General features: G+C 44.8%; 4 protein-coding genes across 4 annotated transcripts; 2 read left to right on the forward strand and 2 right to left on the reverse strand.

Moving 5' to 3' along the window:
- Window positions 1-4,632: 4,632 nt before the first annotated feature.
- LOC310871027 (schwannomin-interacting protein 1-like) lies at window positions 4,633-16,978 on the forward strand. The gene is made up of 7 exons (XM_083782460.1): window positions 4,633-4,745; window positions 10,422-10,531; window positions 12,269-12,389; window positions 12,921-13,127; window positions 13,565-13,688; window positions 14,232-14,325; window positions 15,641-16,978. The coding sequence occupies exons 1-7, from the start codon at window positions 4,644-4,646 to the stop codon at window positions 15,690-15,692; spliced, it is 810 nt and encodes a 269-aa protein (XP_083638586.1). The 5' UTR covers window positions 4,633-4,643; the 3' UTR covers window positions 15,693-16,978.
- A 10,423-nt stretch (window positions 16,979-27,401) lies between these two features.
- Window positions 27,402-28,028, reverse strand: arl14 (ADP-ribosylation factor-like 14; the record flags this gene model as incomplete). The annotated part of the gene is made up of 1 exon (XM_083781285.1): window positions 27,402-28,028. The coding sequence occupies one exon, from the start codon at window positions 28,026-28,028 to the stop codon at window positions 27,402-27,404; it is 627 nt and encodes a 208-aa protein (XP_083637411.1).
- A 5,149-nt stretch (window positions 28,029-33,177) lies between these two features.
- Window positions 33,178-49,619, reverse strand: ppm1la (protein phosphatase, Mg2+/Mn2+ dependent, 1La). Its single transcript, XM_083781428.1, has 4 exons — window positions 48,540-49,619; window positions 41,314-41,488; window positions 37,443-37,604; window positions 33,178-36,739 (listed from the first exon to the last, which is right to left on the reverse strand). Exons 1-4 carry the CDS (start codon window positions 48,930-48,932, stop codon window positions 36,378-36,380), a joined length of 1,092 nt encoding a protein of 363 aa, XP_083637554.1. The 5' UTR covers window positions 48,933-49,619; the 3' UTR covers window positions 33,178-36,377.
- Window positions 49,620-51,046: 1,427 nt separating this feature from the next.
- LOC310871453 (inner ear-specific collagen-like) lies at window positions 51,047-55,216 on the forward strand. Its single transcript, XM_083782983.1, has 5 exons — window positions 51,047-51,509; window positions 51,938-52,347; window positions 52,606-52,695; window positions 53,240-53,308; window positions 54,396-55,216. Exons 2-5 carry the CDS (start codon window positions 51,957-51,959, stop codon window positions 55,109-55,111), a joined length of 1,266 nt encoding a protein of 421 aa, XP_083639109.1. The 5' UTR covers window positions 51,047-51,509; window positions 51,938-51,956; the 3' UTR covers window positions 55,112-55,216.
- Window positions 55,217-72,089: the final 16,873 nt, after the last annotated feature.

Consider the following 72,089-nt stretch of genomic DNA (forward strand, 5'->3'; position numbering starts at 1 on the left):
ATGCTGGAGTGACCGAGTGAGTGGCTGAGATTTTGGGTATTGGAATTTGGCTTTTGGCTTGCAGAATACATGACCTAAAGTTCTATACCTCCAGCTCTAGGCTACACAGAAGGGGAGACTTCGACCACGCTCTGCTAATTTTGGTCATGGGTGGTATGGCCGACTTGGTGCTGTAGCCTAGGGGATATTTCTCATGTTGGTCTAACCGTTAGACCAACATGAGAAATAAAAAGAAAAAGAAAAGTGTTCCCTGGGACAAAAGGTTGGGAAACACTGGTCTAACGGGCTTAAAAACACATCTTGCTGAAAAGGTGACAACTAGAGTGCTTTACAGCAGAAGACCAACTATTGGGGGACTATAGGGCATTTGAACAAATGAACACTGATGCCTGCCAGTCACAATGTGGGACAGGGTCTCGCTGTGTGGGAAGCCTGAAAAGTCTTGGAAATGAGGGACTGTCCCATGCAAGGGGAGGACATCTGGTCACCGTAGCTGTATCACATTCAGTATCTGATTCGGTCATTTTGTTCATGCCTTCCACAGAAAATGCACTACCTTCAACTTGTGCCTTCCACTACATGCAGAGGATCCCCATGGGTCTAGCTTTGACGGCAAATTATGATGACTGTATGATACAAAAGGTATTTTACCTTTTAGCATTGTTTAATGCAAAGTGTGTGTGTATTATGCTTTTAGCTGTAATGCATTTTTTTTGTTTCCCCTTCAGAATGGATGTTATGTGTTGCCAATGCTTTGGCATGGAATTGCACTCCAACTCACCTGCCCAATGCTAACTCCAGCTTTAGAAAGCCCTGCTATAACTACCCCTGTGACTATCCAGAAGCCCCTGAAGCCTCCTACCAACCCCTGGAACCAGCAGCCTTCCTCTGTGCTGCCTTCCTCTGGCCAGAGTCCCCCCTATCCTCCGTTCCGATGGCCTGGGGTGCGGCCTCCTTCTGGCCAGAGTCCCCCATATCCTCCCTTCGGATGGCCTGGGTTGCGGCCTCCTTCTGGTCAGAATCCCCAATATCCTCCCCTCCGATGGCCCGCGAAGCCCCCAACTCCTCCGTTCTTTCCTCCCTTGCAACTCACCTGGAACCAGTGGCCTCCCTCTGTGCTGAAGCCTCCATGGCCCCCCCAGCAGCCTCCACGGCCCCCCTAGCAGCCTCCACAGCCCCCCCAGCAGCCTCCATGGCCCTCCGAGCAGCCGTCCTCTGTTATGATAACCACACCCCCCCCAACTACTGGCACGTCAGATGCCATGACGCCCGGAAAAAAAGACCTCCCATCCCCATGGGGATGTCTCCCTACAACCAAATCCCCTCGTACCCGCAGCCCCCCCCCCCCCGATATATATATATATATATATATATATATATATCGTTTTGTGTTTATAGCAGACTCCACATGCCCCAACATTTTATTTACCTGCCAGAGTGTCTACCCCTTACCCCTGTGTTGGATCGCTGGTTAGACTGGCATATATACCGATAGTACCAAAATGGGGCCGATACCGATAAAGTATCGGGACATCTCTAATCTTGAATACAGTAGTTTGCTATATTTCACGAAACGATCGAGTGTGATTGGCCCATGCCAAATAGGTCATTCATATGGTCACCTTACTCTTCAGTCATCATATCATCATTTTACTCTTAGCCTACTGCCTTTTTACACAGCGTTGTTCCTCTTATCATTAATGTCCTGTCACCATCCACGTGCCTAATCATCTCAGCCCTATATTATCCTTTATAGTATTTTATCATATTTATATTTATATATTATGGGTTTCCTGATGCCATGTTCAGTTCATTTACTGTCTAGGCTTTCCCCAGTCAAGTTAACTTGATGCCCAGTGAGAAAGTAGATAGCCGTACTTTTCTCTGTTAGAGTTCAAAGATGGCAGGGAAAGAATGTTATCAGCAGGTTGCCATAGCAACACCAGCCTCTGTGCTTTCCCGGTCTATGGCCATCAATGACTGAACCAAGGAAGATGAACTCTGTCGCTACGCATCCTCATCATCAATGCGTTGGACTAATGAGAGACCGCCAACCCTGGTCTTGTCATCTGACATTGCGGACATGAATCATCTCCAGCCAATGATCTTTATATCAAAAGTGACGATCTGCAGTATTTAGCCTGCAGTATTCAATACTGTGAAGTGGTGGTTCGGGTTCAGTTCAGTTCGGATCCATTTTGGAACCTTTTGAATACTCTAAATTATTATGGATGTAAATGCTATTCATATTCTGAACCATGTAGCACATAAATTATTATGGATGTAAATGCTATTCATATTCTGAACCATGTAGCACATTCTCTATGTACATTGACTTTATACCTACTAAAATAATTGTTAAACTTTCTCAGAACTTTATTTAATCTGTCTCCAAATCATTTTTTAAGGTATCTTTCTATTTTTTGGTACAGTGACTGTCATTTAAAATTTAAAGGGCTACTCACTAATTTTTAAGGTAATACAGCACGATATTTGGTCTCCCTGCTGGGTTATTTTGAAGGTATTTATTTACAGTCCTTTCTAATTATCACAAAATATATTGTATCTATTAATGTCCACCAAACAATTTCTCTGCCAGCCATCAATCTCTTGGACTGGTCTTCTTATAGGCAGCTATACTGCTGTGGCTATACTAAAGCATTTTGTGTATTCCTACTATTCCAGCCTTATGGATGAGTGCAGCAGGATGTTTTGGATGTTGAGTTCACAAAATCAGAAATTGGGCCTCTCATAGTGACATTCTTTACACATGTTTAAGGGTTGTAAAGGGCTTGGTTAGCTCACCATTTGATAGCTACATGTATTTGTTAGATGGAAACACCCAAGCTACTGTCCATTGAGAAGAAATGCCCTGTTCAGTCAGAAAGGCAGTATGCCTAACGGAAGCAATTCAGGTACTAGATAGATAGATAGATAGAATACTTTATTGGCAGTTCAAGAAAATTACAGAAATTGACATCATTTTAAAAAAACGCCAAATGGACTTAGACACAAAAAAGCCTTCGCTTGTTTCCATTGTGGTCCACTTTGAAACATGAAACTATACACATACATACTGTACAGACAAAAACAACCATGGAACATATAATAAATAATCCTTATATATAAGGCTGGGAGCTATATACATAGGACAAGAGGTACCCTGAGAGAATAGTCCTGAGCATGGGCTATCCAGGGTCGGAAGCTAACTATGACCAGTGAGTGTGTAGATGGAGCCATGATTTCAGGTCTTTCCTAAATATTGCAATAGAATTTAGGGATTTCAGGGCTGGAGGGAGGGCATTCCACAGAGTAGTGGCTGCGTAGAAAAAAGCATTTTTTCCCATGAGTGTCCTGAAACTGGGGGGAACTAGATCATAAGGACTTCCTCTGGTTGAGTACCTGTGAGCATCCCTCACTCTGGGCAGGTAGCCCAGCAGGTACTCTGGAACAGAGGCACCTAGGATCTTGAAGACCAGACACAATGAGAGCTGAGATACTCTCTCCTCCACCCTTAGCCATCCCAGGCTACTAAAGTGGGCAGAGGTAAGATGAGACCTGGGGTTCAAATTTAGCAGTAACCTCACAAGCTTGTTTTGGGAGGTCTGCAGCCTTGTTTTCAAAAGCTTGGAGATACCTCTGTACCATGAAGTACACGCATAGTCAAAGTGGCACTGGATGAGGGCTCCCTTCATTCCCTGCAGTTTGTGGCTGCTCGGCAACATCACCATGAACCTTGCTCACTGTCAATCATATGGAGGCTTTCTTCAAATAAAAATGTATATTGCTATAATACTGCTGTGTATAGCAATGATATTGCAGGTCTACATGACGCAATCTACTGAGAAAGCAGTCATACTGTGCTCTGTGTCAAGCTCCCAAGATAATGTACAACTCCTGCAGAAGGACACCCATCCCCCTTCACCCCATTCTGTCCATTATGATATTTTCACACTCTAGCCTACTGTTACCTCAGGGAATTCCCTAGCACTAACGCAATACGCAGAGATCTAACAGGAGACTGTAGTTAAACCATGCGTGAGAACAGGCGCATGTGATGACAAAGTACTGTAGCCTTTGCAATAATCCGTGTTTGTAAATTCTCTCATGTACCAGCTTAAGATGCTCTGTGCTGCCAGAGACCCATCACCTCACTGCATCTGTCCTTTTCCTGGGTTGTTTTGCTTCGATGCTGCTTTGCCATTCACATCTGTGTCCTTTAGTCTCTACAATGAACGTGAGTCATATGTTTTCTATTTCATGGCTGATAATTCATTAGTATGTTCAGTCTATAAAGCAATAATGATCACAACAGTATTTGTAGTCATTACCTTCTGTTTTATCTCTGTGACCACGGGGGAGGGGGGGGGGGGGAGATGGCACAATGGAAGTGCCTGATACTGCTAAGTGACCAGGCAGAGATGGTCATCAGTCCGATTCTGGCCCCGCCTTCCATCCTGATAACTGCTCCTCCCACTGTTGGCCACAATGGAGGACTGTGATGTGGACATGCCATGAATGAGGAGGAGGAGGAGGAGGGAGCCGTATTCATGAGAAGGCACACAGCAGGACAATGGTGGCTGGACTGTGGACATGATGACAGCTGTGCTCTACGTCACGGGAGAAGAGGAAGAGGCAGCAGCATGGTGAATAGCCGTAGCTGGGCTGAGGAATTCCAGGACATATTTGCGCTGGAGACTGATGATTATGATAGCGGGAGTCGACCCAGACTGTCCAGCATCTCCGTGAGTATTCTCTCTCTCTCTGTCCCTGTCCCATGATCTGCTTGCTATATTTTCGTTGCACGCCATCAGGGAACAACTATAAGTTTAAATGGGGTTTAAATTCAGTATCCTCCACATAGGTCCTATAGGTACCGACTCCACCGAGTCATGGTGCTATATATCACAGATCAAATTAACACAAAATGTAATATGACAATCCAATCCAGATGTTCCTTAAACGGGCTTATTTCCATCATGCTATGGAAAATGATGATCATCTTATCCCACTTAGAGGAAAACTATAGGCCTGCCGCCTATTGCCATATTGCATATTGTGATTGGTATAATTATACAATAGCATGACAGGGTGAGACTGATGATACAGCTGATGATTATTTATTTTTCATACAGGTAAAAAATCATTGAGACACAATATCTCGTTTTTTGAAAGAATCCTACGTAGACTACAAAAGGTTACAACTGACAACAATTTACATAATATATAAAAACTAGGGATGCACCGAAAGGGAAATTCTTGGCCGAAACCGAATACCGAATATAAGAAACAGTTGGCCGAAAACCGAATACCGAATATCCAAATATATTTAATATTATATATATTTTTGCCTACCATTGCTGTCATTGCCGTACCTTAAAGCTACCTGATTTATGGTTATGGCAAAACTTAACTTCAATAATAATCACTGTTATGGGTCCATAAAACATTTATTCAGCTCATTTGAATGCATTAATTGCATACATTATTCTGTGATATATTTTCTGCCTATTCAGGCCGAAACCGAATAGGCCGAAAATGCTTTTTTAGCCATTTTCTGCAGAATATTTTCTGCGGCCGAATATTCGGTGCATTACTAATAAAAACAGTTACATAAAAAAACCTAATAAAAAAGCAGAACATTAACTATAATAATTTAGGAGTGCAACGCAACGGTGTCATACTGTATGTGCCTGCAGGCCTCTGAGAACAAACTTGAAATATAAATGAAGGAATAAGGATGAAAGATGAGTGTGTGTGTGTGTGTGTGTGTTCTTTTCAGTGCATGCATGTGTGAGCAAGATCGAGCCTCCAAGCATTTGTGCTGTTCCGGCTCATCGCACTGTAACCTGTGATATGAAGCGAGAGAGAGCTTGTATAGTCCTTATTTTTAAATTTTTTGATCCCACAATTTTGCAACCCATTTTTTTATCTAATGTAATCCTCTGCCAACCTGGGGGGGGGGGGGGGGCAGTGGACTGACCTCATGCTTCCTTCTATGCATGAGGAGTCCAAGCTGCTGCTTTTCTCCTAACAGGGGAGAGTTTCCGGGGTTGTAGCGCATGGAAGGAACATGTTATTCCGACCAGTTCCTTTCCCCTCCATCATGCTTAGAGACCAGGATTACTGCATGTTTTTTTGTGAGGGTACCTACCCTAGAGGGACACGGGGAGAACATGCAAACTCCACACAGAAGCCCTTTCGCCAACCCCGCCTCGGGTATGGGCGCTGATGACGCAGAGGAGGGAACACGCCCCCCAGTGCCCACAGCGTCCCCAGCAGGAATCGAACCCAGGACCTTCTAGCTGTGAGGCGACAGCACTACCGGCCAATCATGATTATTTCAAACGTTTATTCGAACTATATAACTATATACGTTTATTTCAAACTATATCATTTATATATAGTGGATCTACGAACCGATCAAACAAATAATATTTGAATGATGTTCAGGATACAAGGGGTTTTTATGTGTGAAATACGGGTTTTTAGATATAAAACAAATGTGTTCGATTAACTTTAAGTCAGATAGTGGTTCTAAATATTGGTATTGATATAGTGTTGCTTAATTACCCAGGCGGCGGTGGTTCAGGGGTAGAGTGGCCGGATGGTAACCGCAAGGTTCCCAGTTCGAACCCTGTGGGCTCCCCCAGAGTTAGTGTCGAAGTGTCCTTGAGCAAGACTCTGAACCCCTAATTGCTCCTGATGTGATGGGTGGTGCCTTGCATGGTTTCCTGTGTGTGTGTGTGTGTGTGTGTGTGTGTGTGTGTGTGTGTGTGTGTGTGTGTGTGTGTGTGTGAATGTATAATGATATTTTGTAGATCAGGTATTTTCGGGACGCAACCCAGCACTCTTTAGCTAGTGGAGATGTATGATGTGTACGACATGGATTTCTAAACAAAATTAGTTCAACGCAAAATACTGCGTTCAAGTTCAGGAGAAAAAGCAATTCTCCTGAATGGCATTTGCATTTCTTTCACCATAGCAAATGGTGCATTCTTGGTCTGGAAAGGGCATGCAGTTGTTTTATACAGACGGGTAAAAAGGGCAGGGGCTTCAAGCCCCTCTTTGATGTCTATGTGTGCGTGTCCCTGGTGCCAGCCCAGGGACGCACGGTGTAATGCCATATTGTTCAAATGCCATGTTGAAATCTGTTACTATGCAGCGGACTGTTCAATGAACACTTCAGTATTATGCAGATAATAAGCTGTTCTGATAAGAAGCCGAAGCTCTCTCCGTTAAGTGTTTTCTGTTCTGTTGGCACAGCCTTCATTCGTCACAGCATGATTAGCTTAGAGCCAGCCCCGCCTCCCTCGCACGCACGCAGGCACGCACGCAGCCCCGCCTCCCTCGCACGCACGCAGGCACGCACGCAGCCCCGCCTCCCTCGCACGCACGCAGGCACGCACGCAGGCACGCACGCACGCACGCACGCACGCACGCACGCACGCCATGGCCAGCATCACACAGTCCACACCATCACTCCTGGAGAGATATGCTTTTGTTTCCATTAAGCCTTATTTATATTCTGTCATCGTACAACAGTATTAATGCACACACGGAGAATAGCAGGTCTACACGCTTGCAACGCGTCATATCCGCGATGCATTGTGAGCTTGTAGTATAGATCTGTTGTTTTTTGGCACAGAGCATATGCATGCTCTGTGAGTAAGAAGCAGAGCATATACAGTATATGCTCTCTGCTTCCTCTTACTTTGATTTATCTCTGCCACTCATTTGACCTCCCCCCCCCCCCTCCCATTTAAGGAGAGAGAGCGAGAGAGAGAGAGAGAGAGAGAGAGAGAGAGGTAAAAGGTATAGAGACAAAAGATGGAGAACAGATAAGTGGGCCTTGAAAGCAGCAGCGGCGGGGCCGTAAGAACCCCGCCTCCTTCCCTCTGCTCCCAGCATCCCCACATCCTCCCTCCCTCGGTCCCACCATCCATATCCATCTGTTTTCTCTCCTCCCCTTCCGTGTTCTCTCCTCCCTCCATCCCTCTCTCCTCCCTCCCTCCCTCCCTCCCTCCTGCGCGTAGCTGCGGTATATGAGAGCGTCTCCTGGGTTTGGCTTCACTGCAGTGTAAAGAAGGGCAGGGCAAGCTGCCTGTTATAATGCGCTGAAGAATGGTGCACCAGGAGAAACGCTTTTACCAGGTGTGTGGATTGATTCATGCGCAAATGGTGTGTGTCTTGTGTGTCCTGTGTGTCTGTGTGTGTGTGTGTGTGTCTGTGTGTGTGTGTGTGCGCGTGCATGCTATTTTGCAGTGTATATTCCGTGTATTAAAATACCCGATAGTTTCAACACCATATAGGTGTGCTGCTGTGAATCACCCATAAGTGTGTGTGTGAGAGAGGGGATATATGATTGAGGGTGTGTCCGTATACAGTATGGGGATCTGTTGTATACCTGGTATACTATAGTTTCTTATACAGTATAGCCTATACTGTATAGAATAGAATTATGGGCATATATACAGTTGGAATTGGCTCGTATAACGGATGTGTGGTGAATGAGCTGTAGTCTCATACATTTTGATTCTGATGAAGAGGAGTAAATGACCGGGAGCGACATGTCTGTCTGTCTGTGTGTGTGTGTGTGTGTGTGTGTGTGTGTGTGTGTGGGGGGGGGGGGGGGGGGGGGGGGGGGGGGGGGGTCAGTATAGGACACCTGACTGACCATTGTGAAGGAACAGAAGGCAGAGCGTATTGGTCCGAAAATGGAAATGGCCAACAGTGATTTATATACACTTATATCACGGCCTCGTCGAAAAATGCGTCACAGTCTGAAATAGGTGTGTGTGTGTGTGTGTGTGTGTGTGTGTGTGTGTGTGTGTGTGTGTGTGTGTGTGTGCACCTTGCGTGGCTGAAGTCTAACTGCTCATTTGAGAGCTCTATCGATATAATGGAATGGAAATGACTTGCACTTGAGTTGGCTCAAGGGTGTACTTATATACTGTATATATATGTGCTGTTATTACTGTATATGTTATAGGCGTGTGTGTGAGAGATATGTCCATGCGTGTGTATGTGCGTGCGTGTGTATGTGCGTGCGTGCGTGCCTGCGTGTTTGGCACTGGCAGTTAGTGAGTAGGCTGCCTTGGGGATGTGGGCAATTGGTACAGTCATGGAATATAAATACATCTTCCCCAGTGAGGTTCCAGGATAGCAAATCATATCAGGCTGAGGTAGCAGCATGCTATGCCATTCATTTTTCCTCTGGAGTGGGCGACATTGAATTCATAATGCGAATGACTCGTTTGGGTCTAAAACTCTTTCTTCTTTGGGGGTGCCTATAGTGGCTCAGCCAGTGCACAGACCACATGCTCCTTGTTGTGAGTCCAAGTTCAAATCTCTCCCTTATGTCTTCCTTCTATCTGACCTTTTGTTTCCCGTACCTCTATAATCCTCCATATTCTGACCTGAGATCAGATTCTAACGCACAGAAGAATGGTGGTTCTTTAACGCATTTTGACCTGAGATCAGATTCTAAAAATGTCTTCAAAATCCTGAGTTTAAAAAAATATACAGTATAAGGACCTACAAGCTCGTAGCTTGTAGATCTGCTATTTTTCAATAGCTAAAGCATAACATAATGCTAACACCAAATGGGTTCCCGCCCAGAATGGGTTAAGAACAATGGATGGAGTGTTGAACACCAAAAGACAAGATGAAAGAGAAAGGCTAAGATGTATTCTTCATCGCATGATAGTGCCACCCACCAATAAGAATGGATATTCAAGCAAACAAGCGTGACACATCAGGTCACTAAAATCATCGCTAGATGACATGACATTTGTTTTTAACACATCTGTCATAGTCTATTGACCGTGGAGTCGTGAACTGTCAGAAGCGTAGTGAGTGATGAGAAGTCCATTATTGTTGACCATCCCATCAATTATCGTGTGCTTTAGGCCAATTTTAAAACCAGGTTTTTCTTTGACACCCGACATGAGACCTTCATATGTGTTTCCGGTTCAAATCTGCTGCTTGCGGAAATCAAATGAAGCTCTATGGGATACTGACCCGGAACAGGACATGTTAAGACCATCAGACTTGAGCATGATGGAACAGGTAATGGAGTGACCAACATCCAAATAATTCTTCCTCTGGGGAGACGGCCAATTACAACAACAAATGTGGCCATGGCCATGACCACGGTGACCTAAATCAGCTCAGAGAGTATTTGATATCTTGTGGAACATTATTTTGGCCTAATGGCAGCACCGCATGAATCAGTGGATTCAGGATATGAATTGAAAATGTCCAAGAAGTCCAACACTATGATTGTCTTTGTGTGTAAAAGGAATATATAGAAGAATGAGTGAAGAGGACAATATAAAGGATTTCAAAAAAATATGGTGAATTTTGTATTGATGTTGATACACTGTACTAACTATGGTATATTCCCTCCTCCTCAACAGGCCCAGAGGAATGAGAGGGAGTCCATCAGGCAGAAACTGGCCTTTGGCAGTTTCTATGACGACGAGCCAGTCATCTATACCAGCTGCAGCCAGAATGGCCCGTCCTCCCGGTGGGTGGTGTGTGTGTGTGTGTGTGTGTGTGTGTGTGTGTGTGTGTGGCAAATATATTACCCTCCATGTCAGTCCTATATCAGTCCATCACGCCTTGTGACATCACGCCTCGTGACATCACGCCTCGTGACATCACGCCTCGTGACATATGGCCGTCTCCATATATGAAGATCAGGACACTGACCTCATCAAACCCTGGATAGCCATACATCCAGGGTTGGCTATCCAGGGTGGAAGCAGGGATACTGCCCCCACTGCCACCCTTAGATCTCCATATATGGAGTTGACCAGTTCTGTACCCTGTACTGTACACTCAAGACACGCTCCATATATGGCCAGACCTCATCAAACCCTGTACACTCAAGTCACTGCCACTGCTGCCACTGCTTAGATCTCCATATATGGAGCTGACCTGTTCTGACATTATGTTGATCTGACCTCATCAAACCCTGTACACTGAGTCAAGACACACTCCATATATGGCCAGTGCAGAATTCATTCCATAGATTATGTTGATCTGACCCCCCCATGCCAAAGCGCCAGCCCAGCAGTCTGCCGTCACCCAGGCGGATGCGTGCACGCGACCTCGCCCTCGGGCATCTTACTGGTGTATATTATACAGTATATACAGTATATAGTTTGTCCTGTTGCAGTGAGTTCTCTCTCAATGTGTATCTCTCCCTCCCGCTCTCTTTTAAAAACAATATGTAAGCTATCTTTGCTGTGTCCTGATATTGTAGGAAGCATTTTTAATCAGAGGATTGATGTTGAGCGTGAGATTGCCAGGAGATAAAGAAGCTGACAAAATGATTGGATTGGCTTTGTCAGTCTGAAAGGATTAAGTAATGGTTTCAGCAAAGTACAAAGTATAGACTTAAAACACTTTTGAAGACGTCCTTGGAAGGGATGCATAAATCCAAAACAGCCAAAGAGGCTTCACACAGAGCACAGTAGAAAAGAGCCATGGAGCGAGTGAGTGAGTACAGGAGGAAAATGAAAGATTTCCTGGAATGCTACAGGATTTTATTCAATCATAGGAGCTGATGACTGGACTAAACGGTAAGTAAATTATTACAGTCAGTAGCAGGAAACAGTGGGCCGTGCTGGGCACATTTAAAAAAGTAATTATTCAAATGTTGTGACAAATCATGACAATAAACACAATGTTTTGGGCCGATCAAATAATTAGAAAGAAGAAAAAATGGGAAGGATACAACACGGCCCAAAAGGTTGTGTTTATTGTCATGATTTATCACAACAAGAGTTGGCTTTGTCCGAGGCTTTAAATAAATACTTTTTGAAATGTCTTATGGGGAAAAATGAATGGGGAATTCTCTTCCCGGGCCTGTCGTCGTCATGAAAGGGTGGCGGGACTGCGACGCTCTATTCCAGTGGTTCCCATAATTAGGAACCAAATGAACCCTTATGGGTCTGTAACTCTGAGAGTGTACAAATGGAACCAAATGGAGCCTTAACGTATTTGTACACTCGATATAAATTGGGGGTCCCAGAGATAGAAATGCGGCCATTACATGGGGTCCGTAGACTAATGCATGTCAAACTGGGGGGTCCTTGAAATTAAACGGGTTGAGAATCACTGCTAAAGCCATAATAATCTTCTCTTATGGGCCGGGCCGGGCCGCCGGGGTCCCTGGCATATCTTTTCAAATGGGGGCTAATACGTGTCACTTGTTTCTCACCCTTTCTCTCCCTCCCTCCCCTCCTCCACCCTGCAGGCTGCAGAGTGCAGGGGTCAACCTGCAGGTGTGTTTTGTGAATGACAGTAGCAGTGACAAAGACAGCGATGCTGAGGACAGCAGGACGGAGACCAGCCTGGACACGCCTCTGTCCCCCATGGTATACTATATTATATATTTATGTTATGTTTATTCTTATGCGCGAGTGTTTCTGTGCAAAGCTCTGATGGCTTTGCATAAGAAGCAATGAAAGAAGAGACTGACACATATCACGCATGCACTTTTTTTGGTGCAACCACTCCAAGGAACAGCAATGTCCGTGTCCGCCTATGTGTCGTCCGCCTATGTATGTGACGTTAATGAGCACGAGTATGACTATTAGTACCAGTAGGGGCGCTGTTTGCCAGAAACAGAGAGAGAGATAGTGCTGTACTGTTGCCTGCTAATGAGAGAGAGAGAGAGAGAGAGAGAGAGGAGGGGGGGGAGGAGAGAGAGGGGAGTTGCACCACTCAGTTCACACGGGTGTGATTTTTTTTTTGTAAATAAAAACAAAAATCTAACAAAAACACAGTTTTGTGAATTTATCATGCATCCATTTGGGCTTGATAAATAATAATTGACCATGTTCACCGGGCCATATTTTGGTCATCATACCCGGGGTGTGACGCCATTACATCTTCTCCCTCAACAGAGTAAGCAAAGTTCGTCCTTATCGGACCGAGACACGGCGGAGGAAGACTCGGACCCATTGGACGACTGCGGGGGGTTCTGGAGGGTCCAGAGGAGGCTCCAGGAGGAGGCCCGCGTGGCGCTGGCCCTGGCGCGACCCATGGCGCGCATGCAGGTCGAGGTGGAGAGGCAAATCCAGCAGCACAGACGCTCACCTGTAGCTGACTTGGTTAGTCACTGACTATGCGATGCGTATGTTTATGTTGCATGCGTGCTTGCGTGTTGTGGGGTGTTATGGAAATAGTGGACCATGAATACTGTACATGTCATTGTTTAAATTCAAAATGAAATGAATCCAGGAATTATTGTCGGCGCAATAACACCAGCAACACATGCTGACTTCTATACTTGTCTCCATTATATCCCAGAACTATTTCTGTTCATTGTATACGTACATTCGGGACCACAATGGAAACAAGCCCTCAGGGCTTTTTGTGTTATTCTTTTAGCATTATTGTACAACTGTACCTCTGTACGTTTTGCGTTAATGAAGTATTCAATCAATCGTGTGTGTGCGTGTGTGTGTGTGTGTGTGTGTGTGTGTGTGTGTGTGTGTGTGTGTGTGTGTGTGTGTGTGTGTGTGCACACGTGTGCGTGCGTGTGTAGTTGCCCCACCTACCGCACATCAGCGAGGGCTTGATGAGGAGGAGTCTGAGGAGAGGAGACATGAGGGACATGAGCCTTGGTCAGCTCCAGGTCATCACCAATGACATGCACTCACAGATACAGAGTGAGTGACACACACACACACACACACACACTCTGCAAAACACGCACGCCTGCTCTCCTATTTTCCACGTGCCTCTCCCAAATACCGGCCAAATGCACAGTGAGATATACTGTATCGCCATCATCCACATGGTCATTATAATATTTAGGCTAAAAACAAGGCCCAGTCATTAGACGCATTCTGTGTATGGTGACCACATTTCAAAAAGATTCCCAGATTTCTCTTGTAGCTTTGCACATAAGGAGATATTCACAAAACCAGCAATTTAGTATATCCAGCATTTATTGTATGCTGTTAAAACAGCTTTAAAGTTGGTCCAGCATGCCCTGTTTATTATGCTGCATTGTTTCCCTGTAAATTCTGGAACAATATTTCCAGACACATTTGAACCAATGTTGAGGTTGTCTGGTCAAGTATGACATACCTTATGCTTTAATGTCTGCAAAGTGCCACATCCCTCTTGTTTTCGAGACCTTTTGATAATAAGAATTTTGAGTTATAGCTAATAATGCCCTATTTCACATGTTTTACATTCCGTTGCAGGTCTGAATGAGGAGCTTGTGCAGCTGTTGCTGTTGAGGGATGAACTGCATGTGGAGCAAGATGCCATGCTGGTGGACATAGAGGATCTCACCAGGTGAGTCTCTCTCACACACAATACAAAATATTTCTTTCTTTCTTTCTTTCTTTCTTTCATTCTTTCTTTCTTTCTTTCTTTCTTTCTTTCTTTCTTTCTTTCTACAAGAAAGAAGAGTACAAGTGCACGAAGGACAGGTGGCAGCACGCCTTAGGGTGGAGTTTGCCCACCACAAACTAGTGGACAATTTAGAGGCTTTTAGCCTTTTCTGGGCTCAGAGAGATGTGCTGTGTGTGGTGCAGGACAGGGAATTGTACCTTTCTTTTTGAAAAGAGTGTGTCAAGTGTTGTCATCTTTATCTCTAGTCTTATGAGCTAACTGCAACTGTGAAGTGACATTTTTTATGTACTGCAGAGTTTTAATAAAGGTGCTTTTAAAGGTCTTTCTTTCCTTCCTTCCTTCCTTCCTATATTTGTCTCCACCAGGCCGAAGGCATGTGGGGAGAGTATGTTTTGCACTCCGTCCGTCCGTTTGTGTGTCCGTTTGTGTGTCCGTCCGTGTGTGTGTCCGTGAACAGCTAATCTCGGCCACCGTTAACCCGGTCGATGCCATATTTTGCACACACACTCCCTGGATGCCAACCATGAACCTCTGCCCCAAACTTTCCAGAACGGCCTGTTATAGCGCCACCAGGAGGCCGCTTTGTGCAAAACAAGTTTTTCGATGCCATATTTTGCACACACACTCCCTGGATGCCAACCATGAACCTCTGCCCCAAACTTTCCAGAACGGCCTGTTATAGCGCCACCAGGAGGCCGCTTTGTGCAAAACAAGTTTTTGCACAGTACACCTACAGATTTTGTCCAAACATCACGCAAATTGGTACACAGTCTCTCTAGAGCCATTCAACGAAACCGGTCTTTCAGATTTATCAGACTCCATCCTGATTGGTTAAGATTGGCTTCCAAAGTTCACAGGAGTGCTCAGTTTCAAACAAAATGCTGCAAATCATGAACACATCGCGTGATTTCCCTGAAATTGTGCACCCACATTCCCACTAGGCCGAGGACGAAATGCCACATGAACAATTTCAACTCAGCCTCAAGGTGGCGCTATAACTGGCCAAAAAGTGTTTTTACCTCTAACTGCACGGATCTGTGGATAACCTGGTGGAGACCTGTGCCCGGAAGGGCACTTTTTCTAGTCTTTATATGAAATAAACACTCTTCTGCTTGTTCAAGCCTTGCCCCTATACATAGAAAGCCAGATCAAGTTGGTATATGACTGCATTTCAATGTTTTGCTGCATTGTCTTGCGTTTTGAATGACGTAATTCTTTTCTCTTTGTCGTTTCTTCTTTTTTTTTGTCCTGACAGGCATGCTCACAGTCAACAAAGGCACCTGGCAGAGAAAGCCGTCTCAAAATAACCCCCCCTGTCCGTCCGTCTTTCTGCTTGTTTCTTCGTCTTGTCTGCTGTGGCCATCCTTTCGTCACCGCTGTCTAACAGACATCTGTGTTCATCGTCCAGAGAGTAATGGCTAATTTATACTTTGTCTTTATGACTGTTTAGCTTGCAGACAATATGTGGTTTTGAAGTATAAACTTAGGCTTAATATAACATGCTTCTAACACACAAAAGACACACGCACGCCCAATGTTGTCAGGTGACACATTAACAGGACATTCACAGGTTATGTGATTACTTTGATCGTAGCCTCAGTTCCTGCAGGCATTCGTCACCGTCCAGACGGTGCACTATAGTGCATTCGCTATACCGTCTGGACTCCAGACGGTATGGCGAATGCGCTATAGTGCGAATGTTAATGCTACCATTATAGGTCAGAATTAGGACTCTTTGCTTAAAGGGTCGGGGTACTCTCTCCCTACCTCTGATTTACCTGATCGTGTTTTTTACTTTACTATGCTGGTTTGGAAAGGAACAACTGCACTGCTTTTGTTCACATGCCAAAAGGTGATGATGGTTGATGGAGAGGGCCCCTCATCTGAGTTGATGATATACCACTGATGAATCCATGGATTTTTATGATATTGTATATCGTAGTCACAGGAGGAGCTTTGCTGTGTTTGTCTTTTCCTTGTTCAGCGTCTTGGGCTTACTGAGGGCACTGGGTTTATTATACACCTACTATTTAAGCTGTTACGCTATAGCAAACATATCTGTTCAGAATGAGCAGCACACAGCTTCACAGTGGCTTGTTAACATTGCCTCGGCTGCAACGCGTAGGTCCCGCCTGGAACATTCTAGACACTCAAATGGATGTAAATGTTATCTGCTTTTGTTGCACAGTTTCCACAATGCTTTAATGTCAGAGCTCTACGACCCGGATATCATTTTGAGCTTTCTTTATATTTTTATAGGATGTCTATACTGATCTTATTCTCTGTGATGGATAAACTGAAAAAACATATGGTCTTATGGGAGGCATTATAAATATCGGTGTGGGGCAGGTCTTGCGCTGATCTGCAATAACACCCCCTAAATGAAAATCTGCAGTGTGTTGGCCGATACGAACAAAATTCTCAAAAAGTGAAAACCATTTCAACAGAATTCAAAGTAAGGAACAATGTTAACAGCTCAAGGGATTTATGAAGTTTATGGAAAAAGCTTTCTTATATGGATGAAAAACATGCCTTGTTGTCTGGCTGTGTTTCTCTGTTCTTGCACTCATTTTCAGCTTTGTAAGAATGATCATTTTTGACACTGTCTATAAGTTAAAATTGTTTTTCTTTTTCTATTGTAAAGTACTCTATAATGTTTTGTGAAGAAATATCAAATAATAAACGTTTTAAGTGTGATCACTATCTATTGTTTGTTTTGAGTCTGCAATTCAATACTCTTTGGCTATTTTAATTCAATTAATAAATCATGTTAAACTGTGCCTATGATTCACGGGTTGTGAATTATGTGAAAGTGCTTGAGCTGACTAGAAAATGATTAAAATGTAGTCTGGAAGTGCCCCCTTATTTGGGACAGATGTGTGATGTAGGCCTATGTGAGCTTAATCTGCCATACATTTACTTGAGTGGTGTACTTTTAGGGGCATGTTTACCGTACTTAAAGAGTAAAAAGTGTGTGTGTGTGTGTGTGTGTGTGTGTGTGTGTGTGTGTGTGTGTGTGTGTGTGTGTGTGTGTGTGTGTGTGTGTGTGTGTGTGTGTGTGTGTGTGTGTGTGTGTGTATTTATTCATGCATTCATTTATTGTTTTGTTAATTTATGGATGTTATGGATGTATCAGTCAAATTGTTGTTGATGACTGTGTTTGTTTGTTTTTAAGCCTAAAACTATTCATTTCCATTCCAATGTAGGCCTATATAGATGTATTGAGTATACAATTACATAAAAAAAAAAAATATTTTCACCACTTCAATACCATGGTAAGATCTACAATCAAGACCCACTGCTATATCCAGCTGAATTGCTGAAATGTTAGATAATAAGATATGGATAATGGTGTTTAGCCGATTTATAAACTCTACTAGGCTATTTGTATTTATTCTACCAGTAGTAGCTTTATCGTTGTTGTTATTGTGTGGGGGTTTTTTTTCTCCCCCAGCCTAAAACCTAAAACTAAATTAATAGAAATGTATATTTGACAGTCTTGGTCTGGACTGGAGGACCAGCCACTGAGTTACAGTATGTTGCATTGTAATAGATAGTTACTTCATATTTGTATCGTGGTGGGGCCAGTGGGCCGCCCACACCACACATGACATCCATGGTCCCTAAAAATCAAGTTCACGGGGCTGGAACAAGCTGCTGATAGATAAAGGCAAAGTGTGGAGTTATACTGCCACCTATTGGATTTGACAAATACAGAGCTCACATCCAAAAGGCCAATGTTTTTAATGAAGCGCAACATATACACCACATCGCCTTTAAACGCCAAGATAAACGAAATATTAATAAAAAACGTAAAAACCAAAAATTCATAGGACTACTGTACATACCAAGTCCTACAAAAAACGACATAATTTAATTCACAGGGATTTAAAAATGGGGGACATGATGAGATCATGAGACGGAAGCCTGCGGCTACTAATCAGGCCTCGTTGGATACAGCTTGGTATTTGAGTAGCTTGCGTAACTTGGATTTGGGGAGTTCAATTCATTTACATCTCTTCTACTACATGTGATTTGCGAGCTCATGCAGGCTATGGAGGTAGTACAGCTACATTTACCGTGTTGGTGTTGGATCATCGTCCTAATAATAATATCAAGTACCACAGTCACTAAATGCCAGCTCGGCGTGATCCGTCCTGGCCCCAAAGCCCAATCCGCAGAAAACCCTCCTGACAACAGATTTTATTTCCATAAAGTCGAACCTGACATCATGCCGACAAAACAGCAGCAGCAGACTGAGACTCCCACTACCGTCACACCCCCACCCAGGCCAAGAGCTGCGGTCGTGATCAAGTGCCATAAGGACTCCCTGGAGGTCGAGGTTCAAGCCGACCTGTTCCACACAGGAGTTCATGTGGATGGCAGGCATCTGCATCTGGGTTTGGGTTCGGGGAGCACTGGGAGTGAATGTGGAGCAACTTCAGTCGGGGAGGCAGAATTCGCCATTAAAGCCCACTTGATGGATTGCGGAACTAAACTGTCAGTAAGTTGTTGTTGTTGTAGTAATAGTTATTATTATTATTATTATTATTATTATTGGATGTGTAATGGATCATTGAAGCTGTTTGTGTTCATTGTATTCATTGATGGTAAAGCAACCAGTGCTTAGACTAGCCCTGAAACTAGCCTAACATTTAGACTCTCTTAGATGTATTTATCGATTCTGATATAGATTGAAAATGTCAGAATCGATAGAGAGGCTACATTTTAGGCTACCCTGAAACATGACTGTCACGAGCGTCATGTGAACCATGGCTAAACCATGGCTAGCTATTATCACCAGGCTGCATATTGGCCCAGCATTCAAAAAACCATATATTTGCATTGCTGTGGAAGTGTCTCTACTTTAAAAAGTTATATTAAATGTATAGTTATGTTTTATGAATAAATATCCTTGTATTTGTTTAATCTGTAGATGAGTTTACCAGTGTGGCCTTCTTCCACTCACAAAACTGACTGTTTTGCACATTTAGCTATAGTAAAACCATAGTTATAATATTACCCTTTAAAACTGCTTTAGAAATGTTTATGAGACTGTCAACTTATAAGAAGTACTGATATTTCACATTATTTGAATATCCAGCATTTAAAATGATCTGTTGACCAATTCGGTAATGGTTAAATGTGAAATTGTTATAGCCTACACAGTACTCGAAGTGAAGCCTACAGGAAGCTAAAAGTATGCCTGTTTATATATCTTGTTATTTGCAGGCCACAAAAGAGAAGCTCATCTATTCGAACATCCTGGTTTATGCACCTGAACCCAACATTGATGGTGTCCTTCGACTGGATGGTGCAACTATTCCGATAGAATGTCATTATGATACGTGAGTAGGATCGGTTGCATTTTGGAGTATTCACCTTTGATCAAAATCACATTAATTTACCATATTTGCGTACACATTGCTGTTTGGTATGGGTAGGCTCGGCACAGTGTGCGGTATACATAATAAACAGGTTATTTGCTGGATGACCCATCTGAGAACGACACTATAAAGGGATGAAAAGCAAGCTCCCCTCTGTGTTAATGCTAATAGGATGTCTCTTTATTCTTTACGCTATCCTCTTGAGCAATATCATTTGCCAATTTAACAATGCGTAAAATCTCATTAGACTATTGTTAAATCGATTTGATTCCAGGAAGTATGCTGTGGACGGAGCTGCTCTCCACCCCACATGGGCTCCTTATACGTCCAAAGTCACCGCTGAGGATCACATTGATTTCAACCTGAGAGTCATGACTGGTATTAAATGGGTGGTATAACTTAAAGTAACCCCTTTCCTTTGGAAACATGTTGGCTATATGTAACACATAGCCAACATATTTCCAAAGTAAAGGGGTTATTTGTTGATTATCAATGTCTGGGGCATTCAAGGAACACTTTCTCAGCTTCATGTTTATGTTTTTCCTGCACCTAGATGACTGGCAGCTAGAGAGGGGATATCTTGTCTACTTCTTGGGTGACTCTATTAATCTGGAAGTATCAGTCGTCATGAACAACCACCAGCCTCTTCGGGTCTATGTGGACCACTGTGTCGCCACAGCAACGCCAGATGTAGATGCCACCTTGAGATATGACTTTATTGAAAACCATGGGTGAGCTCTTGGAAGTTTATTGTTTATTGAATGGATCCCCATTAGCTGACTTCCTGGGGTCCATATAAAATGCACATAAATACATAATGGCCATGTGGTCAACTCTTGGAAGTTGGAACAGATATTATGCAAATTACAACTATAGCTTATTTTATTTTAGAACACTATAGAGGGTATGCGCGTGATATCATCATCATCATACTCGGAAGTTATGTGGGAATGCCCACTGAGTGGCAAAGTACTTCATGGCCTTGACAGCCCATACAGACGTTAAACTCACTTTGCCACTTGATTTGCCACTCACTTTATGCATACGCATACCCTATAACTATAACAAAATACATACATAAATGGATGCACCTGGGACGTATCCTCAGTGATGTATCCCAAGGTCATCGGGGTTTCGGGTCTCGCAACATCATACCCCTCACTCAGGTGACCCAGCCGGGAGTGATCAAGTCCCGACTTACGTCCCAGTAGCTACCCTCGATAAGTCCCATTAGGGAAGAACCAGGGCCACACAATCCGTTCCTCCTGAACTACTCTGCCGGGACTGGGAGGTACCATTCTGGCACATGGAAGGACTAGGCTCTGGGCCCCTCCTACATCTCACCAGGTCCACTCCTGCTCTCACCAGGTCAGGCCCTGTGCGTTGCACCAGACTCCCAGCACCAGGCACTTTATTCAGGAATGGTGGATTCTCAACCCGCATGGTTCCGCAGGCTCCACCTTGCCCTTGGTGGTGCCGCAGGCTCCGCTTGAGGCTTGAATGGCCCTCCTAAAGGCCTCACCGTGGGTTTGTTGGGCTTCTTCCTCACGGAAGACACAGGCTGGGGCGCTAACCCACACTGCTCCCGGGTGCCGTCTAATTTCCGGCTGCCACCCGTCTCTCCGGTGGTCACCAGACTATTCCTGGTTGTCACTTAGTCTATTCCTATGAGTCACTATAAATAGAATAACTATAACAAAATACATACATAAATGGATGCACCTGGGACGTATCCTCAGTGATGTATCCCAAGGTCATCGGGGTTTCGGGTCTCGCAACATCATACCCCTCACTCAGGTGACCCAGCCGGGAGTGATCAAGTCCCGACTTACGTCCCAGTAGCTACCCTCGATAAGTCCCATTAGGGAAAAACCAGGGCCACACAATCCGTTCCTCCTGAACTACTCTGCCGGGACTGGGAGGTACCATTCTGACACATGGAAGGACTAGGCTCTGTGGGTTGACACCTGTCCGGGCCCCTCCTACGTCTCACCAGGTCCACTCCTGCTCTCACCAGGTCAGGCCCTGTGCGTTGCACCAGACTCCCAGCACCAGGCACTTTATTCAGGAATGGTGGATTATCAAGCCGCAACGGCTATTAGCTATCTGGATATTGTATAAGTCCAGTACCAATAACTTTCAGTGGTGAACAACAGGAAGTAGCTTAAACGGACGCCAGCATCGTCTCTGCTACACCAACATCTCTGGTCCATTGATTTCCGTGATGCTATAGGTCTTCCAAATTCTGACAACGTTGATATAACGTGCATACCGCCACATCACTTTTACAAAGGTTTACAAATATAAACATCATGACTTGTTTTATATGATTATATTTACTTATTTATAATTATTATGTTTAATTCACACTAAACAAAACTGGCACTAATAGTGGTTATTTGGCTCATAATCATAGGGGAACCTCTCTTGGTGCTAGGGGTCTTATAGCCGTTGCTTTTATCTGAGGAACTTAAAATCTATGCTTCGGCCCATTTGATCACACACATGCCAACCGACTCCTGCACCCCAGCTGTAGTTGTGATAGATATACCTGTATTTCTGTAATGATCATGTGAAACGGCATATAATGTGAGAGAAGGTGATTCAGTGGGAGAAATCCATAATGCTCATCTTCCTGCGAACCAGATGTCTGACAGATTCGAGCCTGGCAAGCTCAAGCTCCCGTTTCCTGCCTAGAGTCCAGGATCACAGACTGCGATTCCAACTGGATGCTTTTAAGTTCCATGGGCAGTCTTCTAACCTGGTCAGTCACCGCTATACTGGACTAACGTTCATTTCTGTAATGAGAAAGTGTGAGAAGTTTTTGCTATTCTTAAAAGAAACAAACAAAAACCCGGCATTGTTTGTAGTTTCTTCAGTCAAAATAACATTGGACAAACAAATTTAACCCATTCTGGACAGGAACACCTTTTGGTGTTTTAAGCATTATGTTATACTTTATCTATTGAAAAATAGCAGATCTACAAGCTCATAGCACAGCAGTGAGTGCCGCGCTACAAGCTTGTAGATCTGCTATTTTTGAAAGATCTGTGAAAATGTGTCGCAAATCTTTGAATAGATATTGAACGTTTTTAATCAAATCATTGCTTCTGGGGGGGGTCCCTGGAACAACATATTTTCAGATAGGAGGTCCGTGGCCAATTACATTAAAATGTTGGGGTCCTTGACATGAAATCTTGAGCACCACTGATATAGAAAAATTTTCTTTAATTTCGACGTCAGGCCTAAATGGAGGAATAGGATTTGAGTGGATCACATGCTGTAGCACTAATGTACTGTTACATTGACAGATCTACATCAGCTGCCTTGTGAAGGCGGAGCCAGCCATGCTAACCGTCTACTCTAAGAACAGAGCCTGCTCTTTCATTGACAACAGGTGTGATATTCAGAGAGCTCTTTGAGTGCAATGAGGCCAGTTCGTTCTGTTGAACTCTACTGTATGAACACTGCATAACTACACAGTAAAATCCCTGTTAAATGGAATTGCATGTGAAATGGAAAAGCTTTTCCAAAACGTTGGCCCGATTCCATAAAAAGGGTCCCATGTGTACACTCTTGTGAGTTGAATACCTTACATTTAACACTGAGAATTTCACTGTGTAGTGATTTTTCACCAGTAACATTTAATATTTGGCTACTTGTTAGACATAGACAAATGTGCTATTGATTTTAAAATGTGTATTTTCATCTTAAAAAGGCAACCCACCCACCACCAACAGTTCCACATTTTGATTTATTTCTTTTGATTTATTTCTCCTCCAGATGGCACTCTGTGGATGGGAATGATGAGGAATGTAAATGCTGTGACATCTCCCAGTGTTCTGAAAACCCAATGCCCACTGAACGTCCCACGACAGTTATGCACACCGCAGCCGTCCAGCCTACCACCATGACTACACAAGCCTCACTTGTCTGGAACAAGCGGAAAAAATACCATTTCCGTGGTCATCCAGACATCCGCCATAACCAGGAAACCATGGCTCTGTCCTCCTCCCCTTCATCTGGGACCATGAAGACAGGAGCAGGCTCCAAAACAGGTAGGCATAAGATATTAGGTAAATTTTATTTTTTTCCCCATATAATTGCATAGTTCTTATGGATGGATTTTAACTTTTCCTGTCCAGTTTTAAAGCAATGCCAGAATTTGTCCACAGATACTTTATCTTCAACAGTTAATTACCCCACTTTTTTTATTTATAGAATGGACTAAGACCACCCGCCTAGGGCCTCTCACCATCATGCCCTCTTAATATTTCCACAAACATACTACACCAGTGACACTGAATATCGCATGGAATGCCATGGTGGAAATGGACAGTACCAATAGTGGACATTCTGAATACCACTGCAGCATCTTCACCAATGTATCGACTTGCGGTTTCATCGATATACAAGCTCAAAAGCCAGCAGACGCATGAAACAAGGCAAGGTTTAGGGAGCTGCATTGATGGAGAAACACTTAGCATTATTAGCGCTTGGCCTGTCATCGTAAACCTCAATACTTGCCTGGAATTGTAGGGTTTATATGCCCTCCGCTTTTTTATTTTAAATTATAAATACTTTAATTTTTATTTAACATTCATTTGTTTTGACATTTCAATACTTTCATTTGCAGGACATATGAAATGTTTACCAATAAACATTTTACACATCTGACTTGAATTGTTTTTTGTTTTGAGATGCACACCAGTGTTAACTTGTGACACTTACACTACCGTGGCCTTTATTTGGTTTATTTAGGCTACAACAATTTCCATATATACACACTTCATTATTTGAGCATGTTAATGAACATTGGTATAAAATATGTACATGCTGGAGTTATGTCCCTATAGGCAGAAACGGGAACATTGCAAGTGGCAATATACGGTAGTAAACAAAGCAACATTGCACAACATGTCGGGTTAATTGAGCAGTTGAGACGAATAACCACAAATGGATAAGGGTTCAGGACAGATTTTGGGGAGGGGTCATAATAAATTATGTACTTGTATGGTTATTCTATTATCACAGTTCTTGTTGATTGCCTTGAGCCCAAGTTTGAGAAGTGGGATGTGTATATGGAGCACTCCTATATTACAAATGGTTGTCCAAATGTGCCGCGCCATATGATACCTTTTAGAGAACAAACAACCTCATCTTCATGTACTGGAAGGGTTACAGCAGATATTATAGGTGGTGGGAAATATGTCTGCTGTGCAGTCCGGTTTATATTGGTTTTGGAATGTATGTAACTAGAAAGGGGTTCCTCCAAGTATTGTAAGTATTTTGAGGTTATATATTTATATTAACATATATGTATTAAATTATTTGCTGTATTTAGATGGCAACCCTATAGAGAAAACACACACACACGTCTTAAAAACGCTCACCCCCAGTGTTGGCTATTTTGAAGCGAGAAGGAAAACTATTAGTGAGCACTTTTATCCATTACCGTCATCCATTTCAACAACAACCGCTCATCATTGTTGGCACATTATTGATATAATTCAATGAAAGATTGTAGATGTTAGTCTTGCCAGCCACATCCATTAAATACTATTTGCAGTCAGTCGGCTATACAAATCCTATACTGATTCTATGCAGCGTCTTTGCGCCTCGACTCCACATGCATATGCAGCTACTTAGTTCTCGACATTGAGAATTGTACTTTTTTGCTTTTTCATTTGTATTGTTTATTATATCTTGTCTGCGGAGCATGTCACACTAGCTTCACTAGCTCTGGTTCATAGCTAATGTCACACGAACATTTTACTTATACACTTGAAGTGACAAAAGCTCTTTTTAAACCTTGACTTTTTTAGTTTGTTTTGTTTCTTTTCATTAGGCTTGACACCATTACATAATCACATTCACATGATCCCATGGATACAATAAGTTCATGTGCTTTTACTGCTTTAGATTGTCGGAGCACACGTTTGGCTTTTTATTTTTGTTTACTTCAGCACCACGGAGAGTGCACCCACGGCCCCCTTGTTCAACTCTCCTTCGGGGAGCTGTCCATGGTTCTGAAAGATGCCGTAACGCCCATTCTTTCTGCTTTTGTGTCCACGGCCACTCCCTTCCTTCCCTGGATTATCATTCATCACATTTTTTCGAGTAGCCTGCTTCCGACAAGACGGATCGATATCCTCTGCGGCGCCTGTTTACTTTGGCATAATCAAATAATTCCACATGGAATTGCCATTGTGTTTCGATTAGACGAGAGCAAAATTCCCACTAAGTGTATAATACATCAAAAACACGGCGAACCATGGCTATAAAGAGCCTTTGTAGGCTATAATCACACGATATATGATTGAATGAGTTTGAATGTTTTTCCTCTCTCTCTCTCTCTCTCTCTCTCTCTCTCTCTCTCTCTCTCTCTCTCTCTCTCTCTCTCTCTCTCTCTCTCTCTCTCTCTCTCTCTCTCTCTCTCTCTCTCTCTCTCTCTCTCTCTCTCTCTCTCTCTCTCTCTCTCTCGGCTGTACAGGCGGCTCGCTCCATGCCTCCTCCTGCTTCCGGGACGTCACACCTTTGATTTGAACGCTTCCTCCTTTTCAAACAGAATGAGTTTTCACTTCAAAAAATGCCCAACGCTGGTTTTCACCGTATGTTCTTTTGTTCGCACGGCGGTTCATTCGATACGAAAATGTGGACAGGATCTCTGTAGGGACGACAGTGTCTGCTGCACAGGGGACAACTCCACTACCGTCACCTGTTGCAAGCAGTTCGTGGACACCACCTATTACAGCATCGCTATGGTCACCCGGAAACTTTCCGGGGTGCTCCTCTTGCTGCTCCTCTTTGCTTTGGGATATTTGGTCCAGAGAATGGTATGTTCCAGATCCGGACGAGAGCTCCGCGACAGCCAGCAGCAGACCACACCCGACGACAGCGGACATCCAACGACCACCGCCATATCACGGGAGCCGCTTATCGGCTCCTTTACGTCGTACAGTTTGGCCGATCCTACCGCCGGCGGACCGGCTCATTTTTTACCCTCGTATGATGAATGCAAACACCTGCCAACGTATGAAGACACGGTGCAGGGGGACGCCTGCAGAAGCCGTCCCGAAGCCATGACGACACAGGAAGGACAGGAGGAACAACAATAATAAGCACATGAGGACCAAGGATCAGCACAATAGTCTTATTAAATTGCTTCTTTATGATTGTATAATTTCACATGTTATAGCCATATAGGCTATACTTACTTGTAGCCTAACTTGTATGTTAGCCTATATTTATACTTCATGGTTATTTAAAAAATGCAATACATGTTGCTGATATTGTGATAATGTATCCATCTTATCACCTGTAAAATGTATAACAGTGCCTTAAATCAAAGATGATTTTGATGTCCTTTCCGTAATATTATTGTTAAAGACCGAAATGCACATGGTTAACACCAATCAAGAACAAAAACATGCAGGCCACGCGGTGTTGTTGGTATAGCCTATATGTTTAATTAATGTGGAAAGTGGCTAGCCTATATATATATATATATATATATATATATATATATATTAGTCTTGGACAGAATTATAATTGAAATATGCCTGCCAACATGGCATGATATTTCAAAACAAAATGACATTAATAAAAAGTAGCCTATATCCCTATAGCCTATAAACCCATTGATATGATTGACTTTGCTCGGAGGTAATGCACTGTCTCTTTGATATTGTCTTTTATCGCGCCCGCCTCGGACGGGAGTTTCATCATCTGGGCGACCCGTCGGAAGCCCTCCTCGAGTCCGAAGCCCGTGGCGGCGGAGCAGGGCTGCACGAACCAATCCCGGTCCGAACACAGCGCCCCGAAGTCGAAACGCTCCGTCATCTCCGTGACGGACAGCGCGCCGTTCACGTCCTGCTTGTTGGCGAGCACGACCACCGGGAGGCTGCCCGGCAGATGCCCGGCACTCCTCAGGGCGTGTTCCAGCTCCCGCCGGGCCTCGTCGAAGCGTCCGCTGTCGGAGCTGTCCACCACGTACACCAGGGCGGCCGTGTCCTCGTAAAAGCCCTTCCAGTGCCGCCGCATGTTCCTCTGGCCGCCGATGTCCCACACCGTCAGCGCGACCTGCCGCCCGTTCTTTCGCCTCGCCTCGAGCATCTCCACGTTGAAGCCGATCGTGGGCACGGTGATGACGCTCGCGTTGTATTTCAGTTTGTAAAGGAGGGTCGATTTGCCGGCGTTGTCGAGACCCAGGATGAGAACTCTGGCTTCGGGTTGCTTGGAGCCTCGCTGGCCCATCATGACAGAAGGGCAGTCAACTCTACAGCTGGCTACATCTTGTGTTTATATTGTACTTTTGCCAGTGTTTACCCATTGCGTTGCCCAGAGTTACTGGATAAGCCATTACATGATGCAGTACAATAAAGCTGTGATAAAATAGGGGCAAAGTTTAAAAGAGGGTTGGTCTATAGGCTATAGTTAGTTATAGACAGCGACGCTGTAAAACAAGTGAGTCATTTATTGACTCGGCATGCTCTTACATGCTTTAAATGCTTGTTTTGACCTTTCACCAATGATATGTACTGTAGCCTACAGAGGCCGATAACATGCTACTTTATACTTTAAGTGCTTAATGGCTCACTCATGGTGATTTATAGCTTAACTAATGCAAATGAGAAACAAGACATAACTGGGGACACAAGTCAGTACAGTATATAGTGGTTTATAAGTAGGCTAATGATTATAATAGGGCACATTGAGCTTAAAGCTGTCTGACTCTGATCTCTTATTGCATGGGGTTTTCATCTGATTGTGAACGACTTAGAATCAACCTGAACCTGAGGACCAGTGCTAACTTGTTTTGGGTGGGGATGGCTATAGATTAGTGCTTTTGTAACACAAAAAGCATGCTATTTGCAACACCGTTTCTTAACCAATGGTCCAATAATAATTTCCCAATATATGACTCAACGGCTCAACCAGACAATCCGGTGCACTCCCCCCTGAGATTCTAAACTAACTCCCTTTTTCTGTTGAATTTCTTGACATCCAACTTGTCAGTAAATTACTATACGTGGACGGTCATCATATAGGTCACCAGGTCATTCACTTCACGGTTTCTCTATAGTGGAAAGAATTGTTGTGGGTTTCCCCCCCCCATTACTAAGTGCATATAGGTCAGGGTCCTCAGGGAACACATGTGCAATACTTTACCAGTGGTCCACGGACCACAATAAAAATAAACTTGTATAGGCCTACATACCTCAATCAAGCTAATATCTTTGCATATCAATCAAACTGTGAAATATCATTCCTTAATTGATGATCTGATGAAGTGAAGAAATCACATCTGGCCTATTGTAAAGTCATATATTGACTTGATCATGCAGCCACTGTTAAAGGTGAGTTTAGAATATATATACGAATGGAATGCGGCTACTCCAAGTATTATTGCGACCGCAAATCAGTTAAAGGAGAATTCCATACTAAAAGGCTTTCTTTTTTCTTTTTCTTTTTTTTTTTTTGCGGCTTACGCCTTTTTTTTTTTTTTTTTTTTTTGATATTTTTTTTTGCGGCTTACGCCTTTATTGATTTTTTAAGGGATAGAAAGTAGGCTGACAGGAAACGGGAGAGAGATGGGGGGATGACATGCGGTAAAGGCCGTGTCGGGTCCGGGAGTCGAACCCGCGGCACACCGCGACTGGATCACCAGTCCGGTGCCCAGACCGTTACGCTACGGCCTGGGCCACGGCTTACGCCTTTTATTGATTTTTGAAGGGACAGACAGTAGGCTGACAGGAAACGGGAGAGAGATGGGGGGATGACATGCAGTAAAGGCCGTGTCGGGTCCGGGAGTCGAACCCGCGGCACACTGCGACTGGATTACCAGTCCGGTGCCCAGACCGTTACGCTACGGCCTGGGCCCTAAAAGGCTTTCTTACCTTTCTTTGTAGTTGTTACGTCCCCACCAAAGAGGTCCAGGTGTTATTTTGTGCAAAAGCTCCTTATTGGCTATTTCCCCTACCATAAGCCCTAAATGAATTGCATTGAATTGAATTGAATGGGAATTGAATGGGGCTATGGGGTGTTATTTCCATCGCTCAAAATTCTAATTTCTTTGTATATATCCTCTCTTCATAATGTAAATAATATCCCAACCGGCACACTCTTCTACTTCTTTCGATGGAAATAAGCGAATTAGCATAACCTCATTCAATTCCCATTCAATGCAATGCAATTCATTGAGGGCTTATGGTAGGGAAAATAGCCAATAAGGAGTTTTTGCACAAAAAGACACCTGGATCTCTTTGGTGGGGAAGTAACAACTACAAAGAAAGATAAGAAAGCAGCATGGAATTCTCCTTTAAGTATGAAATCGTGCATTTGAGGTCATGGTCATGCGTCGTGAGGACTCGTGACATCACGTGATGCCACAATATTAAGCCCATGATGGAGATCCCTGATGTCATCAATATTGGCCAGCAACTCTACATCTCACCTCAAACCCTTAGATCTCCATATATGGAGCTGACCTGTTCTGACATTCCATATGTTGATCCTTCCCTGCAGCCTTCCTCTTTGATGTCTCTCTTTTGACTGATACCTATAGGTGTCCATTCAAACTCTAAGACGGGCCCGCCCCAAAGTTATTAGTGCAGCCGCCCGCGCCCGGCAGCCGGCGAAAACTAGAGTTCTCAACAGCCCCGAAAGTTAAGGCCTACCTGGGCCCTCATCAAACCCTGTACACTCAAGACACTGCCCCCACTGCCACCCTTAGATCTCCATATATGGAGCTGACCTGTTCTGACATTCCATTATGTTGATCTGACCCCCATGCCAAAGCGCCAAGGTGAATGACTCGTTTCATTATGTCTGCCACTCCTGCAGGCCTTTGTAAAACAACAACACAAATAATCTTCAGTGCAGTTATACTTTCCAGAACCAGAACACCGTGTCATTATTTATTTCAAATGTCAGCCTGAATCATACAGCATATCCGATCACAGTCATGTACTGTGTAAATGTAAATCAATTATTGGCAGTGATGACACAAGTCACAAGAAATAAATACATGTACGTTCCAGATTGTAAATGTTCAAAGAAAGAAAGAAAATGTTGTGTTGATCTCAGTCATATGTAAAGAATATATATGCATTACTGCATGGTCTATATGGAGCCATGCATGGCTAGTTAACAGTATTACTAGCCTATATACGTGACCTTACAAATGTCAGAGTGCAACAAGTTGAGGCCCTGCTGCAACCCCCCAACCCGCCCAGGCCCCCATATCCACAACCAGAAATCAATTAACGGTTCTTAAGACATCAAAAACAAAGAAATAAAACTCAACTGCATGTGTCTTAGATAATTATGCACCTTTGTAACAATCGTAGACAATAAATGTATAGTCAGTTTCCCACGTTGTTGCATGTGCATGATGAACTGTGGTGAAAAAGTATAAGGCATCGTGCCTATACCGATTCCCCTTGGTCAAAGTTTTGACCATAAATGTCCACGTTATCGTTTCATAGCCGTTATAAAAACAGAAAGGCAACCCTATATGACAGCTAAGATTAGGCCGTCAGTATAGGATAGCCCTAATAAATCATATCAGTGTAGATTTAATCGAAGAGCCCTTTGTTTTGGGCCATTATTTCTCCACCACACCACAAAACCTTTGACATTGATGATGAAATGAAAACTCGTAGACTTTGCATGACTCATAATAATCATTGCTGAAAATGAACTGCAGCGTTTTCAAAAGAAAATAAATTGTCATAGAAGGCAAACTTGCTGGTCTTCACTCTTCAAATAAGTCCGCGTCCATCGTTTACACACGGTTTAGTTCAGTGCATCTTTATCTCTCATGCAGTGCAAGTATCTGGCCAATAAAAAAAATCGCCATCTGCTTCAAATAGTCTTGCATCTTCAGAGTTTAGTCCAACCAACTTATCCATGACATCAATTCAAACATCATTTCGACACACAGACGTACAAGCCCCTCGTCTTGCATCTGCAGTGCACAGACGCGCCTCAGCGCAGCGGTCGAAATGCACAGCCATAGATATCACCATCATCCCTGCTTTGCACGCCTCAGAACACAGGCAAGGCACCCCATGCACCACAACTCAGGGCATGACTTTTTTTTTCCCACGGAGGAGGAGGAGAGCCTCATCTTTTACATAAAAAGATTGATTGATCAGATCCCACCCAGAGAGCACATTTTCTTTATATATCACGATCTTGTCCATTTCTCTCTCGGCTTCATCCAAACTCCGCCGGTTGGGTCACCCACCACGTACACAAGTCCTCCGGTGTCCTCCCGGCGGCAGCTGTGGTGCCATGAATGGGGTCTGGCGGTGGTCGGTATCATGCCAGTGGAGAGCGGAGGAGCGGCCCTCTGCTGCAAACGGATCGTTGATGTACCGTTGCGATGAGGAGAGGATTCGTTCATTTTCTCATACACTGATTTGTCCGCTGTGCCAAAACGCTGGAAAAGCACGCGCGCTTCCGTGGATGATTTGGAGCCGTGTTGTCCCATTGTCAAAAAACAAAATAACTTTGTCTGTTTTATAATGGGAAATATCTAAACCGTAGGCTAACTGTGGCTATGATCTTGATCGCTGTGTGATGTGCTGTGCTCACTTGTCTCACTTCCAATTCCTCTTTATACGCTGCAGAATCCTATACTAGGCCTTACAGTGTGTTCCTGGCTGGCTCACTGACGCAAATGGCGTTTACGGTCAGAGCGCCTTCTGACCGTAAACACATGAGACAGGGGCAGCGGGGCTGGCTGGTAAAGCTGCCACACACTCTTCTTCGACATTTGGCAAAGTCGCTGCTTTACGGTGTCATGCTATTCTGAGGCACTCGCACCTGGCTCCGGCCGTCACTATATGACTTGGCATCCCACCGCCACGTTACGCGCGCCTCGTCTCCTTCTAGGTCATGGCGGCGGCGCGTCAGAGCCATTGCCAGTTAGTATACTCTAGAGTCTAGGCTGCCGCGGTGGTGTTGTGTTACCGCCAGTGACGGTTCTGTGTCATCTACTCTCTTCTATATGGCATAGAGACATGACACACAGAACTATTTGTACTCTATTAGCTCGGCTTCGACGTCACCGTCTCCGTTTTTGAGATTGTTTGCATGTCTTAAAGTCCATGATAATACAAAACAACTGCTATACTAACAAGTGGTATTTGAAATATATAGTGTTGTGTGAGCCTATATGACCTGAGCCCTATAAAGTTATATTGCATGCAACTATAATGTCCTGCAGGCTGCATGAATATATATACACACACACACACACACACACACACACACACACACACACACACACACACACACACACACACACACACACACACACACACACACACACACTCACACAATTTGAAGACAAAATACAATACTGACATGGTACTTCATTTTAATACTGGTCGTTTGCATACAGAATCATTTTTACACTGTGTTTTTGGCAGAGTTGTACACTGAGCGAGCACACAGGCCCACAATCTGTGCAGTAGGCGTCTATATGTGGATGAGCTGCCCCAAGTCAAAGTTATTGGTATTGTTTTTTAATTGTAAACTGATGTACAAAAGGACAAACAAACAACTGAATTGACAATATACCGGGTTTGGCAAATCTCTCCAAACACATTAACAAACTTAATAATAATAAATAAGGCATTAAGGTCAATTGTTAAATAAAAATAAAGGCTTGTTGCTTCTCTCAAATAATGCAAAAAACCACGGTGTACAACAGTGAAAGTTAATTGAATTCAGTAGCCTACAACAGTAGTAGTTAATCAGTATGGTTGTACCATGACTCACTGGCCTTAATTGAACATTGGTTTCAGTGACTCCAGTATTGCTTCAAAAGCATATTGTATTCCTAGCTAATAATAGCATGCCGGTTGCAGCTGTAAATGATAGCTAATAAGGTGCATAAATCACCAGTCTTTTGCATCGCTTATTCTGTGTGCTTTCTGGGGCCAAAAGGCTTCCATCAGCATCCATAGATATAGTTTTTTTTTATTATTATATTTTTTTATAAACAAGAAGCCAAAGCACATGCTCTGGTACAGTTGGTGTAAAAACCATTGTATTGAAACAGTTGAAGTTGGACCCCTCTAGAGCTGGGTGATATGTATCGATATTGTGACATGAGACTAGGATTTCATCTGAGATTTTGGTTATCGTATTGTATATACACTTGGACAGCAACAATGCATTGCAAAGCAAATAAAAATATAGCCTAAATGTTGCCTTTCCCTGGTCTTGAATGCTGCAGTATACCGTAACGTGATAACATTTTCTGAACTCATAAGACTGTTCTCTATAGCTGAGTGAAATGACCAATGAATGTTCCTAGCCGTTTCGTAATGATATCCACATCCATTACCAATGATTGTTTTTCTCAAATAATTATTTTATTTGGGCAATTATTTGTTCATCTTTTGTTTTCTCCCCAATTCAGTTGTTGATTCCCCATGTATTCTATAGTCCCATTATCATCACCTTTTAACACCTAAGCAATCGCTCCCAAGGAGAGCAGACAGCCACGAGTCGTCCTCAAATACGTTTCACCCGACAGTGAGGAGTTTCCGTTGGGAAAATGGAATGCGTGTGTAGGCCTGCAGGTATAGCCACACTCTCCCCTGACCAACCCGTAGGAGTTGCTACAGTGCAGCGAGCCTGCAGCGACAGAGATCACCCTCCCCTCACGGCAACACCAGGGACGTGCACACATAGACATCAAAGGGGGCTTCATCCCCTGCCCTTTTACCCGTCTGTAAAACATCTGCCCTCTCCAGACTACGAATGCAGCATTTACTATGGTGAAAGAAACGCAAATGCCACTCCTTTCCTTCCATGCCATACCGGAAGGCAGCATTCAGGAGAGAATAGCCTTTTCTCCTGAACTTGAACACAGTATTTTGCGTTGAACAAATGTGTTTAGAAATCCATGTCGTTACACTGCATCTCCACTAGCTAAAGAGTGCTGGGTTGCGCCCCGAAAATAGCTGATCTACAAGCTCTCAAGCGTGACGTGTTGTGAGCTTGTATATCTGCTATTTTTGTCCAAAAGTGCCCTCTTACGGGATTTCAGCCCCTTTAACACTCTCCGCATGTCCCTGGTGAACACAGACAATTATTGTATCCGTATGGACGCCCAGCCTAGCTGGAGACACCATGGATGATTCAAACCACCGCATAGCCCCTAGGAGTGTAAATTCTGAAAGTAAATTTGTCCAACCACACCAATTGGTGTGGCATACTGTACATAATACAGTACATGACAACCCCTTAGGCTTAGATGAAGGATATGCAGTGTACCGTACATATAGGTTGATATGTAACAACTTATCATTCCATAAAAATGAAAGCCTCAAAAGTGCATTGTTTGTTTTCCTAAACAGGTGTGAGTGTGTGTGTGTTTCTGAGAGAGAGAGAGAGAGAGTGAATGTACTATTTGTCACATTTTGACTTTATCAATATTGTTTTTATACTACTTCTGAGACAATTAGCCTCTTAGCTTGTGTTTTTAATGCTACTAGCATCTAATTCTTACCGTCTTCTACAGCTTTGTAGGAAAATAGTAAGACTAACAAGTCCTGCCTTCAGGCTGAAATGACTGAAGGAAAAAAACCATTCTCTGCTAGCCTGTAACCCTACATTTACCATTATTATATTTCTCATCCACATTGGGTAACTATATTAACATTTATTATCACAATTTGATGAAATGCCAAAAACACAAAAAAATGCAGGCTTTGACGTGACCATTCTCCTCTTTTCTCCTCCTGCTTTGAGTTTTAGAGACAGATTTCGGTACCGCAAGTCACATTTGAAGTAAACCATAGTAAATGAATCACAGTCTGATGGGTGCTGGTTAAGAGCAACCCCCTTGATGATAAAGGAGGGTTACCTTCTGTGTATTTAAACTGTGCGTATAGGCTACTCCTTCTATGTGTCTGGTACAGTCACAGGGGTAAAAATGAACAACAGTTTGGCCCAGAACGGTTAGCTCAACCGTCTGGGCACCTAGGCTGCCAAGCCAGCCGGACGGCGTCGCCGCCGCGGGTTCGACTCCCGAGCCCGACGGCCTTTGTCGCGTGTCAATCTCTCTCCCCCTTTCCTGTCCGACTACTGTTCCCTATCAATAAAGGCATAAAAAGCCCCAAAAACAAAATCTAAAAAATAAAAAACATTATGTTTGAATTTATGTTCAAGATCTATGATGGATTATAGATGGTTAAAGGAATGTGAGTACCAACATTCTGTTTTGTGTGTGTGTGTGTGTGTGCGTGCATTGTATGCCAGTGCATCTGCATTCATAACAGCATCCATAAAAGAGCACGCAGCAGGGTCCAGTTTCCAGCATTCCCTTGGCGTTATGCTTGATTTATACTTGACTTGCGTGCCGGTGTCACATGCCAAAAATAGCACGATATACAAGCCCCCCAATGCGTCACATCGGCATTGCGTCGGGAGCTTGCAGATCTGCTATCTTTCGACGCACGACACCGATGCGGAATGAAGTAAAAGTCACGCTTTCCGGTGGGAAATCGGAGGACAACATAAACCCGCAAAACATATCAGCAATCCCCATGCAGCCTTCGTTATACCTCTCCCCCCGGTCTAATGATCCCCTGCTTTGCTACTTCCTCCTCCCGCTCCGCTCTTGAACTTGACCACCATGACCGTGATGTTGTCGGGGCAGCCGCGGTAGAAGGACTGCAGGACGATGCTCTTGGCGCCGTAGTGCGGCTCGTCGAGGCGCTCGCGGATGAAGCGCACTGCCTCCTCGTTGCTGAAGGCGTCCCACAGGCCGTCGGACGCCAGGATCATGAACTCGGGCTGCAGCTTGTCCAGGTCAAAGGTCATGACATCCGGGTCCGGGATGACCACGTTGAGGTTCTTCAGGGGGTAGTCGCCGAGAGAGCGCGACATGGCCAGGATGCCCTGGACTCTCCAGGAGCCGTTGAAACTGATGAAGCCCCCTGGGGGAAAAAGACAAATGTCCCTTCATTAGTATTCATAGTATTCATACACAAAATGGTAATTGGCTGCCGCCTGGTGCCTAATTTGCGACTATGTAACCCTGTCAACATTAGGTGTATTGTGTACACAATATTCAATTGCTTGATCCACAAGTATTTACTCCTAAACTATTTTAACACATTTAGGCCCGACATCGAAATTTAAAAAAATGACAGTTTTCTGAAATACCTCATGTTTCTACCTCAGTAGTGGTGCTCAATATTTCATGTCAAGGACCCCAAAAATATATTTAATTGCATGGCCACACCGACCCCCATCTGAAAATATGTTATTCCAGGAACCCCTCAGAAGCAAAGATTTGTGTCAAAAATGTTCGCTCTGAAAGAATTTCAAAGATTAATGCCACGGATTTTTCAAGAATAGCAGATCTACAAGCTCGTAGCGCCGGCACTCGGTAACATAATGCTTAAAACACCAAAAGGGGCTCGCGCCCAGAATGGGTTGAAAAGCATTATTAAAATGTTTAGGCAATTGTTTGAATATACCTGTACATCCTGGCTTTAATTTCCCCCATTTCCTTTCTCACAATGCTATTCCAAAGTAATCCAACAGATGGCAACTGAGGACCATATGTTTCAAGTACTTAGTTCATCCCTTCACTGGCCGTCGCTTGGCATTATAATAGTGCTGTACCCAACTTGCCTGCCCTCTTGATTCGTTTCCGTTCTTTGAGCTGGTAGGGTTTGTGGTCATGCGACAGTGCAACAGCATTGCCATCCTTGTCGCACAAAACGCCACGCGAGTCCCCGACGTTGGCCACGGTAAGCTCTGAGTCTGACAGCAAGGCTACCAGACATGTTGTCCCTGGGAAAAAAAAGAAAGAGAGAGAGAGAAAGAGGAGAGATATAATTTATGAGTCGGCTGAAAGATTTTCCACTTCAACGGCTACTTCTCATTGGCAAGGCTACTGCACGCCAAGTGCTTTCCACTGACTAAGCAATAACACACAATGGACATCATCGATCACAGGGCTTTTAGCTTCTGTCACCGGCCTTGGTTTGTTTCCACCGGTAACTTACACAATCACACGGCACGGGATGAAAAATGAAGATGTCGATGAAAACTCTGCTTTTCATCACACCTTCACTATAAGCGTTATGTTTAAGATAAGATAATGTCATGTATTGTGATTGTCCTGGATTTGTTATAGGCACATAAAAAGCTAGATAAGAAGCCAGAGCGCTGTTTTGAAATCTCCTATGAAGTAAACTGGTTAAAATAGGTGAAAATAAACTACAAAAAAGGGTAGCAAATAGATATTGGAGCCTGGTGTGAGGTGTCCCCAACAAATAATGCTTGAGAGAGTGAGCAACAACAAGTAGCACTTAGCTATAACCTTGATCTGCCCCCAATCTCTTGAACACGATGACACGATTGTGTCCTGTCAACAGAATTGTTTATCGTTAATCTGTACTAATACGACTGCACTTCTGCACCCCTCCTGGGGGGCAAGTAATGTTTAACACCATTCGATGGCAGGTGCTGACAAAGCCCGTAGGAGTCAATCTTTCAGGAACTTCACAGCTAACAGTGAAACCATTTTTGCTATGCAATGTCTACATCAACAACGGAATAGATGTTCTATAAGCAGACACACTCCAGAGTTGGCGTACAAAAGTTTAATAGAAAGTGTTTTGACTAGAATATCTCTACAACAACAAGTTGGTATGGCCTTCTTAGGGCGAAGATTAAGACTGGTTGGGAAGGTCATAGGAAAGTCCCAGAGAGTTATCTGAGATGTATGTGCTCTGTAACCAGCAGGAAGCCCTACAAATCCTGGGGGATTCCACTTTTTTGTTTAATTTGAAAGGCTCCCGTCTGGCTCCCTCCTGGGAGGCTCTACTGGGCTGAAAACAATACAAAGGTCCATTATTCATTCTTCATCTGTTGTACTGGAAGCTCTGGTACTATATATATATTGTATATCTTGTGCTGTCTGTGTTCAAGTTTGAGGATTATTTATCATTTATTTGACAAAAAGGGTAATAAATCTCTCTCTCTCTCTGAACAACTTTTCAAATCAGCAAACCACTGATGTTTTGCTGCTTAATTTTTCCCCAAAAGTGATTTTTATTTTATTAATTTGATGCAGAATGCGTTCTGTACTACAGTATATTTGTATACACAAGATGAAGTGCTTCATTCTAGTTTCAAACAAACGTCCGCCCATATTGGTACCGTATGATGCATGGAGGAAAGGGTGTATCAATAGATATATTAGTATTCAATAATGTCTAAATACCTCGAGAACCGATCAACCTCAACCGTGTCTATATCTATCCATTATCCATTGAAACTCAAATCGCAAATCTGTCTAAACTGCCTTCCCTTCGTGTAATATCGAGAACCGTTTGACCGATCGACTTCAAGACTTGCTGTGTGTATTGCTGAGGACCCATGGCAGAGAGCTGTGCCCGTGTGAACTGAAGTTAGTTGGATCAGTGGTTCTCTGTATATCTATAAATCCTCAGATCTGTCTGTGTCCATTGTACGCCCATTGTGAAAAGGCCCATGGAGCCTCCCTGCCAATCCTGCAATCAAGGCTGAGTGGCTGGCAGCTTGCTCACTGCACACAGGTGTGGGAGGCTACAAATAGGACTAGCTGCACTCACTCATTCATGCATGCTTCACCACACCGGCTTGTTGTCTACCAACCTCCAGCACCATCTCTCTCTTCACCCTCCAGCCTCCAACTGTGTGGGTCCACTAACCAAACCACACACACCAATACAAAACCTGAAAAGGACTTCCTCTGCCTCTTCTGGGGTCAGCCTGGCCGGTGGCCAGCCTGTTCACCATTTGTCCATTACAACTATACCTATACGAACTATTTCCGAGTGCCACCACTCTTTCACCCATATATATATGGAGATCCCTGATGTCATCAATATGATGTCACAGCACTGACGTCATGTACCGGCATCATATTATTATGATAATGTGTACACTGCTCTTTAAAACAGTATTTTATATCTTGCATAACCAAAGGGGATTTTAAGCTGTAGTCATCATTATCCAACTTCAGTAGCTGCTGTATACCTCCAGGGATGGAGGTGAAAGATGATGTCAAGGTGAAAGAACTATAAATTACTTTAGCTTTAACCACCGCGCCTCTGACTTCTGGTGCCGATGGCAATGACCACTCAAATCAACATCACGGAATACAAAGGCACCGGATCACACACACACACACACACACACACACACACACACACACACACACACACACACACACAGTGGCAAACAAACAAACAAACAAATCGGCTTTTTGTGATGAAGGCTGGAATCTGGATAGCCAAAACCTCTGTCTTTCGGTTATTAGTATAGAAAACATTTGCAGTGGAGTGGATATACTGTAAAGCCAGAATGCAGTCAGAAGTGACACCAGGGGATGGTGCTTACTTATTAGTTCTTTCACCTTCACGAGAAACAACGTTACTGGATCTCACACAGAGTGAATTTAAATCTATCTATCTACAGTATGCCCAGCTTTGAGCCAATGTTTGTACCTGCCATAGTATGTTAATGGTAGGGTCACAAGAAACCCCTATTAAAAAAATGCCCAATAGTGACAGCCGGTCAGCAAGTGGAATCATGAATGTATACAAAAGAAGCCTGTCGGCTGCCGGACTATTACAAATAATTGAAATTAACACTTGCCACTTGTGTGCGATCGAGATCCTTTGTTTCTTTTGTGGAGGTGAAAGAACTAAGCACCATCCCCTGGTGTAATCATTTCTGACTGCATTCTGGCTTTATATCCACTCCACTGCAACGAGAAATACAGTGATTTACTAGCTGCTGAATCCGCCTTTTTGTATCTAATCAATTCCTCAGGGCTGACAGCTGACAGGAATGGTAACTATAAACCCCTCACGCCAAATGAAACGGAGCTGCTTTGTTGAGGAGCAGCATCAGTGTTGCGCCTCATAATACTTAGCTGTGCGCCCGTGTCACTCACCAAACGGTCAATCTGAGAGTTCACAATGCGTCTCAGCCCGACACATTGTGAGCTTGTAGATTGTCTAGTTTTTGGTGCACGCCACGGCATTCAACCAAGCATAAATCACGCATTAACCTTCAAAAGGTGAGCTACAGATTGCTGGGAGGAACTGGGTCCTAAACCAGTGACTGATAAACAAGGCAGGGCATACAATCAAAACCACTCAAAACCCCATTTCATTTTACTGATAAAATCTACTGACCAATCTTGGTGTGTGTTGGTGTGTGTTTTTGGCAGCAAGTTTTATTTTAGTTTTAGTCTCTTGAATAGTTTTCATTTAGTTTTAGTCACATTTTTGTCACATTTAGTCACATTTTAGTTTTAGTGTTAGTCTAGTTTCAGCCATCATTTATCGCCTGTGTCACCTGTGTCGACGAAATCAACACAGGTGTTGCAAGCCGGACCACATCTACTTGAGCCCCCCCCCCCCCCCCCCCCACCCCACACACACACTCACACACACACATCATAAACCCACCCACGTCCCGCCCCTTCTTCACTAGTCCTGACCTGCTTCGTCGTGATTGACTGAGAGCTTGTCCAGTATCTCGCGGTCCACGGCCAGGATGCGCTGCTCCAGGATGCTGGCGTAGGAGAGATAGCTCTCTCTCTTCTCCCTCTCGTAGGCCTGCAGGTGCTGCTTCAACGTCTCCGGCAGGTGGGCCTTCGCGTAGTCAGCTGCGGCCTGGGGACGAACAGGGAACGACACAAATACGTAAATACAGTTGGGTTTGCTATTAGATGGGTTGTAGATTAGAGGATACACAGTAACATTTACCTACTAAGATTCTTTCAATGATTTTTGCCTAGAAATAGGGCAGAAATAGGGACCCCAGAGTGTAAAAAGGTAACCAAATGAAGCCACAAGTGTCAATTTGGTTACATTGTACACGCACAATTACAAATGGATAAATTAACACTGAGGATTTTACTGATTTACCAAAATCCAAAAAGAATTAAAGCCTTATATTTTGATGCCAAGCAATACTGCCTCATCAAAGACTTTATATATTGTCAATTGCATGAGAGAGAAAGTCAGCTGCCAGACAGTTTGAGGGTCCAATGGAGTTAAGAGGTTTGGCCCGAAGCGTTTTTTACTACTTTACATTGGTTACACAAAATAATTTGACATTGACAATGAATGGATGATGTACGATGATAAGAGCCCCTCCTATATACAGCTTTTGTCCACACACGTCTCAAATTTGCCATTGACAATGAAAGGAGAAATTACTCACTTCACACAGGTGTGATTTTTTTAATCAACACACACACACACACATGGGGTATGCAATAGCATAGCACTGATGATTTATGCCAAGAAATCAAAAGAAACAAAATAAATGGAGTTAGGTGGTTTCCTCCTGACAGCAACGATATACCAAGAAATCAATCAATCCAGCACATCTGTCCAGGACCAGGCTACGTAAACAAAATCTAATCTTAGCAGAGGGTTTAGAGATAAAAAAATTGCCTCTAGGAAGACTGTGCGTGATATAAGAGCAGAGTGGAGGAAATGTATACTCCTGTCCTGACTAAGCATAACATAAGCGATCTAATGTAAATGTGTAGCAGAGAATGAACGGAGAGAGCGAGGCATTGAAATGCAGCCTCTGCCCAATGCTAGACTGCAGGACACCCAAGCTCCCTGCATAGTATCATGTACCAGTGTGTAAAGTAGCTTACGACAACCGATACTAATTACACTTGTGTTCCGTTGGTGTTGCTATTGTATTGTTGGCTCACCACCAGTGCAAAAGGCTCTCCAAAGGAAGTTTTTACATTTTACATTTTACAGTTAAGTGTTTGAGGATAGTGATTTTGTCGGACTCGAGATTATTTCCTTCTTGTTGCCAGTGAGCACCTCTCCTCTGAGTGCTCTGCTGCGTAGCTGCTGGAGACCTTTGATGCTTTCTCTAACCTAAAAAGGTAATGTTTCTCAAGCAGGTCGAGGTATTAATTCAAGAGGGTCTCTTATTGTGTTGTAAATCACATTTTACAACAGGTCGTTTCGAGGAAGCAATCCGATTGGTTGAAACAGCCTTCTAGTCGTGCTTCAAAGAAACCAGCATCATGGAACACCTAATTAAAACAAATAATTCAGCTGTGTTTCTCCCATGAGCGCAGCTGCACAGCAGACTCAGTGGCTAGGCTAGCCAGTTTCATATGTGGCTTCATCTGTCAAAAATATGTTTTAGGGTAACTGTTGTATAATCGCAATATTACATGAGAGGGTGTGCGTTACTGTCATTCTAGGCTGCTTACAGAACTCGCCTTCGGGCTCATTCTTGCAGTAACGCAGGCGTGCCATTAATGACAGTAACGCACACCCTCTCATGTAATATTGCTTTATTCAGCACAGTGAAAAGTGGGAGTGAAGGACATAAATAGAATGCATTGTGATTTCATTGCACAGGCTTCATTTTTCTCAGCCAGGTTCTGTGGCTCTGGTTCAACGAGTTATTGTCTCCACCAGCCGAAGGCATGGGGAGAGTATGTTTTGCACTCCGTCCGTCCGTCCGTGTGTCCGTGTGTCCGTCCGTCCGTGACCAGCTAATCTCAGCCACCGTTAACCCGGTCGATGCCAAATTTTGCACACACACTCCTTGGATGCCAACCATGAACCTCTGCCCCAAACTTTCCAGAACGGCCTGTTATAGCGCCACCAGGAGGCCGCTTTGTGCAAAACAAGTTTTTTCACAGTACACCTACAGATTTTGTCCAAACATCACGCAAATTAGTACACAGTCTCTCTAGAGCCATTCAACGAAACGGGTCTTTCAGATTTCTCAGACTCCATCCTGATTGGTTAACATTGGCTTCCAAAGTTCACAGGAGTGCTCAGTTTCAAACAAAATGCTGCAAATCATGAACACATCGCGTGATTTCCCTGAAATTGTGCACGCACATTCCCACTAGGCCGAGGACGAAATGCCACATGAACAATTTCAACTCAGCCTCAAGGTGGCGCTATAACTGGCCCAAAAGTGTTTTTACCTCTAACTGCACGGATCTGTGGATAACCTGCTGGAGACCTGTGCCCAGAAGGGCACTTTTTCTAGTTTTTTCTCTTTCCCTTTCCTTTTAAATGAGCGGTCAGCAGGTGTTCCATGCTGAATTATTGAACAACCTCTCCTCAACCCTAATCCCTCCTCCCTTGCCCTCCATGTATTCGTCTTCTCTCCCCCCCCCCCATTGTCACAGCCTTGCATTGAACAGCTGCTGCTGCAGGCCACATCTGGCAAAATGTAACAGAATAATATGTAATTAGTTTAATAATAAATAGGCACCCTTTCTCTTAAAATACAAATCATACCTCCTCCAGTCTAAAATCAAAACTGCAATTCAAATGTCAAGTTGACTCTTATTCTGATTCCTGTCGTAAAGTATATTTCTTGAGATTGGGATTTCAACCCATCAGTGACAAGGACACAGGTGTGGACTGGGATGCCAGAAACTGGTTTTACAGTATAATAAACTGTCTGGGTTTGTTTTAGAGTTATATAGAAAACGGACATTACAGCATTGCTATGCTGTAACATGTGCAGGGCAGATATTCATGAAAAGGATGCTGGAAACCTGTGTCTCTTCATGCATGCACCAGCAATTGAAAGTGCCTGTGTTGTTAACATTAAAGCATTAATCGGGTTTATCAGCTGAGACAAAGATACTACCTGACTTGCAGCCATTTCATCTGAGATATGTTGACGTTAAAATATAATTAAAGAACGTGACATGGAAGTTAAATGCTGTGAGCAATTATGTCACTACTCACTAGAGAACAATGTCTCTCTCTCTCTCTCTCTCTCCCCCTCTCTCTGTCTGGATGAGTGTACTCATTCATTAATTTAATTGTAGAGGGAGTCAGTCAACCTTGATTACCTCTGAGCACAAGATGAAGGTGCTCTTATGAAGATATAACATGCAAATGAGCTGCATTAAACCAAGACCACTGCAGCGGTTTTCATTTGAGATTCCCTCGTCAAATTTGAGCCTAGCTGCATTCATCTCCCATTGAAAATGGGTCAATCTTATTATGAGAACCATGTGTGTGCCGTTCAAGTCAGATACAAGCCGTTTATATAATATGACACAGTAGTGGGAACACCTGTGTGAAAAATAAAAATCACACCCGTGTGAAGTGAGGGGCGCTCTCATCATCGTACATCATCATGACGTAAAATAAACACTATGCCTATTTGCTCAGACACTGATGTAAAATTCTCCATTCATTGTCAATGGGAATGTAATCTTTGTGTAAGACAAAAATCTACACTAATAGATAGAATATAGGAGGGGCTAGTGCCCCTCAAAAAACAAGAGGTTTTAAACGGCTCAGCATACTTTTGTGCTTCAGCAGCTAATGAATCAAATCAACTGCAGAGCTGTTTGTGCTGACTTGTACATACTGTATTTGGACAAACTTACTTGCCCGCATAAGAGAGACTTTGAAATAGAGCAATGCTGGCTGGAATGATTTCCTACATTTGCTGGGTTAGAACACACGGCTCAGTCAGAGACTGACACACTGTTCTATCTGTCCATATTTGGCTTGGCATGTTAGCTCCATTTAATAGTACTGCCTTATATTATGTCCCAAGCAAACAAACAGGTTGCTGGACATCCACACCTGGAGTACTTTTCCCCAACTATTTTGTATCACACCAGAAAAAGATAATCCTGATTTCAAAGTACCTTAACATGAGAGTATCATCTCATAGACTCATACCAATGACCATTGATTTAATGTGTGAAATTATACCTGCCTTGAGAGCATTAGCTTTAAACATGTGCAACATATTTCTGACTTTGTGTAGGGCTTGATATAGAACATGGTTTGTTTTTAAAGCCAGTTTGGGGTCTGGAATCTTTCCTCAGTGGGTTTGCGATGCGACGTTTTCTGTTATGTGTGCTCAGTCCTATGTAACACTGAGATGTTAGTGTTATTAGTGCGTGTGTGCATGCGTGCATGTGTGTACAGGCTTAGGGTTAGAGTTATGCCGATTTATGCTTCGTTTTGCGCCAGTGTCGTGCACAGGAGAAAATGACAGATGTACAAGCTCACAACGTGTCACACTGCAAGTCTGTGACGTATTGTGGTGAGCTTGTATATCTGCTAGGTTTGGTGCACACAACACTGGTTAGGGTAAAACAAAAAAACGTCTGATTTCCTCAACTATAGTAAAACCAACATGGGTGGTGTGTGTGTGTGTGTGTGTGTGTGTGTGTGTGTGTGTGTGTGTGTGTGTGTGTGTGTGTATTGGGCCTGTTTACTTCTAATAAGAACCTTGGTCGAGGACAATGTCATCATGACCCAGTCATCACCATATCACCCTCCTACAGTGACTATGACCACCATCATCAAAGGTGAATGAGCCGCATGTACGCACACCACACCACACACACTCGGCAGGGGGGTGTCATACAGACCTAGGGGACTTTGTAGGGCACGAGTTAAAAGAACACTGAGGATTTTGCAGTGCAGACAGGAAGGTTAAATATTTGATTATGGGCCCGGAATAAGACAGATCAGCACCCAGTAAACATAAACATACCCAGTTCTCTATCTCCCCCTTCAACACCAGCAACACTGTTGTGCATGTTATGGTTCTCTATTAAAAAATGCTCTAATTTAGTCCACTTTTCAATGTCAACTTTTGGCTCCCTATACCGCAGGAACCATCCAATTTTGCATCTCTGGAACTGCAGGCATTACTTAATAATTTATTGACACAATATTTAAAAGCCATGAAGGGATAAACAGCTGCAGACAGGGAGACGCATGCAGGTTGCTTATGCGGTCTCACATGCAGCGGCTTAATCCATACAGAGTTGTGCGACCGAAAATAGCAGATGGGCTATTTCCAGCGCATGATGCCTCTGTCGCGTGTATGACGAAGTATAGCCACTGCAGTGTTAATGATCATGTGACCGCTGAAGTTGTATAATACCCCCCATTGTATACACGAGTATTTTTCTTTTTACGGCAAAAATCATTCTTTGAAGACAAGTCAGCTATAGCCTATATCAGTGGTTCCCAAAGTGGGGTCCGGGGACCCCCACAGGGGTCCTTGAGGGAGTTCCAGGGGGGTCCCCCAGCTAAATGACAGTTAGGATGGAACCAAATGGACCCTTAAGGCTATAGCAATAGATCTCATGGGTAGCATATTCAAATCCTTGTAAATTATTTCCCTAACTGGAATAAAAAAGATCCGTAAAAGCATGATGCACTGGCATACCGGTAGTTGAATAGCTGTCATAAATAGTGCTTCTGACACAATTCATTGTTTGCAAACCTTCAGTCAGGATTGGATTTACTCAGTAGTAGCCAATATTTCTTTGACAAATATTGTTGATTAAGTACTGAAACCAACAAGCCCATATTGCATCTTTGTCCGTTTCTCTCTCTTCAGGTAATTGTTCCAACATAACGGTATGCCAGCCCAGTAGTAGGCTTATGAAGTCTTAATCACAGCTTTACTAGCATGAAACCCATGTTGTCACCAGAGTTACCCAGGGAACATGCAAATGATGGGAATGATGTATTTGTGTGTGTAAGAAGAGAACCACAATAAAAATAAGACTTCAAGCTATTTGTTGTTTTCATCCTTGATGCTATGACTATAGGCTATGTCGAGAAAGAGCTATTGTGCTCTTTTTTTTATGTGATGTCAGCAAATAAAAATCAATCAATCAATGATCCCAAACCTTTTTGCTTGAGAACCGAAAGATAAATGTGATGCCTTCCGCCTCCCTGAGATCCAACCTTACAAAAATGCACTATGGTTAAGCCCCATTTAATAGTGATTAATTATAAGTATTGTTACTATTATTACATATTTTCACAATTTGTGAAAATAGATGTGTGCCTCTAAAATTATTATTTAAAAACAAAAATCTTTGAATTAGTTTGTGAATGTCTGAAAATATGTCTTTTGAATTAGTAATAAAAATATATATTGTAGGAAACGTTTAAAACACTATTTTACCCGGCCTATTGTTTAGGAAACACTATGAATGAATGAATGAATGAATGAATGAATGAATGAATGAGAGGTGTCTGTGTGTCTTCACTGCTCGAGGCAGACTGGAACAGACAGATGGTTCAGAGGACATGATGTCTGTGTGTGTGGACACTGGACAGTCAGCCATGGGAATTCACTGACCCCTGACAAGGGGGAGTGGAAGGAAAGAAGTGAAGCCCTCACACACACACACACACACACACACACACACACACACACACACACACACACACACACACACACACACAGGGGCTGTAATAACACAAAGACTCCAGATGGGTGGGTCTTTAGTGAGGGAGAGAGGGTGTGCAATTCAACTCCACTTCTTCAACACTTGGGAGTGGAGGAGGCATGAATCATGATGACCACAAAAGAGGTTGTTCTCCCACAACATGTGTGTGTGTGTGTGTGTGTGTGTGTGTGTGTGTGTGTGTGTGGTTTAGCCTGCAATATGCTTGTGTCTTCAAACATGCTGTGACTCTGAACCTATAATAAGTGATGATGACACTTGTGTGCAACAGCAGCAGCAACTGCAGCATAATACCACACACACACACACACACACACACACACACATGCATGATGATTGGCTCAGTGTGGTGGGGGTGCCTGGGCCTACTTCTTGGCTGTGGTGGCCACAGTGCCATGATGATGATGATTAAAATGGAATGGACAGTCTTCTCCTCAATATCCCTTCCTTCCCAAGCTTACCTCGCCGCCGTGTCCGTCAAATATCCCAAAAATAGACGGGTGGCTCTTGTTCGTGATGTCAGTGATCACGTCGAAGCGGTCCTCCATGTGGTCGCGCCGGCCCTGTATGGAGTACACGGCGACGTTGTTGTTCTTGAAGTCCCAGGTTTTGGAGAACTCCGCGTCCAGGATACTTAGCCTGAGGTCGTTCTGCATCATCTCCGCCACCTTCCCCTTGACCATCTTCACGGCGTCGCGGCTGGACTTCACGATGGTCTTCACCTCGTCTGTGTGGAAGAAATAGCTCCATAATGCCAGGCTTATGCACAACAGAAACAATGTCTCCGGCCTAAGGAGAAAATAGCGCATGATCCGACCCAGGAGAGACAACAGCGTCATTGTGTCTCCTATCATCACCCACCAGCACAACAAAACGCCGTCTCTCCCTCGATTTTGCAATTCACTCCATCCGGCTCAACGGAACACTTAAAACAGATCGTTTCGCTGGCAGGCGGATTTGATCAAAAAAATATCCCCTTTTATGACCATCTGACGTGGTTCTCGGCAGAACAAGGCCCCGTGTGGTGCGAATGCGGTAGTACCGTACCGTATACCGTGAGGTGTGCGCGGGCCGATCGTGCGGCTCTCTAACCCGGGGAGCACACACAGCAGCACAAACGCGGACAGGCCACCGTCATTGATTTGGCCCGCCTTGTCTTTCTTGTGAGAGATAGAGAGAGAGACAAGACACCCCCGTACTCCAAACTAACAGCTGCGGAAGAGGAGATCATGAATATATTCCATTGTAGAAGAATAGCGGATTTCTGGTTGTTTGTTTGTTTAGGTTATAAGACCCGCCCAGAGAGAGAGAGCGACGGGTAAGGGTAGGGTAGTGATCGGGGGTGGTGGGGATTGATGATCGGCGGCGGGGTTCGGTTCGGCGGTAGCCTCGATCGTTCTCTCTGACCCCCGCGTTTTCTTCACCGGGAAATGTGGCTAGTATTCATTCAGTCCCCGTCCCTTCCTTCGCTCGCTCCGCATCATTCACAACACACGCACCCCCATACTTGAATAAATGTGGCTGCAGAGTGCGCAGCTGCAGGCTCGTATATGCTACTATGATGGACAATCAAAAACATCACAGGCAACCCTCGGGGGTGGGGAGAGTCTCACGTTAATGTAATAGGCAGGCTGCAGTATTTTTTTCCCTTCTTCTCCCCAAGTCAATATGTTAAATTATTAGTACGGTTAACCTTAAATATTATGCCTTTCATGTTTGTTTCCCCCGTTCTCGGTTATTTCCACAGTCTGTCTCGTGCATTCTGACATGCATATACAGAACTGTATAGGTTACTGGTTAGTATATAGATCTATGAATTAGATGTTGCAAAAAAAACATGCTATCCTCCTTTCTTTCTTACCCACAATATAAGAAACGGCACACAGAAGGGCACTCATTGTGATTGTTTCTTTATTTAATAGATGATCCATTGGTCTTAGTAGAAAACAGCTTCTCCTCTGCGGGTGCATACCTTTATGGTCTGTATCTATGCTGCATACTCTGGTGCGCACATACCCCTTATAAAGACACCCCCACTGGCCAATCACCACGATTGTAGCAGCCTATGCAGTTCGAATAAACTTTACACCGCTTTATACAGTAGGCTATGTGTAGGCTACATTTTTGCTAAGTATACTGTCACAAGGGCTTCTAAAACCTTTTCTTTTTCTCCACATTTTGTGTGTGTGTGTGTGTGTGGGGGGGGTGGGGTGGGGGGGGGGGGGGGGGTGGGGAGATACAAAATGAGTGTACAATAATATTACCAGAAACACACAAATAGATAACCCTGAATGACCATAACAGGTCTGTAGGTCCATTTAGTTCCATTTGAACACTCAGAGTTAAGGGGGTCCTTGCAAATAAAACATTTGAGAACCAGTACTAGTTGGACTCTTAATGTGGCATAATCTCATAATAAATAATTGGAGCATGGGGAGACAAAATGTAACCACCTCCATTGTGTAAACTTATATTTTATATTCAGTAAAAAGGCTACATATAGTTAGTTACCACTTTAACTATAACTTTTCTGGGGAAGCCCCCTGGATCCTTTAGATCAGAACCACTGCACAACCTACAGGCTACACACACTTTCTTTCTTTCTTAGGGTGTCTGGGAAGTGAAACAAGGACACAGCACAAAAACATCAAAGGGCTCTAACCAGGAACCTGCACCCATTGGGCATTAATGTCAGAGGTCGACATTCTACCCACAATGCATTCTGAAGTTCAGCGGTGCTGTGTTTCTGTGGGTCTTGCCTTGGATTTGTTAGATCAAGGTAGTGATTGGGTTAGATAAGATCAGTGCTGCCGTGGAGCCTGCTTAGGGACATGGATCCTGTGGTGACTGAGGCCTTATTTTCAGCTTTGAGGTGGTGCCAAACATTTTGGTCACGTTTTGATGTGTGCGGTAACCCTCCTATGTGAGATGTTATTCACCGTTGGCTGTGTGTGTGTGTGTGTGTGTGTGTGTGTGTGTGTGTGTGCGTGTGTGTGTGAGCTTGTGCGTGCGTGCGTGTGTGCGTGCATGGGACAGCATTTGCGTGTATGTGTATCTGCGTTGAGTCACCTTGCAGGGTTTCTTTTCCATAAAGCAAGCATGCATTTGAAACGGTGGCTACACACAGTGTGCACTGTTGTATGTAATGGTGGAATCATATGCCACATCACAAAGAATAAAGTCTAGCCTTGTATGAAACCTGCGCTCTAGACTTTCTATTTCATATCCCTCAGGTGTCACGCAATATGTCCTTAACGAACACACCTACCCTAATAACCCCAAGTGACTTCCGTTCATTGTTTTCCCATTGGTGTCTTGGTGGAGGAGCCGGACAACCCTGGCCAATATAAGGACATGCTGTACGCGGCGGTAACAGTCGACCAGATGGAAGGCATGGAATGAATAGTAATAAACAGCATCAACATTGACAGGTAAGAGATGCGGGCCTGTCACATTTGTATGCCATCGCTCAACAAATCCAGCCTTGCATTTGAGATAAGCCTTTCTGTATAATAGCAGTCTAGAAGGAGGGAGACAATCACACTGCCACTCGCTGGTCCAAGAGCTTTTATTTCAATGAATAACCGAGCAACGTTTCGGTCTTGCGACCTTCCTCGGGGCTTGAGCCTGAGTATGCCCTCGTTCTCCTACACGTCTACTGCTTAGTGCTTTGTCACCACGCACAGGCTTAAAATGGAACCGGGTGTGCGGAAGTCTTCTCTTCATAGATAAGCCTTTCTAAAATAAAATAAAATCATTCGCCGCTGTGATTATTAGTCCTTGAAATCAAAAACTGTAAGAATGAACAGCAGCACTAGAGGTGTTTGCTCGCTCCCCTGAATGCTCTCCTCTCTTGCAGATCATCGAAGCCATCAGCAATGCCGTGTCTTCGCCTAGTCCTCCTGCTGACCACTCTCCTCGTGGTCTTGACGGCCACACTGACCTCTGGCGCCAGAACCACCCGCTGGCCCAAGCCTCAGACCACGAAGAAGCCTCCTCGAGTGGGGGGCGGAGGAGGAGGACCGCCGGGCCGCTACAGGCAGACCACCACCACCACCCCGACTCCAGGCATGCATACGGATGAGACCACAGAGATGATGGACGCCTACACCCTTTCCTCTACGGACAGCACCACCTACGCCAACGAAGCCTACACCGCTGACTTACAGACGGAGGGCATACCACCCCCGGGGCCTTTCTTTGGGAATTTCACCGTGGATACAAATGAGTGTTTCTTTAACTTCTGCGAGTGCTGTCCACCAATTAAAGGTTTTTGAGTCTATATGAGATTGGTTTAAAAGTTTTAGAGTTGTTTGAATTAACATTTTATATACAGTGTGTTCAAGCCAATGTTGGGTTGGGTTCCCTTCTTCTTCTGTTATGATCAGAATGCTTTTTACCGGCCTGGGCCGACCGAGGGGTCCAGGCACCTAGGCTGGTAATCCAGCCTGACAGTGTGTCGCGAGCTCGAGTCCCAAGCCTAACGACTTTTGCTGTGTGTCTTCCCCCCCCCAATCTTATCTTCAGGGCCACCAGGCGAGAAGGGTGATCCTGGATCAAGGGGGCTCCCTGGTCTCTTTGGGCTTCCTGGATCTACCGGACTGGATGGAGAGAAAGGTGGGTGATGATTGATAACACATTCTGGTTGCTTCATTCTCTCAGACTCGGAGAGACTTTATGCAAAGAGGCTGACTGCTTTGGCTGTGTCACATGACATGACATACGCAGCCAGTTACAGCAAACAGAATATCTCTATGGGTTACGCACAAAAGAATGAGTGCATGGACACTGGACAGACTACCAGAAACAAATGTTGTATTTTGTTCTGCCTCCGCCCTCCTTTATCTGCCATAAAGATAGGTATCATTGTGAAATTGTTTTATTTAAAACATTTAGCAGTATGAGTAATCGTGACAAAACTTTCTTGTTCTTCCTCAATGATTACTTTTACTTGTAAATCTGTTGTTATTTTAATACATCTAATACACGTACTTTTGCTGATGTACAGTTCTTGGCTCCTTTACTATATTATAATGTATGCTACTTTAGTACTTATTTATATATTGTTTAACTCATAATAAAGTGGTTTAAAAACAAATCCCCCGAATTATCAATGTGTGCTGCCCACCAAATAAATGTGTACATTTATTGTGTTCCTCAGGTGAACAGGGTGTATCAGGAATTCCAGGCTTCAATGGGGCTCCTGGAGTTGCAGGGAAAGGTGACAAAGGTATGCAGGGGTCATGCCAGTATAGATCAGGGGTGGGCAAACTTTGACGATGGAGAGGGCCACTATATTTCCACACTCAGTCCAGAGGGCCACATTTCATATTACTGTTGTAGCGAAAATAGTAGATCAGCTATTTTGGCTATTATTTGAATTGAAATCCCGAATTACTATTTGCTATTTTTGAATTGGAATCCTGAAAAAAGTAATGTTTTTATTTAATTTCAAATGGCTTTCAAATGCCTTTAATTATAGCTATGTTAACTTTATGAACTAAATACATATACATTGGACATAAGACGATAACATTTTAATACTACTCATTAAGCTACTAATTTAGACTATTCAAGTGGGTCATGTTTGCAAATCAATAATATTTCAGTACTTGCTTTGTTGTGAGTAGTGATGGGAGATTAATCGGTATCGGCCGATTTGAGTTGTTTTTAGATTAGTCGGCATCGGTTCGATTAATCAATCAGACTAATTAATTAATCGGTTCAATTAATCGGTCTGTCTTTACTGATAAACAAGCCCAAAGTAACAGCTTGAACAGATCTACAAGCTCACAATATTAAATTTAAAGGTATTTAAGTTATTTAAGAGAGAGAGAGAGAGAGAGAGAGAGAGAGAGAGAGAGATGTCTGCTAAATGCTAATTCCCACACAGTAACTCTGTCATTTCTCGACCGTTTCGGACGCTGGGCGGCTCGCTGGAACCGGGCTGGCACCCTGGGCGCGTTCCTGCGGGTCTGGAAGTTCCGGGACCCCCACACGGAGTTGCACCACTCAGTTCACACGGGTGTGATATTTTCACTACAGAATGAGATCATATTGACATCGGTAATATCGGTTATCGGCCATAACGGCAATTAATTATATCGGATATTGCCCAAAATGACTCATTGGCACATCCCTAGTTGTGAGTAATGTAGAAGTTCTGTGCAAATTAAACTGATGTAATACTTACTGAATAATACTTATTTTGCAGGCTATAATGTGTATTTTCAGTTCAAATGATGATGTGTGATGAGTTGACCAAATAGTTTCAGGAAGGTATTTCTCGGTGTAAGGAAAATACTTTCTGCTCTCAGGTGACCCAGGCCTTAAAGGAGAGCGTGGTCTGAAAGGGGACCCAGGAAATACGGGACAAAATGGGACGGCGGGGATGCCCGGACAAAAGGGGGAGTGTTTCGATGCGAGAGGTGATCCAGGCCCCTCGGGACTGAACGGAACTTCCGGTGCACAGGGCGAGAGAGGCGTGAAGGGGGAGACCGGAGCTAGGGGGCCCCCGGGACGAGGCTCGCCGGGTCCGAAGGGGGAGAGAGGTGGTAAAGGTGGACGCGGGGCGCGGGGTCCAAAGGGCCCCCCTGGCGAGAGTCCGGAGCCGGTCCGCTCTGCCTTCAGCGTGGGCTTGTTCCCCAGCAAGTCTTTCCCGCCGCCCGGCCTGCCGGTGAAGTTCGACAAGGTCTTTTACAACGGGGAGGGCCACTGGGACCCCAGTCTCAGCAAGTTTAACGCCACATACTCTGGGGTTTACGTGTTCACCTACCACATCACCGTGCGCAACCGCCCCCTGCGCGCCGCCCTGGTGGTCAACGGCGTTCGGAAGCTGCGGACGCGCGACTCGCTGTACGGCCAAGACATTGACCAAGCCTCCAACCTGGGCATTCTGCAGCTCGCGGCCGGCGACCAGGTGTGGCTGGAGACGCTGAGGGACTGGAACGGAGTCTACTCCAGTAGCGAGGACGACAGCACGTTCTCTGGCTTCCTGCTTTTCACTGACCCCAAGGTTCTGCCGTTGGAATGAGTCCATGTTTGTATTTTTCTTTCCTGCACTAGACTTCCGCCTCTTTGCACTATATATACTCTGTCAAATCAACGTGACTCAAGTAAATATCACTGCTGCCTCCATGTCTGCTTGCTGCTTGTATATGCTAGTCAGAGTAACTTGGCTTTGCTCGCCCTGCTGTTTGATAATGAGGTTTGGCTGTACTGTATGACTCTGCAACATTTGTATGCTTTCTCACAAAGTAATAAAGTCTCCCTATATATGCTTGAAATGCACCACGTTTGTCGTTTTTGTTTCCAGTGGTAGAACAACTAAGGACATTTATTCAAGTACAATTTTGAAGTACTTTTAACTTTACTTGAGTATGTCCAATACTTTTACTCCACTACACTATTACGTCTCAGAGGCAAATATTGTACTTTTTTTACTCCACTACAGCTATTTGAAAACTAAAAGTCACTTTTTAGATTTAGATTATTAATACAAAACATACATTGACCAATTAAACCCTATTATATACGTGAGCTTGTAAAGCTACCATTTTTGAATGATTTTAAACTAATTTAAAAAAACTGTACTGTAAAAGTACTTTTACTTTTACTTTTACAAAGTACTTTTAGTACTTTGTATATTTTGAACCCAATACTTTTGTACTTTTACTCTACTTTTTTAAAGTAAATGATCTCATTAGGCTACTCCTTCCACCAGGTGTATTTCTCATAAGCTCACTGCAGAAACTATACTGTAGTTGGTATGTTTTATTTAATGCCCACAATTAATTTAGTCATCAAATTATTATTATCATTACCCTTCATTATCATCACTGAAAGCTGGGCTGTTGCCTGAGTCCAGTGCATTCTGTCAACCTCCGGTCCAGTACTTTGTAACTATTCGGCTCCCCATATCCGACCCTAATAAGCCTCACAGCCTCATAAGACCCCATCAGAGCCTTAGATATAGACAGAGTTACGCAAACTGCGTTCACTTCATGGGGCTTCAGTCCACATGGCGGCTCTTCTACATAGACTACGCATTGAGCGTGGGGACAACTCACTGGGCCACGTCCTGGACCGGAAGTAGGCAGAAATGCATTGGACTCAGGCAACAGCCCAGCTTTAATGATCTTTAATCCCTTTATTTTAAATTGCTTTGTAGTAATAGTACAACCCTCTTAAACATTAAAAGAGACTTTAGTTGTTACTGTACAATACTTTAAAACAATTGTCATGTTGCACACATGCTTAAAATAGCCACCCTCGTTGAAAACAATGTATTTCCAACTCCATCTTGTCTTAGTTCAGGCTGCATGAACAATTTACAATTTAGGCATTTAGCAGACGCTCTTAATCCAGAGCGATTTACATTAAGCAAGAACAAAAAGCATGGGAATACATCACAAAAAAGCATTTATCATAAAACATGCGTAAGCTAAGAAAGTAACAGTGGAATATCTATATTATGAGACTATACATATAAACTATATATATATATATATATATATATATATATATATACTACTATGCTATACATATGTACTATGGCGTGCTATGACTATATACAATGCAATTATAGTGCTGTCTACATAACATGCTATAAGTCTGTATCAGATGCTATCTAAGTCTACAGAAATGCTATCTAAGGGGGTAGGGTAAGTGCTATGGGCCATGATGGAGTCTGAAAAGGTGGGTTTTCAGACTACGGCGGAAGATTGGGAGTGATGCTGCAGTTCTGACTGCAATGGGAAGTGCATTCCACAGTTTTGGAGCCAGAAGGGAGAAGAGTTTGGGACGTGTGGAGCGTTGTCCCGGCGTTTTTAGTGAGGGTACTTTTATACCATACAGAGGAGAAAATGTGCAAGGCAGACAGACGAGATTCGATGTTCCATGAGTTGTTTATTTCAACGAAGTACAGCTTACAGCATAGACAGACTCACGGCAGCCAGCAAAGTGGCTGACGTCTCCACACAAGGCTTGCGCCCCAACTGACCAAATGATTGTATTCTTGCAGGTCACTACTTAAGGACTGTACATTGGCGTGGGGTGTCGACATTTATTGCATATGTAAAACCAAAGTCTTTGATCAACCCGTCTGTTTTCTTCATGTCAACAAACTCCTTTGTTATACAGATAGGCTAGCCACCGGAATTCGGCTCCAGGATATACCGGGGACAGCCTTCCATTCCGAAACCCCACCATTCCGAAACCCCACCATTCCGAAACCCCACCATTCCGAAACATTGCCATTCCGAAAAGTATTTTTCGGAATGGTGGTGCTTAAAAAGCACCACCATTCCGAAATTCGGAACACCACCTCCACCCACGTCTAGACTCCTCCACCCACCTCTACAACCTCCACCCTCCTCCACCCTCCTCCACCCACCTCCACCCACTTCTAGACACCTCCACCCACCTCTAGACTCCTCCACCCACCTCCACCCTCCTCCACCCACCTCTACAACCTCCACCCACCTCTAACCTCCTCCACCCACCTCTACAACCTCCACCCCTCCACCCTCCTCCACCCACCTCTACAACCTCCACCCCTCCACCCTCCTCCACCCACCTCTACAACCTCCACCCCTCCACCCTCCTCCACCCACCTCTACAACCTCCACCCCCCCACCCACCTCTACAACCTCCACCCCTCCACCCTCCTCCACCCACCTCTACAACATCCACCCACCTCCACCCTCCTCCACCCACCTCTACAACCTCCACCCCTCCACCCTCCTCCACCCACCTCTACAACCTCCACCCACCTCCACCCTCCTCCACCCACCTCTACAACCTCCACCCTCCTCCACCCACCTCTACAACCTCCACCCACCTCCACCCACCTCTACAACCTCCACCCACCTCCACCCTCCTCCACCCACCTCTACAACCTCCACCCCTCCACCCACCTCCACCCACTTCTAGACACCTCCACCCACCTCTAGACACCTCCACCCACCTCCACCCACCACCACCCACACCTCCACCCCTCCACCCACCTCCACCCTCCTCCACCCACCTCTACAACCTCTACCCCTCCACCCACCTCTAGACACCTCCACCCACCTCTAGACACCTCCACCCACCCACCTCTAGACACCTCCACCCACCTCCACCCACCCACCTCTAGACACCTCCACCCACCTCTAGACACCTCCACCCACCTCCACCCCTCTAGACACCTCCACCCACCTCTAGACACCTCCACCCACCTCCACCCCTCTAGACACCTCCACCCACCTCTAGACACCTCCACCCACCTCTAGACACCTCCACCCACCTCCACCCCTCTAGACACCTCCACCCACCTCCACCCACCCACCTCTAGACACCTCCACCCACCTCTAGACACCTCCACCCCTCTAGACACCTCCACCCACCTCTAGACACCTCCACCCACCTCCACCCACCCACCTCTAGACACCTCCACCCACCTCTAGACACCTCCACCCACCTCCACCCCTCTAGACACCTCCACCCACCTCTAGACACCTCCACCCACCTCTAGACACCTCCACCCACCTCCACCCCTCTAGACACCTCCACCCACCTCCACCCCTCTAGACACCTCCACCCCTCTAGACACCTCCACCCACCTCCACCCACCCACCTCCACCCACCTCTAGACACCTCCACCCACCTCTAGACACCTCCACCCACCTCCACCCCTCTAGACACCTCCACCCACCTCCACCCACCCACCTCTAGACACCTCCACCCACCTCTAGACACCTCCACCCACCTCTAGACACCTCCACCCACCTCTAGACACCTCCACCCACCTCTAGAAACCTCCACCCACCTCCACCCCTCTAGACACCTCCACCCACCTCTAGACACCTCCACCCACCTCCACCCCTCTAGACACCTCCACCCACCTCTAGACACCTCCACCCACCTCCACCCCTCTAGACACCTCCACCCACCTCTAGACACCTCCACCCACCTCCACCCCTCTAGACACCTCCACCCCTCTAGACACCTCCACCCACCCACCTCTAGACACCTCCACCCACCTCTAGACACCTCCACCCCTCTAGACACCTCCACCCACCTCTAGACACCTCCACCCACCTCCACCCACCCACCTCTAGACACCTCCACCCACCTCCACCCACCCACCTCTAGACACCTCCACCCACCTCTAGACACCTCCACCCACCTCCACCCCTCTAGACACCTCCACCCACCTCTAGACACCTCCACCCACCTCTAGACACCTCCACCCACCTCTAGACACCTCCACCCACCTCCACCCCTCTAGACACCTCCACCCACCTCTAGACACCTCCACCCACCTCCACCCCTCTAGACACCTCCACCCACCTCTAGACACCTCCACCCACCTCCACCCACCCACCTCTAGACACCTCCACCCACCCACCTCTAGACACCTCCACCCCTCTAGACACCTCCACCCACCTCCACCCCTCTAGACACCTCCACCCACCTCCACCCCTCTAGACACCTCCACCCACCTCCACCCCTCTAGACACCTCCACCCACCTCCACCCCTCTAGACACCTCCACCCCTCTAGACACCTCCACCCACCTCTAGACACCTCCACCCACCTCCACCCCTCTAGACACCTCCACCCACCTCCACCCCTCTAGACACCTCCACCCACCTCCACCCCTCTAGACACCTCCACCCCTCTAGACACCTCCACCCACCTCCACCCACCCACCTCCACCCACCTCTAGACACCTCCACCCACCTCTAGACACCTCCACCCACCTCCACCCCTCTAGACACCTCCACCCACCTCCACCCACCCACCTCTAGACACCTCCACCCACCTCTAGACACCTCCACCCACCTCTAGACACCTCCACCCACCTCTAGAAACCTCCACCCACCTCCACCCCTCTAGACACCTCCACCCACCTCTAGACACCTCCACCCACCTCCACCCCTCTAGACACCTCCACCCACCTCTAGACACCTCCACCCACCTCCACCCCTCTAGACACCTCCACCCACCTCTAGACACCTCCACCCACCTCCACCCCTCTAGACACCTCCACCCCTCTAGACACCTCCACCCACTTCCACCCACCCACCTCTAGACACCTCCACCCACCTCTAGACACCTCCACCCCTCTAGACACCTCCACCCCTCTAGACACCTCCACCCACCACCACCCACACCTCCACCCCTCCACCCACCTCCACACTCCACCCACCTCCACCAATAAGGCCAAACTTTATTCGAACAAATATTGATAGTATATGAAAGCCTTTTCAAATGTGTCAGAGAGAGAGAGAGAGAGAGAGGGGGGGGAGAGAGAGAGGGAGGGAGGGAGAGAGAGGGGGGGAGGGAGAGAGAGAGAGAGAGAGAGAGAGAGAGAGAGAGAGAGAGAGAGAGAGAGAGAGAGAGTGAGAGAGTGAGAGAGCGAGAGAGAGAGAGGGGAGAGCAGGGCTCGAAATTAACCTTTTTAATTGGTAGCACTGGTGCTCCCAAATTCAGGATGAAGGAGCACCAGAAAAAAAGTAGGAACACCCACCAAAATTTAACGATCACCAATATGTAATACATTTTTTACATTCATTATTGGTATTACACTTGTAGCCTACTACAACAGTGGTTCACAAACTTTTTCATGTCAAGGACCCCCAACTTGACACTCATTAGCCCATGGACCCCCCATTTGAAAATATATGCCAGGGACGGGGACCCCCATAAGAGAAGATTTTTATGGCTCTAGCAGTGAGGCTATACCGTTCCCCATTTCTATCTCTGGGACCCCACTGTATATTGCAAAATCAAAACAAATGTACAGGGAAATTGGTATACCCATAATATGTACACTCTCAGAGTTTCAGACCCAGGCCATAAGGGTCATTTGGTTCCTAATATCATTTAGCTGAGGACCCTCTGTAACTCCCTCAAGGACCCCTAGGGGTCCCCGGACCCCACTTTGGGATTTTTGTTTAAGAAGAGGCAATAAACCAGTTGAAAATATTATTAAATTCTAAATACTGTCTCTGACTCTGCTATAATTTCTGGATTTGTAAATGGCTACAAAACCCTTTGTTTTATGCAGGCCTGCTTATTTATTGAAGAAAAAATAAGAATATATATATATATATATATATATGAGAAGTTATTTTCATAACATCATTAATTTGCATGTGTAGGAAAAGTGTGTGTGTGTGTGTGTGTGTGTGTGTGTGTGTGTGTGTGTGTGTGTGTGTGTGTGTGTGTGTGTGTGTGTGTTGCCTCCACACATTCCATTCAATTGAGCCCTTTTGTTGTCTCTCACAGCTGCGGACCTTTGGTCTGATCAGCTGAGGGAGAGCAGAGCCAAGCCAAGGAGATATTTCTTTAAAAAATCATAACTCTGGACAGGAATGGACTAGGAACTTACTTTTTTTTTTACATGCTCAGATATTTATGCTCTACAAGTTTAAATCATCTCGCGGGACGGAACTGGCCCGCGACACTTTCGGTCGCGATCGTTTTGGCCGCACTACAGCAATTATATGCAGTGGCACTGGTGCTCCCAGTTATATTTTTAGATCGCACAGTTTAAAATTCAGGCGAAATTGGTTCGAGCCATGGGAGAGGGAGAGAGAGAGAGAGGGTGGGGGAGAGGAGGAGCGCATAAAGCCGCTGCGTAAAGGTAAAGCCGTTGTTGAGAGAGAGAGAGATAGAGGGGAAAGAGGGGTGTTGCGGCAGCGGAGACATCAGTATCGTGTGAGGGGGAATTTAACTGAGCGCACAGCCGCACACACGCATTTTATGGACGGAGCAACTAGTGGAGGGAGTCTGAGGGACTCGGGGAAGCCACAAATGACAAATAATATGAAATAACAAATAAAAGGCTATATTCGGAATGACGGGGTGTTATAGAAAATAATAAAACCCTGCCATTTCGAATAATGGAAGTCAATCTTCGAAAAGGCGATGCGTTTTTTTTCGGAATGCCAGGGTCTATTATAAAATTAGGAAACACTGCCATTCCGAAACATGGAAGTGAACCTTCGGAATGGTGGGGTTTCGGAATGGAGGGGTGTACCCGGATATACCACCCTGAGAAGGCCGACACCCTAGGTGCTAATCACCAAAAATAGGTCTACTGCAGAAGGACACAAGAGCATGTAATATTGCAGAATTATGGAATCTCATATTCATCATATGGGGATATGATGAATATGAGATTCCATAATTCCTTGACCATCACAAGATGGTCACATAAAAATATGGAACCATAATTATCTTAGACCCCCCTTGACCCTCAGCTGGACAATACATTCAAGAAACCAAAAATAACAGTATTACAGTAGGCAGAACTCCCCCAAAATGGTTTTTCAAACAGACATCCATACATATATGAATAATGGAAAATGATTAGCACAGTTAACTGACATTTAAACAAGACATGCCGCTTTTAGCTCCATTGTTACAAGAGCACTTTTTTGATATGCAATAACCTACATGATTTACTACTAAACTCTGCTATCCAATGTCAATACAATATCAGTTAAGTCACTTCCTCGGACGTTACCCTGACAGCTCACCTAATGGTGATACTCTAAAGAATCCATTGATGCGCCAGAGTTTAACCATAATAACACATATCTCTTCATATCTATAGGAAAATACCTCATTGACTCATAATTAGGCACATGACTCAACTTATCTAATTATACGACAAACACACCAACATGAGGCCTATATTATTTCATGTTGAACACAAACGTGACGCACAATTTGTAATCAGAGTGAAGGAAAGTTCGTCTCCCCTCCGAATTGGACAAAGAAAAGTTCTTCTGTATGCTGCCCTTTCTAGTTACCTTGAAATGTTCGTTCTGCTGCACGGATCAAGGTGAGAAAAAGTTCTATGCTGTTTTCGCTGTCCTCGTCATTATCATCTCCTCTCCCCCCTCCCAACTCTGTTTACAACAGAGATGGGACGAAAAGAAAAGCAAACATCGTCATCACAGACCCCATTCTGTGAAGGCCCTCGGCTTGTAGGTCAGTCGGCCACAGCTGCTCCATGCCGCGTCTCACTGCTCGCCGCCCGTGATAGCTGTCCCCGCGCCGACGTGATGTCCGAGGCCTCCTCATGGCTGTCGCCGCTCCATCGACCGCTCCGCAGCCCACCCGGCGGCTGGTATCGGTCCCCGTCGCACAACACTCCTCGCGGTGGTCGTCGTCATCATCCCTGCTGCGTACGGACAAGATCACGGTCGGGTCCGCTGGAACTCCTTCGTCGCCGTTCACAAAAACTCCCCTCCACCGAATTAGACGGGAAAAAAGCCGCTGGTTCTGTTCCATCTGACGTGAAAAAACACACCACCATGACCGGTTTCAGGCACCATCTGATGTATATTTTATACCATACAGAGGAGAAAATGTGCAAGGCAGACAGACGAGATTCGATGTTCCATGAGTTGTTTATTTCAACGAAGTACAGCTTACAGCATAGACAGACTCACGCCAGCCAGCAAAGTGGCTGACGTCTCCACACAAGGCTTGCGCCCCAACTGACCAAATGATTGTATTCTTGGTCACTACTTAAGCACTGTACATTGGCGTGGGGTGTCGACATTTATTGCATATGTAAAACCAAAGTCTTTGATCAACCCGTCTGTTTTCTTCATGTCAACAAACTCCTTTGTTATACAGATAGGCTAGCCACCGGAATTCGGCTCCAGGATATATCACCCTGAGAAGGCCGACACCCTAGGTGCTAATCACCAAAAATAGGTCTACTGCAGAAGGACATAAGAGCATGTAATATTGCAGAATTATGGAATCTCATATTCATCAGTACTTCCAGCTTCCCTGCGTTGGTTGATCTGAGTGCGCGGGAGGGTTTGTAGGGTTCAATCATACTTGCAAGATATGGGGGAGCCATACCTTTGGTTGCCTTGAATGCCAGCATCAGAGTTTTGTATTCTGTGCGGGCAGCGACCGGGAGCCAGTGGAGGGAGCGGAGCAGGGGGGAGACATGTGAGAATTTTGGCTGGTTGAAGACCAAGCGAGCTGCGGCATTTTGGATCAGCTGGAGAGGCTTAAGTGCACATGCTGGTAGGCCAGTAAGGAGGGAGTTACAATAGTCGAGTTTTGACAAGACTGTTGTCTGGATTAGGAGGTGGGCTGATTCCTGGGTGAGGAACGGTCTAATTCGTCGTATGTTATAGAGTGTGAACCTACAGGATCGAGTGACAGCTGTGATGTGAGCTTTGAACGAGAGCTGACTGTCCAGGACAACACCGATGTTCCTGGCTGTTGGGACAGACGTTACCAGGGCGTTGTCTACGGAGATAGTTAGCTCCCGCATAGGGCAGGACTTAGCTGGGAAGAAGAGAAGCTCAGTCTTGTCTGGGTTCAGCTTGAGGTGATTGGAGGACATCCACTGTGAGATGTCAGCCAGGCATGCAGTGATGCGCCCTTCCACCTGAGTGGCAGAGGGGGGGAAGGATAGAAACAGTTGTGTGTCATCGGCGTAGCAGTGATAGGATATATTGTGAGCAGAGATGATAGTGCCAAGGGATTTAGTGTACAGTGAGAAAAGGAGAGTGCCAAGTACAGATCCCTGTGGGACCCCAGTTTGGAGGGTTCGGGGGGATGATAACAGACCTTTCCAGGAAACCTGATAGGTCCGGTCGGTGAGATAGGAGGAGAACCACTTTAGTGCCGTTCCACCGATGCCTAGATCCGCTAGGGTGTCTAGGAGCAGCTGGTGGTTCATGCTGCCGATAGGTCTAGGAGAATCAGTACTGCAGAGTGGGAAGCAGCTTGGGCAGCATGTAGTGCTTCTGTGACTGCCAGCAGGGCAGTTTCTGTGGAGTGGGCCTTCTTGAATCCGGACTGGTTGGGATCCAGCAGATTGTTCTGTGAGAGATGGAGAGAGAGCTGGTTGGAGACAACACGTTCAATGGTTTTAGAAATAAATGAAAGGAGTGATACCGGTCTGTAGTTCTTGACATCTGAGGGGTCAAGGGTTGGTTTCTTGAGGAGTGGTGTTACTCTGGCTGACTTGAGGGCAGATGGGACGCAGCCTGAGGTTACTGAGGTGTTGATGATGGAGGTGATGAAGGGGAGCAGATCAGGTGCGATGGTCTGGAAGATTGGAGACGGGACAGGGTCAAGAGGACAAGTGGTAGGTCTAGAGGATCACATGGTTATGGTTAATAACAACTTCAATGGGGGGTAAGATTAACAATAATACAAACAGGTAAATAAAAATAAAACAAAGTAATATTAAATACAAATAATTATATAAAAATAAAAATAAAAATAAAAATAAAAATAAAAATAAAAATAAAAATAAAAATAAAAATAAAAATAAAAATAAAAATAAAAATAAAAATAAAAATAAAAATAAAAATAAAAATAAAAATATATACATATAAAGAGATAAAGCGCTTAATTGGCTCATTTCTCGACTCTCATGTGTAATGATTTCCGACATATTATGCTATATATATTGCACCAGGTAGAGATCCGCACACCAACACCATGTGTCTTCAGTCAGGTGAAAGTGATTCTAAACTGCTTACATACGATATTAAAGGTTGCCAATGGTTGTAAAATTTGTCAGAGGACCCTCGAATTGTGAATTTGATCTTTTCAAGTTTCAGAAAGGACATAACATCAATCAACCATGATTTAGCCGAGGGAGGGGACTCAGCCTTCCACTGTAAAAGTATGCTCCTGCGGGCGATTAATGAGGCGAAGGCAATAACATTAAGTTGCTTTCTGGGTAAAACTACATCCTCCTCTGGGATTCCAAAAATTGCAATTTGGGGGCAAGGCAAAATGGTTGTCTCCAGCACTTCAGAAATTATGTCAAAGAAAGATTTCCAGAATGGGATCAATTTGGGGCAAGACCAGAACATGTGGGACAGATTCCCTGGTGATTGTGAACATCTATCGCAACTATCCGTCATGCCCGGATATATTTTAGATAACCTTGCTTTACTGTAATGAGTTCTGTGGAGAACTTTAAACTGAATGAGGCTAAGCCTAGCACAGGAAGAAGAAGAATTAACCCTCTCCGTTGCCTGCTCCCACCACTCATCTGAAAATGCGATCTCCAATTCGGCCTCCCAGCCTGCTCTGATCTTATCCAAACCCGGGTCTCTGCGGGGGATAGTCTCATAGAGACAAGAAACAACACCTCTAGCTAGGCTTGCTGCAGGCATAAAGACCTCCACACCCGACCGTATAGGTAACTGCGGGAATGTTGGAGAGTGGGTTTTAACAAAGGGTCGAACCTGAAAATATCTAAACCGGTCAGATTGTCGCAGGTAATAGGTTGCACACAAATCTCCGAATTCTGCAAATTGGCCATCTATATCTATTGTACTGTATTTTGACGGCACAAAAGGTACAGGACTACATACCAACGCTTCAAGCGAGGACGAAATGCAGGAACCAGCCTCAAGCCTACACCAGCAGTCTTCAGGCTCACTCAACCAGAGAATTATTTTGTGAATGTTAGCAGCCTAATAATAATACCTGAAGTTTGGAAGGCTCAGTCCACCCTCAGCTCTGATTCTCTGCAGTAAAGGCAATCTGATTCTTTCTGGTTTTACCTTCCCAAATAAAGGATGAAATCATAGAGTCTAATTTAGTAAAAAACGATTTTGGGAGGAATATTGGGAGACATTGGAAAAGATACAAGTACCTAGGTAATATGTTCATTTTAACAGTCTGTACTCTGCCAGCCAGGGAAAGAGGCAGAGCATTCCACCTCTGGAGGTCAGTCTTGACCCTGGTTGTCAATGCAGTGAAATTTTGTTCAAGAAGAGAGCCAAAAGATTGGGTTATATTTATACCCAAATATTTGAAGCCATTGTTTGCCACATGGAAAGATTGGAGAGACTGGGAAACATCACGGGCCAGTTCATTAATCGGGAAACACTCACTTTTTTGTAAATTTAGTTTGTAACCAGAGAAGCTTCCAAATGTGTCAAGAAGGGATAAAATGTGTGGAATACTGGGAACAGGGTCAGATATGTAGAGTAACAAGTCGTCTGCATAGAGGGACACTCACCCCAGAAAACAGAGTTTCAGCTTTTAACGCTATGGACAATGGCTCGATGGCAGCGGCAAACAGCAAAGGGGATAAGGGGCATCCCTGGCGTGTCCCACGTGTGAGTGGAAAAAATGTTGATCGACAGTTGTTTGTTGCGACACAGGCCTGCGGGTTAGTGTAAAGCAAGCGTATCCATGACAGGATCCTTTCCCCAAAGCCAAACCTCTCTAGAGTGAGGAACAAGTACCTTAATTCCACCCTGCCAAAGGCCTTTTCCGCGTCTAATGAGATTACTACTTCCGGTTCGATCTCTGAACTAGGGGAATTGATGATGCTCAGTAGTCTACGGACATTAGCAAAAGAGTGGCGATTCTTTATGAAGCCCGTCTGATCTTCAGATATTACCGTGGGAAGAACCGTTTCCAGTCTACCCGCTAGCACTTTAGCCAATATATTTACATCCACATTGAGAAGTGAAATTGGACGATACGAAGAGCAGCAAGTGGGATCTTTATCCTTTTTAAAAAGTAAAGAAATGGATGCCTGTGTAAGGGTCAGTGGTAGAACACCCTCTTGTAACGAGTCCTCAAACATTTCTAGGAGCAGAGGAGCCAAACTTTGAACATTGAATGAACATAATATATCCCACTGCTCCAAAAGACCCCTCCCTCATTGAATATTGAATTGACTTGAACATTCCACTGCTCTGCTTTTATTATTCCATAGTGGATTAAAATAACATTGACTTTGGACTTTGTCTCATTGTGTGGTTTTGTGTGGTGTCTCCCAATTATGGTCACATCCTAGAACTGTATATTAATTATTGTTCACACTACTGTGTAACGTATGTACTATGTACAGAGTAGGCATGCCACGGTATGAGATTTTACAGTACGGTACGGTGCCGATATTGATAATCTATACCTCGGTATTCCACGGTATTTATAAAAAAGGGTAGTCTCTATGCCTAGAGACTACCCCCACCTCCTTATAAGCCCTTCTTTGTTCCCCAACCTGCAGGCCTACATATCCTATTTTTTTATTTTTACCTTTTATGATAATTTGAATTTTGTTATTTGTCATGATTATAAATTGATTGAAAGTCCTTGCTGTCTTGTTTCCATTCAGTCCTGGGCCAGGACCGAATGGAACAAGACAGCAAGGACTTTTTTCAGTGATCCCTTTGTGATGTGTTTGACTGTACCCTATACTGATTACATTTCTGCCAATAAAGTATTCAATCAATGAATCAATAGATATTCCCCACTGTATTTCACTGTACTATGGCTCCCCCTAATGGCCGTTTTAATGGCGTACCCTGTACGCTGTAGCAGAGGTAGTGCAATCTGCGCATGCTCACAACTGTCACTGTGCCTCGTGTTGACAACACTAGTTCACTCTTATAGTACATATAGTTGAGTCACAGACTAAGCTTCTGTGACCATCCTCTGGAAAGGATGGTTTGATGATTGATTTGACCTCTATGGACCCTTTATAAAAGATTTAGCCCCCAGGTCCCTCGCAAAAATCCCAGCATTTTTTGCTAGAGGGCCAAATTCAAAATGGCGCCCGGCGCCATAGCCAAAAATTTACTTTTGATCCAGATGACGTAGAATCATGTATGAAGACACTTTTTCATACAAGTCAACCATGAGGATTCCAAATCTGACACCATTTTAATCATAAGACATCGTTTTGGCCCCAAAATCCAAGATGGTCACCATGGTCAAACATACATTTTGAAGAGGAAAGTAATTTTTACGGGGAGGAGTTGTTAGCCCCACGCCCAACCAACCTGGAGGACCAGGTGCTGCTTTTTGTCTGACCTCTCCTCTGAGACCTGCCCGGCTTGGTTGAAACTGCCAGGGGCATGACCCGCGCCGGTGTAGCCCTCAGAATCACAGAGGCACACAAGCCTCCCCACCGCAACAAGGTAGCAACACATGGGAAGGTAATTGTTTTTTTGTTTACAAACACAAAACACATCAATCTGAATCAGAGCATTCTGTGTTACTGTCTTCTGAATCATCCGATTCAGATGACTCCACCCTCCTCTTTGCATCATCATCATCGTCCTCACTCTCAACGTCCTTGTCCTTTTCAACTGGCCCTGGTGCAGGTAGGTGTGTTGGGAGAGCAGGCCGCGTGTGGCGGACAGGACGACAGCGACTACCCACCAACTCCCAACCATGTCCGAGTGGCGAGGGGTGGTTTTTCAGTGTTGGGTGGCGCACTAGATATGCCAAGTAGTTGGCGCGGAGGCAGTGTTGGTGTAGGCTATCTGCATCTGGAGGGAGACGGATAAATTATTCTTTCTTCATTGTCTTCCACTTGGCAGCACGGGCTTCAGCCATGGTGTTACTCTTCTTGTCTCCATAGATCACCTGTCTCGTGAATGCAAAGAGCTCTTGTTCTACCTCCTTCTCAAGGTCAAGGCTATCTCCACACTGTGAGAGCTGCTTCCGTGCCACAGAGCTCTTTGCCACCTTGTCATACACTGATGATTTTCCTTTGCCAGAAACCTGAGATGGCATCACAGCCTGTAAAACAGTGTAGCTGCACAATGCAGTCTGCCATCTCTTCTGTCAGCAGGCCACGGCAGAGGACTGTCTCTTTGTTTCTCTTGATGCATAGCATGCCAGGGAGCTGCCGTGAGATGACTGATGCTGTGACATAGACATCCGTATCAGCTGCATCAATAACAATAGGGCCACTATAGCCTGACTGCCGCAGACCTGCATAAACAGTGAAGAGGATGGTGTCAGCTTCAGACTGTTCAATGCTGTAGTCTTCCATCAGTTGTTGTGTTGACACGTTGATGCAATGTGGGCCAACAGAGTAGACAATCTATGCCTTCACATTCTGTGCCAGGTCGGTGAGGTAGCTGCATATTAACTTTTGCAACCGCTCCTTGTTACTGCCACTACACAGGCATAGGCGGCGGGTGCGTAAGGCTAGGGAAGGCTTAGCCTTCCCAAAAATTATGCTGGGTATTTTTTTTAAATATATATAATATAGGCCCAGGCGGTGGCGTAACCGTCTGGGCACCCGACTGGTAATCCAGTCGCAGTGTGCCGCGGGTTCGACTCCCGAGCCCGACACAGCCTTTACTGCATGTCTTCCCCTATCTCTCTCCCGTTTCCTGTCAGCCTACTGTCTGTCCCTTCAAAAAAAACAATAAAAGGCGTAAGCCGCAAAAAAATATCTTAAAAAAATATATATATATATAATATATGTGCGCAGCATTATAGAAGGCTATTGCGTGTGTGTGTGTGTTTCGCTGCCCCCTGGTGATCGCTGATCGGATAGGCTATACACTATACAGCAACTGGCCTAATCAGCATATGATTGACTACTATTGGTATGTCTGTAAACCTCGTCCTTCCAGTCGCTTTGTAGCAAACAGTAGCGCGCGCTGGTTTGTTTTGGGAAACAGCAAAACGCAAAATGTATTTTTCAAGGCAAAGATAAAGTAGCCTAATTCAGAAGAAGAAGCTGTGAGTCGGCTGTCAGAACTCAGCAGCACCAGTGCCTGCACGGTTCACAGTTCACACCACTGCAGCGGAGTGACTGCTGTCTCTGTGCCGTCTGTGAAGAGCCATGAGCCGCGACTCCCGGGGGGGCAGCAACACCGCCGGGTAATCTACACTGACTGACTCGAGACTTGAGAAAAAGACGTCCAAAAGTCGTTGTCTGTGTATAGGCTAATTCATTGGTAAAAGTATGCTAAATAACTCATTTTTAGACCATCTGTGAAATAAATAAATAAATAAAACCGTGGCGGCAAGAGCCCCCCCCCCCCCCAACGCAATTCTATAGCCTACCCAAAGGTAAAACGCACCCGCCGCCTATGTACACAGGTGTTTTGAATGCATTGGCAGAGGGGAAGGGGTCATTAAATTTCATGTACGTGTTGGGTACATGTGCCTTACCCTGTAGACGCAGGTCTCGCTCATCATCTTTCGTTGAGTATGCTGTATCGTATGGGTCATTCACACAGATGATACGGTGAGCATCACGATGGCGGGCAAAGATGATGGATGACATCTTGTGGACATAGTCCGACCACTTGTATGGGCTGCCGTCTTGTGTCTGCCGATCCTCCGCTGATGGAGTTGCCATCCTCCAGATCATGTCCATGTCAATGAGAGCGACATAGGGTTCTTTGATATCTATCGTTTGGAGAGAGAGCTTCTGGATGAGCTTGCTCTTCTGTGTCTTCCTGTATGTGCCATTGGGGTTGAATAAAGCCACACATTCCTCAACAACACAATGTTCCAGCAACTCGGGGAGCTTGACAATTTGACCAGGTCTTCAACCAGGTTGATCACTGCTTTGAGAGCGCTTCTTTCCATTTCAGCAGCTCTTTCCTTGAGTTCCTCGCCGGGCTTCTCTACGCATGCATGCTTGGAATTAAATGTCATATGTTTGCTCAAACTGACAGGTGCATGAAGGGATTTATTCTTACTGAACACCCGGTCCCGCAAGAAGATGTTCAACTTCTCTTCTCCTGCAGAATGGGCTGATTTAAAGTCTGCAATGAGCTCATCAGAAGCAGGCATGGCTGACTGTAGGGTGCGAAGTGTGGATGATGCCGGATTAAACGGGAATGAGTCGAACTCATCCATGCATGCAATCAGGTTCTGTACACACTGCTCATCTTCTCGCATCCGTTTCGGGCCACTTTCCGTGTGCTTCCTCTTGGCTTCTGTTCGGGTGGCAAGAGTGTTGTGAGCCGCTCTTATGCGGGCCACATTGTTGACATTTCTGGAGTGCACCAGCAGCTGCTTTTCGTTTTGGAGGATGGAGAGCCAGCCTGACTTCATTTTGCTGCCCTTGTTCATTGTACATTCAATCCCACATGTCCCAGGCCATGTTGGAATAGGGGTTACCTGTGATGGACTGAGTGAAGTTTGTACGAAGGAAGGCAACCTGTTCAGCAGGGAGAGCTGTCAGCATTGCCCAGAAGTCAGGCAGCCACCTTCCATATTTATTGTTGTCGTATG

This window comes from Protomyctophum parallelum, assembly GCF_964188405.1.
Source record: "Protomyctophum parallelum genome assembly, chromosome: 14".
NCBI lineage: Eukaryota > Metazoa > Chordata > Actinopteri > Myctophiformes > Myctophidae > Protomyctophum > Protomyctophum parallelum.

What these genes read in the sequence shown, in the direction of transcription:
- LOC310871027 (XM_083782460.1), top strand. Translation starts at nt 4,644, where the DNA reads ATGGTGAATAGCCGTAGCTGGGCTGAGGAATTCCAGGACATATTTGCG. An exon ending in ACACGCCTCTGTCCCCCATG is followed by an intron (nt 12,390 to 12,920) that starts GTATACTATATT and finishes CTCCCTCAACAG; the next exon opens with AGTAAGCAAAGTTCGTCCTT. An exon ending in GCTCACCTGTAGCTGACTTG is followed by an intron (nt 13,128 to 13,564) that starts GTTAGTCACTGA and finishes GTGCGTGTGTAG; the next exon opens with TTGCCCCACCTACCGCACAT.
- ppm1la (XM_083781428.1), bottom strand. Translation starts at nt 48,932, where the DNA reads ATGATAGGAGACACAATGACGCTGTTGTCTCTCCTGGGTCGGATCATG. An exon ending in TTGACGGACACGGCGGCGAG is followed by an intron (nt 41,489 to 48,539) that starts GTAAGCTTGGGA and finishes GTTCGTCCCCAG; the next exon opens with GCCGCAGCTGACTACGCGAA. An exon ending in AGTCAATCACGACGAAGCAG is followed by an intron (nt 37,605 to 41,313) that starts GTCAGGACTAGT and finishes TTTTTTTCCCAG; the next exon opens with GGACAACATGTCTGGTAGCC.
- LOC310871453 (XM_083782983.1), top strand. Translation starts at nt 51,957, where the DNA reads ATGCCGTGTCTTCGCCTAGTCCTCCTGCTGACCACTCTCCTCGTGGTC. An exon ending in GTGCTGTCCACCAATTAAAG is followed by an intron (nt 52,348 to 52,605) that starts GTTTTTGAGTCT and finishes TCTTATCTTCAG; the next exon opens with GGCCACCAGGCGAGAAGGGT. An exon ending in TGCAGGGAAAGGTGACAAAG is followed by an intron (nt 53,309 to 54,395) that starts GTATGCAGGGGT and finishes TTCTGCTCTCAG; the next exon opens with GTGACCCAGGCCTTAAAGGA.